This window comes from Amborella trichopoda, chromosome 7 (genome assembly GCF_054954075.1).
Source record: "Amborella trichopoda isolate Santa Cruz 75 chromosome 7, AtrichopodaSantaCruz75HAP2 v2.0, whole genome shotgun sequence".
Lineage (NCBI taxonomy): Eukaryota > Viridiplantae > Streptophyta > Magnoliopsida > Amborellales > Amborellaceae > Amborella > Amborella trichopoda.
Genome location: NC_142342.1, coordinates 36,589,046 through 36,661,134, shown reverse-complemented (window position 1 = coordinate 36,661,134; position 72,089 = coordinate 36,589,046). Strand labels below are relative to the sequence as shown.

General features: G+C 36.0%; 3 protein-coding genes across 6 annotated transcripts; all 3 read left to right on the top strand.

The window, feature by feature from the left end:
* Window positions 1-12,253: 12,253 nt before the first annotated feature.
* On the top strand, window positions 12,254-31,921 carry LOC18422781 (uncharacterized). 4 transcript variants are annotated; one of them, XR_016059939.1, is made up of 8 exons: window positions 12,254-14,662; window positions 14,833-14,911; window positions 15,132-15,199; window positions 16,334-16,484; window positions 19,936-20,468; window positions 23,126-23,943; window positions 27,334-27,906; window positions 28,925-31,921. XR_016059939.1 is itself a non-coding variant. In XM_020669468.2 (8 exons), the coding sequence occupies exons 1-8, from the start codon at window positions 13,321-13,323 to the stop codon at window positions 31,438-31,440; spliced, it is 5,190 nt and encodes a 1,729-aa protein (XP_020525127.2). In that variant the 5' UTR covers window positions 12,383-13,320; the 3' UTR covers window positions 31,441-31,921. The 4 variants fall into 4 exon arrangements, 3 of the variants coding, with proteins under 3 accessions (XP_020525113.2, XP_020525127.2, XP_088728946.1); XM_020669468.2 differs by lacking the exon at window positions 23,126-23,943 and having other exon boundaries at window positions 12,383-14,491; window positions 14,564-14,662; XM_020669454.2 differs by lacking the exon at window positions 23,126-23,943.
* Window positions 31,922-34,428: 2,507 nt separating this feature from the next.
* Window positions 34,429-35,900, top strand: LOC18422779 (GCN5-related N-acetyltransferase 8). Its single transcript, XM_006827389.4, has one exon. The coding sequence runs from the start codon at window positions 35,050-35,052 to the stop codon at window positions 35,752-35,754; it is 705 nt and encodes a 234-aa protein (XP_006827452.1). The 5' UTR covers window positions 34,429-35,049; the 3' UTR covers window positions 35,755-35,900.
* Window positions 35,901-57,047: 21,147 nt separating this feature from the next.
* On the top strand, window positions 57,048-60,138 carry LOC148781387 (Protein kinase superfamily protein). The gene has a single exon (XM_088872818.1). It carries the CDS (start codon window positions 58,632-58,634, stop codon window positions 59,889-59,891), a length of 1,260 nt encoding a protein of 419 aa, XP_088728944.1. The 5' UTR covers window positions 57,048-58,631; the 3' UTR covers window positions 59,892-60,138.
* Window positions 60,139-72,089: the final 11,951 nt, after the last annotated feature.

The window sequence follows — 72,089 nt, the reverse complement described above, 5'->3', positions numbered from 1 at the left end:
AGAAAAAAGAGATAATCAGTCCTGCCATAACCCGCTTTGCGACCGATTACTTAGCTATGGACTCCATTCGTGAATCTAAAAAGTGGTTAAATGACCGCCTCTCGAAGTCCAGTACCGGTATAAAAATACACGGCATAGTCTCAAATAGGAGGTTCTGGTCTCGATGTTCCCATGTCATAGAGGTCACTGCCCCTTTGGTCACGGTGTTAAGAATAGTGGATGCTGACAAGAAAGCTACCATGGGCGTCCTTTATGAAGGTATCGAAAGAGCGAAATCAGCTATTGGGGAGAAGTGTAGTTTTGCTAGCAAAGTGATCGAGAATATAGACCGGAGGTGGAACACCAAATTTGGACGTCCAATTCATTATACTGGTAAATTTATATTTATATCATTATAATGTTTCATTTTAAATCATTTTTTTATGAAATTGTAAATGACATTTTTCTATCTATATATTTTATAGGTTACTACTTTAACCCAAAATTTTTCTATTTGACACCTGAACATCCCTACAAGATTATGGAAGGGGTCAGATACATTATTGCAAAGTTGGAGATAAGCCAGCCAAACCAAGTAGCAGCAATACAAGAGGTATTATTTAATGTTTGGGTAAGAACTTTATTGAGTTGTTATATTTGTGAGGAGTAATGCACTAAAACGAAATATATTTGTTTTAACTTGCTATGTATAGAGATATTATAGGATCATTCGGAACTAAACTTGTCAGGAATTCTCTAACTAAGATGGATCCAGGTTATCCCCTAGCTAATATTTTGTTCATTCATATATTTAATCTTATGAATTGTTTTTTTCCCTTACAATGCTTTTGCATTTTAATACAGCTGAATGGTGGGAGATATATGGTATTGATGCACCTCACCTAAAGAGGAGAGCAATCAAAGTGTTGTCCCAGACATGTTCTGCTACTGGCTGTGAGCGCAACTGGAGTACGTTCCAATGGTTGCACACTACTAGGAGAAATTGACTCGTTTCGGAGAAGCTTCATAAACTAGTCTACGTTCATTACAATTTAAACCTCCGAGAGCGACAAATAAGAAGGAAGCTTGAAGACTATGGGCCGATAGACTTAGACACAATATTTGTCATAGACACAACATACCAATGGGTAGTAGAAGAGGAGGAGCCAGTGTTACATAAGAGAGCGTTCCTTGAGGCTATCGGTGAGGAAGATCTTGAAGAAGGCGATGAGCAGCATGAAAGAGGAAGCAGTCAGCCAACGTATCCACAATTCGTCGGAGATGTCGGTGATATTACACCTAATGAGGGAGAGTGGGAAGGGGGTCTAAGGGAAAATGAGAGAGATAATGATTCCGAGGCCACCCTATCCCAGCCATATTATTCACATATCGAGTCCCAACAGCAACAGGGTAGGGATGAGCACGACAGTGTAGGTGAGCATGAAGGATAGACAAGCTTCAAGGATTTTGGATTGGGAACACAACATAACACTAACACTCAGGGATTTGGATATAGTCAGACGCCTGCTAATAACGATGATTCGTTTTTAGATCGAATCAATGAATTGTCAAACGAATTCAATCAATGGCACCAGCGTGACCAAGAAGAAGAACGACGTCATATGTCATTTTATTTTTACATCATATGTTACTAATTTTATGCTTTATTATAGTCTATGTATGTTGATATACTTATTCTATGATAATTCTATGTTTATCCTTTTGTGTGACGTAAATTAAATGGTAAATAGTAGTTCATGCAGGGAAAGAACATATCAATATTCGTATATTCATGCAAAGAAATGAAAATTCTTAATGGAGTACCCTCATTTTTTATTAAATTCCTAAAAAACAATATTTATAATGAATTTTAATAATTTTTTCGGATTTTTTTGAAGCTTATATCTGACCGATTCACCTGATTCCCGATCCAGAACGCCGATTCACCGATCTAGATCGGTTTTTGAGGTGCCCGATCCGGGTCACCGATCTGCTTTTTAAACCATTGATACAATCAAAATGATAAAAAATAAAAAAAAATAAAAAAATTTAAAAAATAAAAAAAAAACAGTGGAAAAGGGATGAAATAAGTGGTAGAAGTGATGAAGATATGGAAACCTAATCTTTCCAATGGCTGGCCTTTTGCGAAAATTTTGGGGCAAATTTTACCCACCAATTCTAGTATGAGAAACAAATTCTAATACCCAAACTACCCTCAAACTAAACGCCAAATTCCAAATTTACCATTAAAAAATAAAAACGTTCTAAAAGGGAATTTCTAAATTACCCAAAACAAATCCTCAAAAAGAAAAACGCTCCAAGGGGGGAATTTAGAGCAAAAAGCAACTAGTAATTATTCTAAAGAAACCAAGTCCAGAGCAAATCAATCCTTGTCCATAAAAGTTCACCAACGGCTTATATGGGCCCTAGTGGGCCCCACGGCCCCACATAACGGGCTCTTTGTGGTGAGTCTACAACTCCAATGGCCCCCACAACCTCCAAATAATTTTAGATTGTTTACGCGTGAATTTGGATTGATCTTTGATCAAGATCAATTAAAATTCTCACAAGATGAGTGGATTTTTGTAGATCAATAGAGAAGTAGGGGTCACTCAAATTATAGACCTGGAACTTGTCACATATCTTGCATATGTTGTCCTTTTTCAAATCTACTTGCAGTGCCAGCTATAGTTTCCTCCTTCTAGACCTTAAAATGCTTAAAATTCTAACTTAAACTAAATAAAATAAATAAAACAAAGGAGAAAGGAAGATCACGTCTAAAAAAACCAAGAGTTAGGGCCCGTATCAGGAATGTGGGTTGATATATACTTTTGATGTCTTCTCTTTACTTTCTCGAAGCATGGCTGTAAGGTTTTGGGGTCTAGGACAATTTGCTCTTAGGTTTCTTATTTGGGATCTTTAGCTTAAGGTTTTCTAAGTTTTTTTTCTAATTTTTTAAAGGTTTTCCCTTATTTTTTAGGGGTTTTAGGATTTTTCCTATTTTCTAGTAATTTTGGATGATTTTATAATTTTTTTTAATTTTCTAGAGATTTTTTAGGCTTTTTCCTAATTTTCTAGGTATTCTTCTAATAATCTAGGATTTTATAGACTCTAGGGGAATTTTGAGGATTTTTCAAATGATTTTTTAGAATTATAGAGGGGTTTATATAGACCTAGCCTAGGGGTATGGATGATATTTATGGTATTCGTGGCTTATCCCATCCAAATATCGTCTCAAGAAGTGTTTCTAGAAGGCATGGATCGACTCTGGGCCCATTGGGCGATCACTCGTGCGTGGGCTAGGAGAACCCTAAGAATGTGCGCGAACCACCGTACATCCCATTGCGCGAGAGGCCGAGACTCGCTCGGAGGGACCAATTTGTTATTTTCTTGAACAATTTTTTTCCGGCTATAACTTTCTAACCGTAAGTTGGATTTAGGCGATTCTTAGACTATTATCAAGCTTGTAACCTACTATATATTTTGGAACTTAATTTGGTCAAATTTGAGTTGCTTTTCAGGGATCTACAAGGTTAGGACTTAACTTCATTTGGTCAAATTTGAGTTGCTTTTCAAAGGTCGGATTGGTTTAGGTGATTTTGGACAATTATAAGGGTTCCTAGGAAAGGTTTAGGTGATTTAGGACAATTATAACGGTTCTAGGTTCATTGTAGTTCACTAGGTCTAGTGTGGTCCTTAAGACTCCGAATTTTGAGTTTTTTTTGGGAATCCCGTAGCGATAATTTTTGAAGGGTTGCCTCCTCTTTAGGTTGTTTATATAGATTTATAAAAATAATTTTTATAAATAAATAATTAATTTTGTTTTCTATCTAAAATAATTATATCTAAAAAATTCATTTTCGGCTATTTAAAAACCCTTTAACCAAAACAAAATATCCAGAGAGCTTTAAAAATTCACTTTAATATTCTAAACTATAATTAAACATAATAAAATAAATTTTATAGGAATTGGATGTAAAGAAGTTAGGAATAACTAAGGGCTCCATCTATTTGAAAAGATCGTATCCTACTATTAACTTCTCAAAAAGACCCAATAAATTCCATAATTTCTCAAACTGACCCATCAAATTCCATTACCCATAGCCCATCATAGGGGTTTATGCTTGGTCTATCCATGCCAACCAATAAATGAAGGAAAAACAAAACTAGTATTAAGTTATAGATCCCTCCATGAGGACAAGTCTAGGTCTCATTCTAGCACAATGCCTTATGGGTCTTTCCAACATAGTCTAGTATTGTAGGGAAACATCTCTTCCTTACATATACACGACACACCACAAAGGGTTACTTTTCGGATAGCTATCTAGTATTACATGTCACATGATGGTAATGATGAGGATTTTAGCTTTTATTCTCTCTTGCTAACCACTGCACACAAGTCTCCTGACAAACCACCCGGGGCATATCTCCAACCTCATCAAGGGATAATACCATTATGAAACCCATATCGGTTTTGCATAATGCCTAGGGCTACGACTTTTAAATATCAACCCAAGTCTGGCCCGTCAAAACTCAAGTAAGTCACAAAATCAATGACACCTCAGAGTCAATCGGGACCACACTCCCGCTGGAGTCATTATATCGCTATATGAAGATTTTCAATACATTGATGCAAAAGTAATCCAAAAAATTAAATCCCTTGATTTTGAAGGAAGAAATTTAAGCAACCATAAAGAATATATTGTGACAGTAAATTCAGCCCAAAGGGAAAGTTCGACCTTAAATATAAGTCAGATGAAAAAAATAATAAAAAAAATCCAAAAATAGACTCTCTCTCTCCCCCAAATCAATCTCTCTCCCCTACGCTAATCTCTTTCTCTCGCTCTCCCACGATTTTCTCTCTCTGGCCCATATTCTCACGTGAATCGCCCCTCATAAAATCTTTCTTTAAAATCTACCATAAAATTTTCATGAAAATCTGTTTTTTAAATTATTAACTCCCCATCCTTATCTACCCATTCATACCTATACGTTCTTATCCCATAAAAAAAAGTAACTAACCCAATTACCCTTTTTACCTCTCATGCTTTAGTTTTAAATATTAACCAACAAAATAAAGAAATTACATCCATACCCTTATGAAAATAAATTAAAATAAAATTTTCATATGCGATTTGCATCATACATGCTATTATCAGACATTTAAATGGCTACATAACTCCAACATAAGTGAAAGTTTGTTTGACATCCTTAGTGTTTCACTTAAGTGTGGGAAGGCCTCAAACGAGGCCTAGGAGGTGCAGAGCATAGTGAGATCTATGGAGTTATTATGGATAGCTAATAAAAAAAATTATAATTTACTAGCTAATATGGAATATTATGAAGCCGTAGCACCGACAACTCTATGGTTCATATGCATAGGAGCGCGTGGATATGATGATGAGTAAAATTGTGGTGGTCATTTATTGATGATCCCACTTTATATGAGAGGGTGCATGAGTTGGTTGTTGATCACTGGGGCAAGAAATACCTTCTATTTCATTTGTTCCACGTCTATTTTTCATAAAGGTCAGCGACAACTACTCCTCAAAGGGAGAAGAAGTTAAAGCCCTACCATGATAAAGAAATATTTACTTGTTACCTTACTATGCTTGACATGCTATATCTAGATGAGAGTGAAAAGGAAATAATATGACAAGATATCAAATGGGTGAGTGAAGTGGAGATATGCAACTGGAATTTTAGAATTTTATTTAGTTTATTTCACTAAAACATGATGTAGTTTTTCTCTCTCAAACTTTAAGGTACTTTCTCTATCTAAAACTTAAAATTTGAGATAGTTTCTTTTTAAAATTTTGAGATAGTATCTTTCTCTAAGAAATTTTAGGTACTTTCTTGTTACGCCCCAAGAATTTACAATACTGATATTTCTGAGATGTGACGGTCAAAACATATATACATCTCTTGATAAGACAAATTTACAGTAGCGAATTCTTACAAAGTAACAAAATAAAGTTTAAGCACAACTACAGTATCTTCTAAAGTTGATCTTGACGAGAACTCCAAATGAAACCGCAGTTATCCTGAAAAAAATATTTACCATAATTTGATGAGTTTGGCTACTCAATAAGTGATCATCATAATCCTAAAAATAATCATGATTGAAAGATATCAATATTTTCAAAAAGAGATCTATTAACATAAATACATTAACACTTTCAAAAATGCATAACTAACTATAATCCGAATAATTGAAACGCATATAACATTTTAACGGCAGTGCATAATTCAAAAAATTTCACAAATTACCTTACTGACGTCCCAAGTAGGTCACATATATACCCCATCAGCGCCCTGATGGTCCACTTAATCCCTATCGACGTCCTATATAGGTCCACTTAATCTTTGCAGGTCCACTTATACCTCACCGGCGTACCGAATGAGTCCACTTAATCCCTACCGGCCTCCCAGATAGGTCCACTTATACCTCACCGGCGAACCGGATGAGTCTACTTGCATACTTAAAGTATTTCTAAATCTCTTTAAATATTCGAAAGCAGCAATATCATGTACTCAACGTATCACTGAAATTATTAATATGAATTTCATTGACACCATTAATAACAGTTACTTTCAATAACATTTCAAAAATAATCAGTCAAATATTTTGGGCTCAAATTTAGAAAGGTAGTTCGTAAAGACATTCTAGCATAATTACCAATCTAATATGTATAGAAAAACTCCTTTAGAAATTCAAGAATACAGAATTATCACAATTTATGGGATGTCAATTCGCAAATAAACATTTCACAGACAATTGTATAATCAATTGCAAAAATATCAGTTTTCAAATAATAAGACAGTCATTTGCACATGAATTTTACAATGTCTAAATATTCAAAAACAGTTGAAAGAAATCTCACAATTTTACCAAAAGCAGAAATATCACATTTATTTCTAATAATTTTACAGTATCTAAAATTTTCTAATGATAGACAAGAAAAATAAATAAATTTATTTCTAAGAATTTACAGCATTTAAAATTTCTAACATAGATAAAATATCACAATTTTATTAAAAAGATTATTTTTCAAAATAATAAGGTCGCTTGCACATAAAATTTATCGCGCCTAAAATTCATGATAATAAGTAAAAATAATTATTTCATTTCATTTTTAAAAGAACGGATTATTTTTCAAGATAATGAAATCACCTAAAATATTTGAGAGGGAGCTTCTGATAAAAATTCAGCTAGAGGGAGGAGCTCACTGTGTTTGTAAGAGAGAGAGCGAGAAAGGAGTTGTTAGGCGACATCTTACCTTTCGTCCTATATAATTTCTTTTAAAACGCCTCCACCTCATGTATGAGGTATCGCATAAAAGTCCGCTTTTGATACATGATAACCACGTCCACTAAAGGACATGGCAAGACAGCAAAAGTTTAAAACAGGTAAAGGCTTTTAAAAATAGTGATGGTCCCTAAAGACCATCGTGCTCATATGAACCATCACTTATTTAAAAGTTCTTTTTTTTTTTTTTTTTTTGAAATTTTAGGATTATTACATTTCTCAGTCTAAAATTTGATATACTTACTCTCTTTAAAATTTTAAAAACCTTTCTCTCTCTAAAACTTAAATTTTGAGTTAGTTTTTCTCTCTAAAACTTTCAGGTAGTTTCTTTCTCTAAAATTTTAATATACTTTCTCTCTCTAAAACTTAAAATTTGAGATAGTTTTACTTTTAAAAATTTTTGAAATTATTTCTCTAAAAAAATTTCAGGTATTTTCTCTATCTAAAATTTGATATAGTTTTTCTTCCTAAAGTTTTAAGATCTTTTCTCTCTTTAAAACTTAAAATTTGAGATATTTCTCTCTTTAAAAAATTTCAGATAGTTTCTCTATCTAAAATTTGACATAGTTTTTAATATTTAAAATTTTAATGAACTCTCTCTAAAAGTTTTAAGGTATTTCTCTTTAGAAATTTTTAAGTAGTTCTTCGATCTAAAATTTAATTTGGTTTCTCTCTCTAAAAGTTTAATATACTTTATCTCTCTAAAACTTAAGATTTGAGATAGTTTATCTCTAGAAAATTTTAAGATACTCTCTCTAAAACTTAAATTTGAGATAGTTTCTCTCTCTAAAAAACTGAGATAGTTACTCTCTGTCTAAAAAATTCATGTGTTTTCTCTCTCTGAAAAAATTCATATACTTTCTCTATCTAAAATTTGATATAGTTTTCCTATTTAAAATTTCAATATGTTGTCTCTCTCTAAAATTTGATATAGTTTCCCTCTCTAAAATTTTAATATGATTTCATTCTTCAGCAACAAAATAGGTCCTTTTCATGAAATGTCAATTCCAACTACTTTGGTGAAATTGATATTTTCAAATTTTAGGTTTAAAATGAGCATGTAGAAATCTTAATTCCAATAGAAATGTCAATTCTAAACAACAAAACACAATTGCCGGCCTTTTCTATAAAAAGTAACTTCTAGAAATATGATTCCAAAGAACCAAACGGGCCCTAAGATAACATGGAGGAGCTGGTTCCCAAACACTATTGTGAGTAAGATGAACAAATAATTATCTTTATTTTGAAGGGACTTACTATATTTATTCGACGAATAACTAATTCTATTTATGGAAAATGGCCTTTATGGAAAAGTTATATAAGTTTTCAAACTAATACTAAAGTAAGCTACACTAAAAAATCCTGTAAAAGAGAGTGCTCCAGCATTGAAGAACCATCAAATTGATAATCGCGAACCTCAAGATGTATAGACACAAAGAAAAAAAAAAAAAATCCAAATCTAGAAAATATTGCATCTTGTACTAAATCATCTAGACCCATCTACTTTCAAGATTTTCAAGTGTTGATATTCTCAATCTGTACTATTTTTGAAATTTTAAATTTTATAACTATGCATAAGAATAGATTTTCAAGTATCATAAAGTTTACAACGCCGGACGAATCTCTAAGCAAATTCTAGAGGTATGCCTTACTTCTATAGTATAAAGAGACAACCTTATACAAACCTCACCTTTTATTTATTGCAAATCTAAAAGGTAGTTTTTAATGTTTTTGTTGGCATCCGAGGCTATCTCAGTTACCCCTTGTTGGCAAATCGAGATTACCCAAATCTCTAGTTGATGTGGTGGGCACCCCACAATAATGAACCCAACACCCAAATAAATGCCCAATAATGTGTGTGCAATATATTTGGAAAAAATATGAAAATAAGGAAATAAATAATATGGGAAGAAAATATTTGGAAAAACTATGAAAACAAATAAATAAGTAATATGGGAAGAGAAGAAAGAATACACATTTATTTACATGATTCACCCAAGATGAGATAAGTCTACGGGCATGATTCATCCAAGATGGGCTACGTCCACAGGTAAGAGAGCAAAAAAGAAATTTATAAGTTTAGGATTTTGTAGAGATTACTTTATATAATAGCAAGGAAAGCTCAAATAAAAATTTCTAACCCTAACACCGCTATCAATCGGATCCGGCCTGCATCTCCGTCAACCAAATCGGTCGTCGTGAAAAAATCCTAATCACATTCAGCCCAATACAAAGCTCACAATGATGCTAGGGTTTGTACAAGAAACCCCTAATCTCTACTTCCCAAAACTTCTCTGCACTTTTTTTCTTTTTTTTTTCTTATATTTTCTCTCTCCAAAATTTTTTCTTATTGTTATATTTTCTCTCTTCAAAAATGCTTTTTATGAGTCTCCATAAAAACTTATTTTTTATGATAAAAATAACCTTTAACAAAAAAACAAAAAATTACAAAATGGAGGAAATTTACATCACGGTACCAATATGGTCACAACTCTTCTTAGAATTGGGGCTGCCAAAGCGCCCATTGTTTTAGAAACAAAATAAAGAAGGGAGAAAAGAGAGCAACATCAATTCCCATTTAAAATGGCTCTAAAATTTGCATGCCACTTTATTTCTCCGATGGTCGCGCTGCAAGTGTAAAAGAAAAAAGCAAAAATCCAATCGTCCAATGAATTATACCACCACTCCTCAAAAATGCCTATAGATATCAAACCCTACACCCATTTACCTCCAAAGGGTGCATCCCAATTAGATGCTGACTTAATAAAATCTTATTTAGGAGTATTTAAAGGATCCTAAATTTCAAAAAATCAGCTAAATCTTGGGTAGAATAATAAACATTATAAATGCACTTAAAAATTTTCAAAAACATAGCTAGCCGACACTAGTCCTAGCCTGGCCCTTGGCCCTTGGCCCCAGTTCGTGGTCCAAGCCCTACTGTTTTTAGGGCCGGGCCGACCGAGCCCCTGGCCTATTGCCAAGCCTAGACAGAGTAAAGTCCAAATACACACGCTCTCTCTCTCTCTCAGCCCCTTTCCCTTATCTCCCTTATTGGAGGAGAGTGGGTCACCACTCATGGGCATCAACGGCTAGGATGGGTAGCAGCCTCAACCAAAATCTTGGTAGGATGCCTAGTGGGCACGGAAGGGAATGTTAGCAATAAGGGATTTTGGTCGTTTGAGAGAGAGAGAGAGAGAGAATTGGGTCCATAATAGTATAATCTAGGGATGGCAACAGGTGGGGGAGGGTCGGGTCTTGGTTTGGATGGATCCAAAGTCATGGGATTCAGACCTGGACCATAAAATATAGGGAAAATATTTTTGTATCCCATATTTTTTGTTTTCATGTCACAATAGATCAAAATATTCAAAATATATCTCCTGATCTCGTGATTAACTTTACTTACTTTTAACTATTCTTTTAGTCTTAACAAATATAAAAAAAAACAGGATCATTCTAAACCCTTATTCACGATACATGATATATTCCCCCCAAATTTTTCTCTCTAACAATTATCCTCTTTTTCTCTAATAGGGGAGAGAGAGTGAGAGACACGGGGAGAGAGTGGAAAAATAGGTAGAGAGAGATTTAGAGAAAAATCACGTGAAGAGATAATGGTGTTTAGAAAGAATATATCTTTTTATATTTGTTTGGAGTAAAAAATAAATTTAAAAGTGATAAAGTTAGCTTAGGAAGTTAAAAGATATAAAATTTAGAATTTTTATGACTCAAGATATGTTTTGAAACCCTTGGTCTATTTAGATATGAAACTTAAAAAGAAGGAGGTATGGTGATATTTTCCCTAAAATATAATATGGGACTCGAACTCAGCCGAACCCAACCCAATTAAAATATTTATATATTTGAAATATATTTAAATATATTTTATAAATTAGGACACGAAAAAATAATGGGAGACCTAGACCTAGACACGAACCTAGACCCTGACCCAAATAGTGTTTGAGTCCAAAATTTGAGCCTGGACTCGATCTACCAGTTCCAATTTTTAAACCCATACCAAGACCTAGATAGAGTCTACTCCCGATCCATTGCGACTCCTACAGATAGAAGACTATTACAAAATTAGAGAGAGCATTGAATCACCTAGAAGAGAAATGGATAAGGCAAACTTAAATGACCCAGCAAAGAGAAGCCGCGAAGGCGTGCCGTTACCTTCAAATTCGATTTTTCCCTGAAAATCAATTGACAGTAGGACAGCATTATGCCTGTATTTAAATTTAAAAACGTGTCATTGGAAATGGACATATGGGTATAGTTGATAATATATCTTTTTACAATTTAATCCATAAAAAGAGAGACTGCCATGTGACCTTACTGCAAAGCGTGAAGAAATTCCCTGGACTAAGTATGACCCAACTTATCCTAGATAGATAATTATTTGATATATTTCTCCTTTTACAACATGCTGCAAAGTGATACCAGTGGTCCATTGGGGACAAAGGACGGCTGATGTGAACTATAATGTATCAAGTGTATATGTTTTCATGAATTGGTCCCCAAAGGACGGCTGATGTGAACTATCATGTATCAAGTGTCTATGTTTTCATGAATTGGTCGTTCTCTTGGGTGGTCAGGGTGGTAATCCCATAACATGACATCAAAAAGTTCTATTTTTGTTCATTAACTCTATATTTTCATGAATTGGTCGTTCTCATGGGTGGTCAGGGTGGTAGGCCCACAACATGATGTCAAAAATTTTATTTCTGTTCATTAACGTGGCAAAAAAGAATGTCAGAATATTTTTATATGAAGATAATTTCCGTTACATTATGGGATATTCCGCTTACATTTAATAAACGGAAAATATTTTGGAGCAAATAACGATAAAGCCCACAATCAAAGCCTACCAAAAAAATGCAGTTCTAGAATCGAAAAAACTCACAAGTCGATCATTGGTTCTCAACAGTCACAAATTTGAATATATATTTATGAATGTAGATGTTATGGGCAGGACGGCTAGTACAAAAAACAGATTTATACGATATTTTTTCTATTTTTTTGGACACACACATGTACACACACATAGACTGCAAGCTTTTTATCTCTGCACATACACAAATGGATTTCAAGCTTTTGAATATGGTTGAAGCTCACACAATCATTTGTTTTTAAACTTTCTTCAAGAGATTAAAAATTCCAACCCAATAAACCAAAAAGAAGGCAACTCTTGAAAAACATGAGAAATTTTATAATTCACTCCAAAAATTGATGCCTAAATTCGTTCAAATAAAATAAATGAAAAAGGGCTTGAGATGGTCCCAAAGCATGAGCAGCCATTTTTGGTATTTTCGTAATTTCACTTAAAATCATGGGTACTTTTTTGGCCTGCCCTAACCGCGAGGTTAAACCATGTACGTGCAGTTATGCTCGTACTCAACTTCCCACTCTTCCAATTTCCCTTCTCTCTCTCTCTCTCTCTTACATCTAGTACGAAGGCGTGATTAAACCAGGTTCTTTCTCTGTTTTTCCCTTAATGTTTGCTTCTTTACATTTCTGCTGTGGATGTGTAATTTCGAGTACTAACCAACCGATTGACTGTATTCTCACTGTGTACATGATACTCATGTATTTCTTATCTGAATGGTTTCAGAAAAGCTCATTTTGGGTAACTTAGCATTTGAGTTTTTTGTTGGGTTTTCTAGAATTATTGGTGGTTCATTGCTCCTATTTGGTTTTTTCTGTTTTGGAATCAAAAACTGAGAATTGGGTCATTCTTTCTAATGGATGATTTGTTGGTACCAAGTTAGTTGAACAATGGAAATGTTGAACGGGGGCTTTTATAGATTCCAATTTGCTTGTTGAATTGGTTCTTTAATGGAGGATTGCGAATTGTAGATACCTAATTGCTTGTGTGAATGAGATTTCTTTAATGGATGACAGCGTGCTTCTTTAGGGGGGGGGTTTATAGATTCCAATTTGGTTGAGTAAGCTGGTTCTTTAATAGGATTTAGAACTTTAGATAACCTTGTATCAGTGAGATTTCTTCAATGGATGACTGAATACTATCTTTAATGGAGGATTTAGAAATACCAGAGTGGTTGAAAGGGTTGCCTTTGGCTCCCGAATATCGCCCAACTGAAACAGAATTTGCAGACCCAATTGCATACATTTCACAAATCGAAAAAGATGCGAGCCAATTTGGCATCTGCAAAATCATACCCCCTTTTCCTAGGCCTGCAAAGAAATATGTCTTTGCAAATTTGAACAAATCTTTAGCAAAATTGAAAGAACATGAAGTCATGGATCAAAGGGAGAATTCTTGTCCTGTTTCAAGGAGTATGGGCCCTTTGTCTAGCACTCGTCGTGGTTTATCGCTAATGGGTCATGTAATAGAAGAAAATGAGAATGATGGCCTTGCTGTTTTTACTACTAGGCATCAAGAATTGGGTTGGAACCCTAGAAAGATTCGTGGGGCTGGTCAGTCCGGTGTTCATATGCAAGTTTGGCAAAGTGGGGAGTCTTATTCACTGGAGCAGTTTGAGTCTAAATCTAGAGTTTTTGCACGTAATCAGTTTGGGTCTTACAAGGAGACTTCTCCCCTTTTGATTGAGACGTTGTTTTGGAAGGCAGCATCAGAGAAGCCGATATACGTTGAGTATGCGAATGATATTCCAGGTTCTGGATTTGGGGAACCTGAGGGACTTTTCAAGTTTTCATACAGACGGCATAGGAGGAAGAAAATCAACCCAAAAGGCAATTATAGTGCTAATCCTAACAAACTGGGAAGAGAGAGAAACATGGGTTTGAGCACAAAGGATGGTAATTCTGGTAAGCAGCCTAACAAGGATGGAGCAGAGAGAAACTTTGGTTTGGGCACAAAAGGTGACACTTGTGTAGAGGAGCTTAACAAAAGAGGAGATGAGACAAACATAGTCCCTGATACAAAAGATGGTTACCATGTGAAGGAGGCTTCCCACGACGATATTAAAAATGGGTGTGACTTGATGCGAACTTTAGGAGACTCTGAGCTATCTTTTGATTCATCTACTGTGCCTTTACCTAGAGAGGGGCAAAGATCTAGAGAGAAGACTTCAAATTATGGGGGCGATATGGAAGGAACGGCTGGTTGGAGGCTTGCTAATAGTCCTTGGAACTTACAGATTATTGCACGATCTCCTGGCTCCCTGACCCGTTACATGGCTGATGACATACCTGGTGTTACATCTCCAATGATTTATATTGGTATGTTATTCAGCTGGTTTGCTTGGCATGTGGAGGATCATGAATTGCATAGTTTGAACTTCCTTCATACAGGCTCCCCAAAGACTTGGTATGCAGTCCCTGGAGATGCAGCGTCCTCTTTTGAGGAAGTCGTAAGGTTGAAAGGTTATGGTGGGCATCTTGATTCATTAGGTAGAGAACTTTTCTCTCATAACATTTGATCTGTTGTATATTTTGGTTTTAGTTTTCTTACAATAGCAAGTTGTGTGTCTGTAGGTGTCCGTGTGCGCAAGCATGTGGTATTTTATCTATCTTTTGTTCCTTTCTTTGTTGGTTTTCAATGTAGTGCTTTTGTTTCTCAGGATCATTCTCCGCTTTAGGTGAAAAGACAACGCTATTATCTCCTGAAATAATTGTTGCATCGGGAATCCGCTGTTGTAGGTGATGTCTATCTACTTTATTTCTCTTTTATGACATGCTATTAGCCTATGTGTAGTTACAAAGCATATAACAATATAATTTCAGCTTGATATGCAAGAAGGTTTCAATTATCTTACTTTGATGATTATGTAGATATCAGCTGCTGATCTATTGAATATTTTATCTGCAAACATTGTTATGTTCCTTTCATGCTACATCTGAGTCATGTCTCTTTGTACAGGTTAGTGCAACATCCTGGTGAATTTGTTGTCACTTTTCCAAGAGCTTACCACGTAGGGTTCAGCCATGGTACTCACTTGATGATATTCCTTCCTTTTCAGCTCAACAATCATTAGCATATAATGTCTTTGATAATAGTTGGAAGTTGTTTAATTCATAATTGAGTGCTTTGATTTGATTAAAGAAGGAATTTTTTTTATTGGTTCATTATCTGTCTAACTATGCAGCTGCAAAGACTCAAAAAGGTTATGCTGGTGCCATTGTGGGTAAACGGGTGCTATTGTGGGCATATTGTTTACCTTAGTTGGTGGCAAAATATTATTCCTTGCATGCAGTAGATAGAACCAATAGCAAGCTAAAATTAATTGAGACCTTAAATGCTTTCATTTATCAAAAAATAAAATATCTTAACTGCCGGAGGCCAACATGTTGTTCTATATCTGGCATTTATAATTTTATTAATTAGTTTATACAATATATGTAACATATGTAAACATTTATTTATTGCTACAACATACACAAAATTTAAGCTATATTTATTCGTATGCATTTATATGTCAACTCTTTTTGGATCGATCATTGCCCTAAGAACATAGGATATGTATATGAGGCGACAGCCATCATGTGTCTGAGCTTTCTTGCATGAGATGGCTCTCATAACTTGGTTGAAGGGTTTGTGCAACCATCCAAGGCATCTAATTGGCAATTTTTAGAAGAGTAGATATCGTCTTTGTTCCTTTTTTTTTTGTTTTCTTTTTCTTTTTCTTTTTCCAGCAGTGGCATTCGAACCAGGGATCTTTTGTTGCAGTACTCAACACCCTAACCATCAAGCAAGGTGCCCAAATCGCTAAAAGATTAGATATATTTTGGTTATCTGTTGTGTTCATGGGGTGGCTGACATTATAGTGGATAATATGGAATGGAGGCTACTTTGGTTTCACTAAGATTGTGTTACATACATGGAGCATTCTCTCCATTATGCTTGTGCCCGGTGTTGGCAAATCGATATATTGTCTTTTGTTATTTCTTCCTATATCATTTTGAGCATGAATGCAATTTGAAATTATCATACTGTTTCAAAATAGTAGTGATCTTTTGCTTTTTTATGATACTGTGAGTTCGTTGGGCACTTTTTTATTTATATGTGGACTTTACTTCTGGATTTGATATTAATTTTGTGGTTCATTTGGCTTGTGCAAACAGGCTTTAATTGTGGTGAAGCTGCTAACTTTGCAACTCCTCAGTGGCTTAAGGTAGCAAAAGAAGCAGCAGTGCGCCGGGCTGCATTGAGTTATCTCCCCATGCTCTCCCATCAACAACTATTATATATGTTGACGCTGTCTTTTGATTCAAGGTCAGCAAACCGTCTCATGGCTGTGAATAGTGCAATTAATAGCTTTATGTTAATTGCACAAAATATGTCGTGTTAAGGACATAATGGAAGATTTGGTTTCAATACGTACTATGGCTGATTGACTACAATCATCTGCAACTATCACAATGCCATAAACATTTCCACGTTATATAGAGCATTACCAATAGGTACCAAAAATTTTGAATTGAAATTTCTGGATTGATATTTACTACTGAGTTTTTTTTCTTGCTTATCGGCATCTCTATCCACACCTTCACCTTGCCACATGCTATACAATCATATTTCCTTCCCGCTCCATATCGGTTTTTTGCTGGTAAACTCTTCCCCATGCAGATCTTCCCCCCTCAAGGACCCCTGTGAGCCTCTTTAATCACCTTTTGAATGATAGCACTGCCTTCTGAGTTAATGGGGTGCCTGTGCCATTGTTCTGAACTTCTTATACATAACACCTTTTTTTTTAATTTTAGATACAAGTTTACGACTAACACATAAACTGTTAAGCAAGAAATATACAAGACATACTCATATTTACAGGTCTTCTAGATGTTTGCAAACGTTTTGTGGTCACACTGGGCAAATGTGTGCAGTCAGTAATTCCATGTCTTTCCCTGTCAAACCCGTCTTAAGGCGAACCTGGAAACCTAGACCTTTTAAGTGTGGGAAGTTAGTTGAGACAACAATGTTTCTTGAGCTATCTATTGCCCTCACCTAGTTTCAAGGATCAACTTATATTTGACTTTTGTCATTTTGTTTGTAATTATTTTAGAAACATTTACTGGGAATTATTATTGAGGGAGATCTTTCAAAGTGTGCTGGTTAAGCTTCCTTCTCGTGTAGGTTGTGATTTATCAGCAGGATCTCTTGCTGCATGACACTTTCCCGTCAATTCCTTTTGCAGAAGTGCTTGTTGGGGCATTTGTAAAGTCATATCCCATGCCTTTCCAGTATCAACGCATGAAATTCATTGTTGACTAGTGGATTTAGGTGTGTTGCTTGTAAAAATGTAAGAAGAGATTTAAGAACAAAGAAATGTTCAAGGAGAAATAAAAAAGAAATCAATCATATAATTTGAGTATGCTTATATTATTTTACGTTTTCCTAAAATTGGAAAAGAGGGAATATAATAAATGTAGATTTTAATTTTTTTTTTTCATCCGAGCTCCAAATTTCACTTCCTATCTTAAATAAATAAATATAGATTTTTAAAGTATTACAAATTTTATAATCGAAAATAGAAAATTTGTAATAAATTAATAAATAAATATATATTTTTAAAGTATTACAAATTTTATAATCGAAAATAGAAAATTTGTAATAAATTATGTTTAAGAATAAAATTTAATTTTTAGGCATTTAATACTCTTTTATAAAAAATTTATGCATGGCTTGATTATTTTTTTTTATGTCAAAGAGTATCTAAGAATTGTTACTTTTCTTTGAATTTTTTGAAGAAATGTTATACTTTTGGAATAGCAAAAAACTTAATAATAGACTTATTCACACCTGATATCTCATATCTCCTGTTTCCAATTATCGATTTATATTTTATAATCATTTATGACTAATTTCATCTTTAGCATTATCTTTTTGATGATTCATACAGACTACAAAACCTATAAATGGATTATTTTTAAATAGTTTTTGAGTTTTTTTGAATTTTTTTTAGATTTTTTTTAGCCCTTTCTAACTAGTCGAGACCTGCCCGATTACGGCTAGTTACTTGGAGTAGCTCTGGGTCACTCGGATTCGGCCCATGGCCAGGTCAGAGGGAAATCAATCACAACCTCACATATTGGTGGGATCTCATCATCGTCAAAGCTTTTTCCCAACTAATTGGGGTTGGCTGCCACTCCCACTTGAGTGATGTATGCGACCTCTGTGATCGTGATCCCGCGCTCTGTCGCCCTTCGGTATGGGACGGTAGGGGTCATGGGGCAGGGTCGTGACAGTTAACACGAATCTTGGTTTGTCATTCTGCTCTATTAAGGGTCATACCCTCAGTGAGGCTATAAGTCCCTATATCTTTTCTCACTACTTCCAACCATTTCCTTTTGGGCCTACCCTTTCCCTTTTTCTAACCTTCCACTTGAACCAACTCACACCTCCAAATAGGTGTTGTACTGAGTCTACGCTGTACATGGCTGACCACCTAAGTCTACTCTTTCTTCTTATCGCCTATTGGAGCTATACCTAAGTTCTCCTGAGTGTATTCATTTCGTATTCTATCGATTCTTGTCTTGCCACTCATCCATCTCAACATCCTTATCTCAATGCACTAATCTTATGGGTATGTTGTTTCTTGACCACCCAATACTTCGCCCCATAAAGCAAAGCTGGTCTCACAACTATCTTATAGAACTTTCCTTTCAGCTTCATTGGTATGTGGTGATCACTAAAATTTTTGTTGCACATCTCCACTTCGTACACCCAGCTCTAATTCTATGTGCGACATCTTTCTCAATCTTTCATTTTCCCTTGATTATCGACCCAAGATATCAACAATGCACCCCTTTTTGGTATTGATCTAGCTCTAATTCTATTTGCGACATATATAGGTGTCCAGGACCCTTCTCCCATTTTCTTGCAAGAGATGTACATGTTTTAGGCAAATCACAAAACGTCCAGCTTGACTATGACGAAACCCAAGATTCTGTGAGCAATATGCTTATGCTATAGTATGAGCCCAATGGCTAAAACACCTAGATATAGGGATTTTCTTGAGCTGAAGATTTTCTCATCTTTCTGAAAATAAATAATTTAAAACTTTGATCTTTCAGTTCCTGGAGGCCTAGATGCCATGTCCATATAATGGATGGCCTACATGCACCAAATATGGCATACTTATTTTCCCCCATTTTTATTGTGCAATTTCATTTTTGTTTTTGATTGCCTACATTTGACAATCATGTGTGCAAAAATTGGGGTCGAACAAACCCCTCAGCTCCAAGTGGCTTATGTTATAGTACAAGGCATTCTGACATAGAATTATTTTGATACATACACGTAACATAGAGATTCTATAAGCTGAAGCTCATACTAAGCACAAGCCCAATGGCCAGATTGAAGGAGAGGGGCATCTGGACAGCTGAGAGTGGCAGGCACATTTTGCCCAACATTTCTTGAGTTTATCCTTTTTCTTTCTTGATTTGGAATGCCTAGATGAGGCGTATGTATTGGGTTCCATCAGACTACTCCTTTTTTTCAAAAGGGCAAAAGAACAAAAAAAACATTTCTAACATGCAACGCTGACCATTCTTTTTTGGATCCTTTAATCTAGGCTGCTGGGCTTATACTTTTCCATAGGGTGGTGGGCTTCATATGTGATAGTCTTTTCTTATGATCAGATTCAGCAGTTTGAACATTTTGGTTTATCAAAATTTTCTCTATATATTCCATCTAATTTGATGAGTTGGGGTTCTTTAATTGCCAGGATACCTGCTGCCTTTCCCGCGGTACCTAGACGTTCTCGATTGAGAGATAAGAAAAAAGAAGATAGAGAAATGATACTCAAAGAAGCATTTATAGGTGATATGAAAGAAGAAATGGAGATACTGAATATTTTGATTGGCAAGAAATCTGCACAGTATTTGGTGTCTTGGGATCCTGAGTTATTGCCTGCACCCTGTGACCCTTCACTACGCTCCTCTCCTGCAACAGGCAAAATGCATTTGAATCCCGACGAGAAATCTTTGAATTTCTGCAACAAAGATGCCCATAATTTATTGCATGATGGGCCAGATGAGCTCTCTTTAGCTGGTTTCCATGTTGATTCGGGGACATTGACATGTGTGGCCTGTGGGGTTCTAGGTTTTCCTTGTATGGCAGTTATACAACCCTCTGAACAAGCTAGGAAGAACCTTTATTCAGAATTTGATGAAGTTGATCATGAAGAATGTGGAATTTCTATATCATTGAAGTCACAGTGTCCAACACTGGTAGCTGATGATGCGAATCCAAATTCAGGTCTTGTTACTGCAAAATTATGTTGTCCTTTCCTATTGCTCTACTAAATGAAAGCTGAGTGAAGAAAATGACTCCTTCAGTAATTTATGGATGGTTAATGTGAAAGCCTCTTAATCTTCTATTAATATGTGAATTTGAAACTTAATTCAGATAGGTATTTCTGCTTGTAAAAGAAATTTTTTTATGGGTATATGTTTGCCTGTAAGACATTTTGTACTAAAATTAGGCTCTCCATCAATATGTTCATGATATTTAATTGTATTTGAAGTTGATAATTGTTGTTCTTCTACTGTCTTCAGCATTTGAGGGACTCCATATAATGATTTAAGGAATTTGCATGCTATTAATTCCTAAGAGAACATCAGAAATTTTGGTAAGCATGTAAGCCAATGTTCAGGGAATTTTGATTATTCTTTCCTTTTCTTTATTATAGTTCCTGTCTTTATAGAAAGTTGATTGGTATACCAGCCACTCTTTGGATGATTTTGTTTTCTCTTCTTTTACCTAACAACCTAGATGCCTAGATCAAGGTCAGTATATTGCATAAGTGAGTATCATACAGGACATAACGTCAGTATATTGCATAAGTGAGTATCTTAGGCCTTCTCATGAATCTTGATGAAATCAATTCACTGATTTTAGTTGCCCTTTGCAGGAGTCCTCCAAAAGCGTTCAATATGCACATAGAGGGAGGGTATAGGGGTGTCTGATACCACAAGAAATTCTTACTTTACATTGGCTCAAATCATCATTTAAAAATTGAGAAACAGATTATGGACATTATTCTAGTTCCAAAAATTTAACTCCCCTTAAAACCTATTTAGATCATTATATCAAGAAAATGAAACCTCTTTTTCTCATTATGAGCAGCCCCACCACTGCATACTTCTTCCAGATCTGAAAGGGTGATCAACATATCCTTTCTTCAGCTTAGAGCCAAAGGCTTCTAGGACAACAACCATTCCAACCATTTCTTTGGAGGGAGGTGATAAGGCGAAAATATTGCCGTGAAGATCACGCTTGGCTTTCCTCATGAGGATGGGGGGCAGCGTCTCTGGTTTCTGGAGGTCCCTCCTCCACTGCGGCCAGCTCTTCCTCAGCCAGGTGTGCTTTACTCCCAGAATTGATAACAGAGTTAGATTCTGGTGTGATACCTGGGTCGGCTCCACCCCACTTAAGGATCAGTTCCCGTCCCTCTTCCTCCTTGCCCGCTATCCCTTACCGGGTGTATCCAACAGCTTTGTTAGTCCACGAACCACCAGATCTTGGAACCCAAATTTCAGGAGACCTCTCGCAGATCATGAGCTCATAGAATTTTTAGCACTCTCGGCCCTGCTTCACAAAGTGTTCCTTTCTCTTCTGGGTACGACAAGATCATTTGGTCCCCCACTACTTCTGGAGATTTCTCAGTGGCCTCTTTCTACCATATCATTTCCTCACAACCCATCCACGCATTGGTACCACCTTCCATTGCTACCAAGGCCTGGTGCTCCTTCATCCCCCCTCAAGATTCAATTCTTTAGTTGGATTGCTCTTCACAAAAGGGCTCTTACCCTTGACTATTTACAGTGTAGAGGTATATCTCGGCCCAATTGATGTGTTATGTGTTTGAGGGCTGAAGAGACGAACCAACATCTCTTTCTTCATTGTGAAGTTGCAATGGCCTGTTGTCTGACTTTCTTCTCCTCTTTAACTGGTTGTGGGTTATCCCTCAGTCAGTCCCTCATCTTTTCTCTACATGCCTTCACACCCCTTGGAGAAAATCTTGGAAGCTCCTTTCGAGGGCCTCCATTGCCGCCACTCTGTGGACCATTTGGCCTGAGAGGAACAGTAGGATTTTCAGAGGAAAGAAAGCTCCCATCCCTGTCCTCATAAAAAAGAGACGGTCTCTCATAACTTTCTGAGCCTTCAACCACAAACTCTTGACTAATTACTCTTTTTTCGACCTCCACCATCACTGGGAGGCTTTGTTGAACCTCAGGGCCTAAAGCATTCCACAGGCTTCTCTTTAGAGGCTGCCTGACATTGGGGTCACTAAATTGAACTTTGATGGTTGCTCTCTTGGCAACCCGGAACCCTCTGGCATTGGAGGAATTTTTAGAAATTCTGAAGGCCTTACCATTCTCTCCTTCTCCTTGCTCATTCGTATTACAGACTCCACTACTACTGAGGCCATTGCCTTAGTTGAGCGGCTACAAAGATTTGATCATAACTGGAATACTGATTTGATAGTCGAGGGTGACTCTAGAAACACCATCACTTGGGCCTTTGGAACTGCATCATGCCCTTAGAGACTAGACCACATTGTTGCAGAGAAGACATATTTACTACAACACTCTGTCCTCTTGGAGCCACATTCATAGCGAAGCCAATGACGCTGCCGGTGCTTTAGCTAGGGCTGGAGCTAGTCTCAACACCTCCCTGGGTACTGCAGGGGTTTTTTAAGCCTGCATCCCATCTTTGTTCTTGGTTTTTGGTGTAGAGCATTTTTTGGGCCCCTAGGGGTTTTTGTACTGGGCACCCATTCACTCGGTTTTCTTATTAAATGTATCAACTCCTTTTTGTATCTCTTTATATTTATTAATGCAATTGTCAACTTCTTAAAAAAAAAAGGGAAAATTTCATTCGCAACCCTAATTTCCCATCTCATTTCACAGGAGACCCTCTGGCCTTTTTACTTTCAAGCAGCATAAGAAGACCCCTAAGGATTTCAACGTGCCCCCCATCTCTGATCTCCTTGTTTTATTCACTTTTGAATATATACGTTAGCCTCAACAAATTTATACCACTTTAATCGAAAAACCTTTTTTACCATGTTTTTGCCCTTTTCAACCGATCACATCTTCTACTATCTCAGTTTCAGATCTCCTACTCTCTCATTTCACCACGGTGAGGTCTCTCTCTCCACTATGGAAAGGGCTCTCTCTCAATTCACCACTATGCTAACCCTAATGACCTCTCACACTAAATCTCTCTCTCCCTAAATTTTACAGCAGGTTCATCTCTCTGAATCTCTTTCTCTCTCTAATGGCCAACCCCCCAACTCTTAAATCTTTCTTCGTCTAACACACTATGACCTATATTTCTCTCTCTAACCTTGTGTTTAAAGAGATAAAGGAACCGGCTGCAAAATTTAGATAGAGACTTACATGTAAGAGGGGGTGCGAAAGAGACTAATATGAGAGAGAAAGAGTCGTCAACTTGGTGAATTGAGAAAGTGGGAGATATAATGAATTGAGGGGGTGAAAAGGGAAAAAACATAATAAAAACTCATTGCTGATTTCGGAGATTTGAAATACAGATTTACTATTCATCCAAATTTTCTAGAGCTCAGATCTCCCAGACCCAATCTCAAAACTCATAACTGATTTGGGAGTTTTGATTGGGTTTGGTTGAGTAAGCTTTGACAAGGAAGGATTTGAGGCATCGATTCATATTGAGAGCGGAGATCAAAGGATCGGCCTCGTAATTTTGGGTATGTTTTCTTTCAATTTAAATTCATAAATTTCATTTATTTTTACGAAATCAACTATAAATGATTTATATTTCATGTTGTATTTAACTTTGTATTTTTGATGAGTTCTCTTTTTTCTATGTTTCTGAGATCCCCCCTTTTTTCCTTTTTTTTTTTCAAAATTATGTATTTCTTCAAGGCATAACATCAATTTTATTCCAATTCCATGTTCTATATAGCATCTTATATTGATTTGTTTTTCGGATTTTTTATATTTTTCTAAATTCTTCAATTTTTTTTACAATACAGACTTTTTTCATGTTTTTGGCCCCTTTTGTGGCTCAGACATGACTCGGGTGTGTCCGAGTTGACTCACCCAAGTGCCGCGGCTTGGGCAGGTGCCACCTTGCTGGAGCCATGGTTTAGAACACTGTTGTAGCATGTATTAATACCTTTGTTCTTGCAAGCCTATGGAAAATATGGCTTAAGTATACTATTGCTGATGTGATACCACATTTCGTGTCTCGTCTTTTATATGAATTTAATCCAAAGTTTGGACTTATTTACTTTAGAAGATACCTCTTGCATATGTTTCTTTGATCAATGCTTCTTCTGGGTATTTTAAGATGTCTGCATTTCTATTGGTTGTAATCTAGGTCTTACATTTCTGTTATCTTCTGGGCCCCAAGATTCTGTTGTCCATCTTTTCAAGGTTGGTGGACAAATCTTTTAGGGTATGTTTGACTGCACGTAAATATTCGAATATATCAAAATTTTGGGCAATTAAAAAAAGTTATAATACTAAAACAAGAAAAGCGCATTTGATAATGCAGACTTGTGTCCCACAATATCTTAATATGGCCCAAAATTAGGATCACGGAGAATTCAAATAAGACTTGAATTTTGGTGATCTTGCAAATCCTATTACGCTCCATCAAATGAAATTTTATGGGCCTTAGTTTCATCCTCGCACTATTTTTTAGAAGTGGTGAATAATGAGGGCATAGCAGTTCAGCCATGCTATGGTTCCATGTCTTCACTACCATGGTAACCCTGGAGTCTTGGACTCAGTGGCGTCTGTAAATGGAGACTGAATGATCCTCTCTGCCGATCATCTATCATCGCAAGCACTTCCGATGAATTAGCTTCAATGGTTCAAAAGGGGGCAAATTAAAGCTGACTGACTTTCTCTCTATAAAAACAGCGGCTGAAGCTCTCCCCTCAAAAGATGACCAACTCTTTGCTTTCTCTCTATGAAAACAGCGGCTGAAGCTCTCCCCTCGAAATATGATCAACTCTTTGTTTTTCTCTCTCTTTAATAAGGGGCCAGGTTATGCTCTACACCTTTCTCTCACCAGCCATAGTAGCTGTTGCTTTGAGCCTTTCTCTCTCTAGAATGAGAGTGGTTGAGGTTCTCAATCATCTCTCTTTGAAACATAGCGGATTTGGGGCTTCCCCCTCTTTAAAACTAGTCAGAACCTTCTCTCTCTACCTGTCTTTCCCTCTCTAACCAGCAACATTGCATGAGATTTCACACAATCAAGGAGGCCGATTCTGTAGAGCACAACATGGCGGTGAAGCTGGACGTGCTTGATTTCAAGATTCGTTTGCATGAATCTTGTGCTATCCACCGTGGATAGATGAGAGCAGGGCTATAAACAAAATAACTTTCTTTCAGAGGAAGGAATGGGGATTGGTTTTCAAATGGAGGATGTTTTAGTATGGATCCATATTGGAACATAAGATGCAGTCAAGTCCGTTGAGAGAAGGTGGAGATGCAGCACAAGAACATCAGTCTCCATGAGGGAGAAGAAAATACAACTGATGCAAGAGCTCCAACTTTCCCCATCAATGGTGGAAATGCAGGGGAAATGAATTAGAGCAGAGATGAAAGAAATCATAGACGACATTTCTATGGTACACACGCATAGAAGAGGGAGCTTGGGGTACGTTAAAGAGAAGAGAATATACACCTTCTAAGGATATAATTAATGGGTTTTATAAAAAATTCAGAGTTAACAAGAGACAGTCAAACGCTCACAAAAAAACACATCATGACAAGATATAATCTTGATATATGGAAAGCTACCATTGGCTAATTACAAATTTCTCAAACTTTGAATATTTAAATTCTGTTTTGTCAAGCATGCCTTAGATGCTGACACATTGTACAATTTTTTAAATACTTATGTTTCCGCAGCAAATTTGTATTAATATATGGACACGATGTCCTTGTACCAGTCTTGCACAAGTTTACTTTTGTTTGAATTTTGTACCTTCCTTGACAAGATATGTTTGTGAGGTACAGAGCATATCTGGTTATCTCATTTGCCAGGTCTACGAGCAAAAGACCTTGCATTCTGACCTGATTCTTTTTGGCTCATATTGTTTTCTTTCTCTTTGTTTATTCATTTTTTTCTTTTTTTATTGAATTGATTCATTATATGTACAACCAATAGTCTTCTATCATATTTGTAAATCTCTAATACTTCAATTTTGTGGTTGTTTTTTACTGTTTATGTTCTTATCTTCGAATCTGTGGGTGGGATATTTTGCAAGCTGGCTATCAAAGCAGATTTGAGTACTTTGATAGATATTAGATGTCTCCTCCTAATCTCAACGAGAAGATGTTTATTGCAAACCACAGATTTTAATTTTACCATTAGTATTGTTGTTGAAAGGTATACAGTATAATATTAGTGATAACAGTACACTATGATCCAATGTTCAAGAAGGCGGATGCGGCCGTTGAGGCGCCTGGATACAAAAAGGCAGCCTGCATTGGGTGGAGGGGCAGATCCGTGCAGATTGTTGTACCCTGCACACATCCCCCCCCCCACCCCCTCCCCCTCTTCCCCCCTTTGTTTTTGTATATAGAATTGGCATTTTTTTTAAAATTAGTCATCCAAAAAATACTAAAAAATAGTCATGTAAAACATTACAAAATAGAAAAAAATTCTACAAACTAAAAAAAAACATTACAAATAGGAAATGAAGTAGAAATAAGGGGGGAAAATGACCAAATTACCCAATGGATGAGAGGCATTTTCCACCCTTGGTTTCGATTGTTTGAGGCGGCACCTAGCCGCCCGCCTTTTATGCAGCCTAGGCGGGCGCCTAGGGCGCTTGGAGCATACCGCCTAGTCCATGCCTTGGCGGTTTGAGAAAATGGCCGCCTAGGCGGCAAGGCAGCTGAATTTTCTTTCATTGCTATGATCCTATGGACTGTGGAAAAGCATTACTCAATTGGCCTACAGAAAATGATTGTGCATCAGGGTCAATAACGAATGGACAGTGGTTTACTAATGTCAATTGGATGATGGATATCTCTCATGATTTAAAGTTCATATGCATAAATTTGATTTTCTTTGATGAAAACCTGATCATCTTCTGTTTTTCATTCCTTATCAGACGTTTTGGAAGCACCTGTTATTGGTCCTGAAGTACAAAAGGATCTCTCAGAGGAAGAGAAACAGATGTTTTATGAAAATTCACTTAATCCGACGGATGTCTCCATTTCATACTTGGATCTCGGAAGAGATTCATCTCCCAAATGTGAGGACCATGTTTCTGAGTCACAACCAGCTTATGTATTAGATAATATCGATTTATTGAGTGATGGCCCTAAAGAAGCTTGTTTCACATCATCCATTGTGGAGGCAGATACTAATTGCCACTCCTTAAAAGCAGCTCCTCCTTTGAAAGAGCCTGCGGAAATGGAAGAGAAAGGGATATTGGTGACTGAAAATTTTGAGGAAATGGATTCCAAAACCATGTCAGGTTCTGGTTTGGAGAAGTCTTGCAATAATGCAGAGGGACTGATGAGTGGGCCTCCAGGAAATGGAAGTAGTCAACTAACCAATCACTGGAACCTATCAGAAGACAATTTTAGGCCTAGAATCTTTTGCCTGGAGCATGCCTTTGAAGTTGACAAGATGTTGCAGCGCAAGGGAGGTGTAAACATGCTTCTCCTTTGTCACTCAGGTAAAAGTTTTCCTCCATCCTTGGCTTTTTCTGTTTGCATTTTTGGATATTTTGGCCGACTTAAGCAAAGTGTAGAAGATGCTTCCAAATTGATGATTATAAGAAAATTGCTTTGTTACTCTCTAATTAGAATGCTATGAGTATTTTCAGTGAATGAGTGGGTAGTTGTAGTTGAAAGATTACCAACTTAAAATGCACATGATTGCATATTTGTGATGAGATTACTGCACTCCAACAAAAGATAAGCAAATAATTCCAACATTTTCCCCCAGTATTTTGGTCTATCCTCTCTTAAACCTTATCCAAGTGAGAAAAGCGTTACCCTGTAAAGGTTTTTTTGTTACACATAAATTTGGTGTACGTACCCAACCAACATACACGCAGAGGTTGGGCTAGGAGAGAGTCTTTGCATTTTTAATCCAACACAACTAAATCATACAGTGTCCTTGTACCAATATACCCTCATACTAGAGGAGTGTTGTCTACCTTTCATAAAGAATTAAAATATTTCAGTAAGTGCTAATGACTATAGCTGCAAAATGGCATGAGCCAGTAATTCAATGTCAATGTTGCAATTTAATGGCATATAGTTTAGTTGATGAGCAATTTTATTTATAATAATGTGTCTTGCAAGTTAATGCTCAGGTATGTCATATGCAGCAGGCAGCCATTGTATTTGCTTTTGGATTGCTCTTACGTATGCTTCAATATAAATACTGCATGGTGTCTGGTGCCCAAAACTGGGTAGAAGAAAGCAAGTTCTACTTCTTGTGTACACACTCACATGTGTATTATAGATAATGCTCTTAAATATTTTTGCAAAATTTAGACTTTTCAAATAAATGAGTTACTGAATGATTCCTGAAACAGAGGTGGTTTAGGAATATTATTTAATTTAGTTCGAATATTATCTAATTTAGTTAACAGCTTTCAGAAAACAACTTATCAAAACAATTGTGACTGGGCCATGTAAAACTGTTTCATTAGTGACTCCATGTCTTTCAACTTCTGGTTGTAGATTATCCGAAAATACAAGAAAGAGCTGTTTCTGTTGCTGAAGAAATTGGGGCCAATTTCAATTGCAAAGGCATCCCCTTGGTGGCCGCCACTCCCTCAGAGCTCGAACTGATTTACATATCGATCGATGACGAAGAACATGAGGAAAGCGGCAAAGATTGGACCTCAAAATTGGGGGTGAATTTGCAGCATTCTATCAACCTCTGCAAGTCGTCTTCAGCAAAAGAGGGACATCATGGGTTGGGCTTGAGTGTCTTGTTTCCTGAAAATATTTGGGGGAGAGGCTTTTATGCGTCGGGCCTCAAGTGGAAGTTTCAAAAATCTCGATCCCATAATAAGGCAAAGACTTATCAGAAAAGACCCTCTATTGCTGGACAATGGTCACAGCATAATTTAGAAGGAAATCTGGTACAAGGTGATTTAGCAGGACAGCAAGAGGAAAATTCTTCATTAAAAAAATGCAGGCGACCTCGGGGCCGACCTAGAAAGCATGCTGTGGATAAGCATCATGATGGTGGTAAAATTACATCACCAGCAGGAGAGCGTTTAGTTAACAAAAACACTGACATTCTACAAAGTTCCATGATTTCAGAACAACCCCGTTTTCAAAAAATAAATGCAGAACAAACAAATAAGGAATCTGAAGTTTCTGCCAACTGCATGGATGGGGAAAACCCAGAAAAGGCTGATTCTGCTCGTTCAGGGGGAAAACCAATTATAAAGAAAGGAAGCAAGAGGAGTCTGCTGATCGAGAAAAGAAAACCTGATTCATGTATAATGACTTCAGAAGAAGCCAACATGTTGACTGAGGTTCCGGCTTTGAACTTTTGTTTGGATAGAGATGACCCAGATAATATAAACTCTGCCCCTTTCGAAACAAAGCCGGTATCAAAGACGGGTAGGAAGAGGAGAAACAGAACTCAGGAAGGTGAAGTTGATTCATGTATCATGAGCTCTGAGGAAACCAACATAGTGGATGAGGCCTTTATGCCAAAACATGGCTTGGATAGAGAAAACTCAGAAAACGTCGTATTCACCCCGTCAGAGACAAAACCATTTGTTAAGAGGAGGAAAGAGGTGGCAAATGAAGTGAATGCTAATTCATGCATCATCAGTTCTAAAGAAACTAACATGGTGGCTGAGATTCCGGCCTCAAAACATCTATCAGAGAGAGAAAATCCAAGAAATGTCAACCCTATCCCTTCTGAGACGAAACCAGTTGCAAAGACGGGGAGGAAAAGGAAAGAGGTGACCAATGAAGGGAATACTGATTCATGTATCATGATTTCTGAGGAAACCAACATGGTGCCTAAGATGCCTACTTCAATACATTGCTCAGATAAAGGAAATCCAGAAAATATTGATTCTGTCCCTTCGGAGACAAAACCACATGCTGAGGGGAGCAAGAAGAGATTGATAACTCAGGAAGGAAATGCTGATTCATGTACGAATGGTTCGGAAGAAACTCACATGTCAGATGAGATTCTCACTTTAAAACGTAGCTCTGATAGAGAAAACCCAGAGAACATTGACCCTGCCCCTATTGAGGCAAAACCAATTGCATATAATAGGAGGAAGAGGAGAAAGACAGCTCCAGAAGGGAATGATGATTTGTGTAATAAGAAGCCAGAAGAAACCAACATGGAAACCGAGGTCTCCACTTCAAAACATGACCTAGATAAAGAAGCCCCAGAACATAGTGATTCTGCCTCTTTGGATACAAAACCTGTTGTAAAGAAGGGGACCAAGGGAAAGAGAGAGGTCTTTCAGAAAGGAACTCATAGTTCATACTCCCGCAGTGGGTTTTGTTTAAGCCCGTGTGAGAACTTGAGGCCAAGGTCTAACACGTTCTGTTTAAGCCCATGCGAGAACTTGAGGCCGAGGTCTAATGACTCTGTATCTCAATCCAAAGAAGAAATTAGTGGGGTGAGAAGAAAGTCCTCGAGAGAGAAGAAATGGGTGGGAATGGAGAGAGCTGGGAATAGAGAGGTTGAGGGGGTGAAACTAAAGGGAAATGGTTCTTATAAAGAGGTTGAGGGGGTGAAACTAAAGGGAAATGGTTCTTATAAAGAGGTTGAGGGGGTGAAACTAAAGGGAAATGGTTCTTATACAGAGGTTGAGGGGGTGAAACTAAAGGGAAATGGTTCTTATAAAGAGGTTGAGGAGGAGGGATCATACCGCTGTGACATCGAAAGATGTACAATGTGCTTTGTAACCAAGGGTGAGCTTCTTATACACAAGAAGAATGGATGTACCATTAAAGGTTGTAGAAAGAGGTTCAATTCTCACAAATATTTGGTTCTTCATCAGAGAGTTCACATGGAAGAGAGGCCATTAAAGTGTACCTGGACGGGTTGCAAGATGACCTTCAAGTGGGCTTGGGCTCGGACTGAGCACCTCAGGGTTCACACAAGAGAGAGGCCTTACAAGTGTGGAGCCCCAGGTTGTGATAGAACTTTTAGATTTGTGTCAGATATCAGTAGACACAAGCGCAAAACTGGCCATTGTGTGAACTGATGTTGATGGAAATCTTCTTGTTGAAAGTTGGGATTCATGCAGTTGGGTTTTTCTATGGGAATTGGATGAGAGAGAGTTTTGCTTAGGGTGTGTTGCAGGAGAGAAGCAAGGTTCTATCTGCAATTTGGGTTGGGTAGAAAGGAGGTTAGGTTTTTTTATTTTTATTTTTATTTTATTTTTATGTAACAGTAGAACTTCGATTAATGCGGGAATCTGTGACTATTTTAGATGAGTTTTGTACCCCATGAAGGTATCCCATGAATTCTTGCATTGGTCTTGCTTGCTCCGTGAGTTTAGAGGTGCTTTGTAGTTTGATGTTGAGCTGGGTGTGTGTGTGTGTGTGTGTGTGTGTGGTGAATAACTAATATGATTTGCACTGTGAATCAGTTGTGCTCTTAACTGAATTCTTTGAATGATACGAACACTGTTAAAAACTCTGTTTTGCTCGTACATAATTTTGGAAGAGTTTTGCAATGTCAAATTCATCTATCGGTAATTGTAATCACAGTTATGTGTGTTGTATATGAATTGCTCAGAGCTGATGAGCAACTTATCTCAATTGAATGACTACAAGCAGTCAGTGCTACTCAATTAATTTGAATTAATTGTTTGGCTGAAATATAAAGTTTGTTCGTATTCATTTGCTTATTTGCTACTTGTATTTTGCTGAAAATGCTTCTGCTTCACATCTTGCGGAAAATGCTTGTGCTCCCACACTAAAACTATTTCCTAGTGATACCTAAGGAGCATAGTCGTAAGCAGTGTTTTAAAAAACGCCGAGTCGAACCGGACTTGCCCGGTTCGACTCGGAAATCGTGAAAAGGGGATCGGATCGCCTAAAAAATCGGAAATCGTCCGGTTCTAGAGAGAACCGGACGATTCTGTACAGTGAATCGCCTATTCACTGTACGGAATCGGCGAGTCCGAACAGTGAATCGGCGAGTCCCGTACGGAATTTTTTTTTTTTTGTAATCCATGATAGATTTTTTTGTAATACTTGATCGATTTTTTTGTAATCCATGATCGAATTGTTTTTGTTTTTTTGTAATCCATGATCGAATTTTTTGGTTTTTTGTAACCCATAATAGAATTTTTGTAATCCATGATCGAAATGTTTGTTTTCTTTTATTGTAATCCATGATCGATTTTTTTGTTTTTTTTTTTTTTTTTGTAACCCATGATAGAATTTTTTGTAATCCATGATCGAATGTTTTGTAATACATGATCGAAATGTTTGTTTTTTTTTTGTAATCCATGATCGAAATGTTTGTTTTTTTTTTTGTAATCCATGATTGAATTTTTTGTTTTTTGCTTTTTTGGTAACCCATGATAGAGTTTTTTGTAATCCATGATTGAATTTTTTGTAATCCATGATCGAACTGTTTTTTTCTTTTTTTGTAATCCACGATTGAATTTTTTGTTTTTTTTTGTTTGTTTTTTTTTGTAATCCATGATCGAATTTTATGTATTCCATGATCGAATTTTATGTAATCCATGATCGAATTTTATGTAATCCATGATTGAATTTTTTGAAAATTTGTGATTTTTTTTTTTTAATCCATGATCGAATTTTTTTTTGTAATCCATGATAGAATTTTTTGAAAATTTGTGATTTTTTTTTTAATCCATGATCGATTTTTTTGAAAATTTGTTATTTTTTTTTTTTAATCCATATTATTCAAAGAGAAAATAAGAGAGATGATGATTATGAGGCCACCCTATCCCAGCCATATTATTCACATATCGAGTCCCTACAGCAATAATGTAGGGATGAGCACGAAATACTGTAAATTAAATGCTGAATGGCGGTTCATGCAGGGAAAGAACATATCAATATTCGCATATTCATTCAAAAACATGAAAATTCTTAATAGAGTACCCTCATTTTTTATTGAATTCCTAAAAAACAATATTTATAATGAATTTTAATAATTTTTTCGAATTTTTTTTAAGCTTTATTCTGACCGATTCACCCGATTCCTTATCCGGATCGTCGATTCGCAGATCCGGATCTGTTTTTTGGAAGCCCGATCCGGGTCACCGATCCGTTTTTTAAACCATTGGTCGTAAGTAAATCTTGTTTCTCCGGTTGTTGAAATCCACCGGCCCAACGACACGCTGGGGACATGTGAATTACCAAATGATGGCCTTTTTATTTATTTTTTTGTTGTTCAGTGGTAGGAATTGAAGTTGAGATATAGCACTACCAAACATCCACTGCTAACAAGCCCAAGCCCGATCCCGAAATGATGGCCTATTAGATGACTTTGCTAACAAGCCCAAACCCAAGCCCGATTCCTGAATGATAGCCTTTTAAATGAGTTTCTACCTGGAGTAATAAATTGTGGTGAACATTCCCTTTTTATATGTTGGTTTTGTCCAATTCCTTATTGAAAGATTACAATTACTGGGAGCGAACTCAACCTCTACTAATAAGGAGGACAATTAAGTTTTGCAGCACAACCTAGCCCACCTGAAATCGTTTTCTAGTGAATCATGGTAGATTTGCAAGCATTCACGCATAGTTCCAGGCTGGTGCTGTCAAAACCTGATAGCATCGTCAGGTCCAACCGGTTGGTCATTTGATTGGTCCCTTGGCTAGAAAAGAGCAAGAATCAAGTTGTCTTGAAAACTAGTTAAAACTTACGTTTGACTAGTCTTGGCTATACCATTTTTGTCTTGAAAACTAGTTAAAACTTAGGTTTGACTAGTCTTGGCTATACCATTTTTGACATGTTAGTCCAGTTAAATGATGTGAGGCAAATTGGTTTGTAATCATTGTCATCGTTAGAACTTTTTTTAAAATTATTTGTGATTGGCTTCAAGAATTTTGATCTATCATTTTGTTTTATCAATGGTTATATATTCAATAAGACTATAAACCCTCAATATTCTTTCACTACTTCCAACTATGTCTTTTTTTAACATATTTTTATTTTTTTTGGAGTTGCCATTGCTGAAAGTAGCACTTCCAAGTATGTCTTTTTTTAGCGTACTTGTATCTTTTTTGGAGTTGCCATTGCTGAAAGTAGCACATGAATGTTTATTACTCTTTCTCAATTAACCATTAAGAACAATTTAGTAAGGACATGGTCTTTGGGTGAGTCAACCGACTAACCAAAACAGATGTCTCCTCATAAACCAGTGTTAGAGATGGACACCAATAAAATGGTACTTCCACTATACTTCAAAAAAATAGATGTGAAAAAACATATCAAAAAAGTGGTTTTTATTTGAGAGAGAGATGGAAGTTGGATGGCCTGTGACCCATACACCACCATGACAGACAGTATGTTAAGCTGTAATAAAAAAGTGAATTTTTATTTTCAAAAATTAAAAATTTTAAATTCATAATCACCATAATACTTGAGATTAACAAATCCAGTTTTGGATCCAAGGTCCATTAATGAATTTTTCAGGCTGGTTTTTATATATTTGCTATCCTCACCCAAAAACAAGGGTGGCAGTGCCACAAATACATACTGCCACCCATATGGTTGGGATGGGAGGTCATAAGCGTAATTTAGAGAAATGATCGGGTCCTTTCTGGTGTTTAACCCTACTCTATAAAATACCTCTGGAATAGAGAGGAAGAACTCCAACTCATCCATGGCCTCCACGTCTTCGCCGGAAAACCTCATCCAATCGGCCGGAGAACCCACTGGGAAAAGCAGCGTCGCCGGGATCCGCCTTGGCGTCCCAGAGGATGTGCCCCACCTCCTGAAACTTATCCACCAAATGGCTGTCTTTGAGCGCCTAACCCACCTGTTCCAAGCAACAGAGCACTCTCTCTCGTCAACTCTCTTCTCCTCTCCTCCATTTCAGGGCACCACAGTATTCATTCTTGAGATTTTGACTGATTTTCCACGAAACCCATGTGACGACAAGCAGTCTTTCAAGCCAATTTTCAAGCAGCTGATTTTCGATCCACCTGTGGAAGATACAGAGGCCAAAACCTTTGCTTCCTCACGAAATGGAGATGGAGTGGTAGCCGGTTTCGTGCTGTTTTTTCAGAACTATTCGACTTTTATGGCGAAATCCGGGTTCTATATCGAGGATTTGTTTGTGAGAGAGTGTTACAGGAGGAGAGGGCTTGGAAGAATGTTAATGGAGAGTGTTGCTGGGCAAGCTGTTAAGATGGGGCTTGGAAGAGTGGAGTGGTGTGTTTTGGATTGGAATGTGAATGCAATCAAGTTTTATGAGGAGATGGGGGCTGAAGTTATGCAGCAATGGAGGATTTGCAGGTTGAGTGGAGAGTCCTTGGAGGCTTACAAGGAGAAGGGTAATGGTAAGGGAGATGATCAGGCTGTTTAGAGGGTCTCTCTCTACAGTTTGGTCAGGTTTTTCTCTCCCCAAGTTTTTGTGCTCTCTCTCTCTACGTTTTGTGGTGGTCTCATTCTCCTTTTTTGTAGTCTCTCTATCTAGAACTCTTTTCTTTTGAATAAAATCACCATACTGCATGCCTCTTTCTTCTTGCTTTTTCCCTTTCTATTGATTTTCTTAAGCTCTTGTAAAGTAGTAGGCAATGTTTGTAAAATCGAACGGGCCAACTGGCCAAGGGATTGATCGGATCTCAGTAACCGGCCAAAGAATAGATCGGATCTCAATAACAAGTAAACTGGTCGGTTCGACCGACCGAACCACATGTGTAAAATAGTGTTGATTGAAAATACTGGAAAAGTGAATAAAAAACCATTCAAAAATACATTATAAACAAATTCTTTATTTTTTGGGGCTTTTATATATTTTTTGAATTTTTGTTACGCCTAGTTTGTGGACCTGTTGGGCGGGGGGGGGGGGGGGGGGGGGGGGGGGGGGGGGGGGGGGGGGGGGGGGGGGTTTAAACTAAAATGCAATAGTACAGATTGATGTGAAAGACCTCCCATAGGGGGGCTTAAAATGCAGTAGTACAGATTGATGTGAAATATCTCTCACGGGGGGGGGGGTTAAAAATAAAATGCTGTAGTACATATTGATGTGAAAGATCTTCCATACCTTGATCATTTTTATCCACGTTTTACCAGTAGATTGGACGGTGATGAAGATGAATGGGTTCTACCAATCATGTCATCCACTCCCTATATCACCGTTCAACCGAATTTCATAACATACTCAGCAATTAATGTCCCAACGTGAATTTGATTTTGGACTGAAAATAATGGGGTAATAAGGACATTAGTTTTTGTAGGGGATGTATACGTTTATAACTTCAAAAAAGCAAATAAATATTAGTGCTTTTTGCTCAAAAGTTGTATTTTAATTGTTTTCGGCCAAGCCTATTCAAAAGGCGTTATGTATCTCAGTGAGCCATGATTTTTTAGAGGAAATAACACAATATATAAACGGGAGGTAACTTTTGATAGGATTTCTTGGAATACGATAAAATAGAATCACTAATAGTAATATACACAGAATCATTGTTCTCATGGCCAATGGATCATATAATAATAATTATTGTTCTCATGGCCGATGGATCATATGATAAAATAGAATTGCCAATTATAATTCATAAACCTTGATAGTCCAGGGTGTAGTGGTTGAAAGAGGGGAACAACAATACTATATAATTTAATGTTACAATTCTAGGAGGTCCGACAATTCCTATGGTCTTAAATTTTGATAACATATCAAAGAGGTTATAATCAAGTGTTAGCCTTTCAGATGAAACTAGCTTGAAAGTAAGTACAGAGGTGGTCCCTTTTACCAAAGTGAAAGTGAGTTCGCTTGAAGGGCATTCCAGCAAGAGGAGATTAAGGTTGGTTTTCAGCTTTGGTCCTAGGCCTAACAGCTTCCCTATCACCTTCTATAAACAGTTTTAGGAGGCAATTGGATTAATTTCATGATCGAAGAGTTCCACTGGTGCAGAAGGTCAATGCAATCACGAATGTGCTATGTTCATTACTTGGTGCCTAAGAAGGGAGGTGTTGACTCAATAGATGACATTTGGTGGCTGATTAATTTGTTGGTTATCTATTTAAGATCTTTAGAAGTATATCTGCCTTGAACCATGGGCAGCACTAAGTAGAGTTTTATCCCCCCCCCCCCCCCCGCAAAAAAAAAGCTTCATTCGTGAAGGGAAAAAAAAGATAAATATTCAATGGTAAACTGGTATGTCCTGATCCTCTAACCACATCCCAAGTATTACATGTAGTAAACTGGTATGTCCTGATCCTCTAACCACATCCCAAGTATTACATGTAAGATCAAACTCAATAGGTCAGAATGTAAGATCAAACTCAATAGGTCAGAATGGGATCTATAGAAAGCTTCAACAGGTCAAAATGGGATTACCTATTTGCGATCAAATAGTTTATGATCTTCTTTTGACAAGGGTGCAAATGTAGATCAATGTTGCCTCCAAACAACCCACTTCTTTGTTCTTATAAAGAGGCATGTAGCAAGCAGAATGGCTCCGTGTGTACAAGGTTGTGGTTTGCCAAAAGGGTTTCTAGATGCCATAAAGTGGGCTGTTGAACTCCCACCTGCAATAATAAAGGCTCAAATGAGGAATCTCATGCTCTTTCTATGGTGCTTTGAAAGTGGTGTGAGGCCTTCAGTCAATATGGATAAAGCAAAACTAATTGGTGTCATGTTTATAGAAAGATGGACAAAGAGTTAGTTAAAGTGATCAGATTTGAAGTGGAAACTGTTGCTCCGGTTCTACATTGGGTTGAGAGCTTTTAGGATCCCTTTTATAAGAACAAAGAAGTGGGTTGTTTAGAGGCAACATTGATCTACTTACACCACTTGTCAAAAGAAGATCATAAACTATTTGATCGCAAATAGGTAATCTCATTCTGACCTGTTGAGGCTTTTTATGGATCCCATTCTGATCTGTTGAGTTTGATCTTACATGTAATACTTGGGATGTGGTTGGAGGATCAAGATATACCAGTTCACTATTGAATATTTATTTTTTCTTTTCCTTCACGGATGAAGCTTCGAGCGGGAGTGGGTGGGGCAGGGATAAAACTCTGTTGAGTGCTGCCGATGGTTCAAGGCTGATATACTTCTAAGGATCTTATATAGATCTTCAACAAATTAATCGGCCACCAAATGTCATCTATTTTCAACATGGTGTAGTCATTGATTGAATCCAAAGGAAGCTGGACAACTCGAAGGCCAAATGCCTCTCATTTGAGGAGAGGATTACCTTCATCAAATCTACCCTTGCTAACCTCCATGGTTGATTTATCCCTTACCTCCCATTCCAATGTCACTGAGAACGTCTATTAAAGGCCTCACGAAAATTATTTGTGGCAAGGGTCGAGTGATTTAAGAAAATACCATCTGTTCACATGGGAGGAGGTATGCAAGTCCAATATATTACGGTGTTTGGATTTAAAAAGTGAAAAAAATGAATGAGGTACTCCTTAGGAAATGATGATCGAAATGCTTTGTGGAGCTTGTGCCTGTGAATTAGTGTTCAAAAAATCGAATCGGCCTCAGAAGCTGGCTAAGGACTGGGTCCAAGTGACTAGTAAACCGGCCGGCTCAACTGGCCTAACCGGGCATGTTCCGACTGGTCCAAAAAGTGTAAAAAGAACAAAACAAAGATAAAAAAAATTCAAAAATAAAAAATATTTCTAAAGTATGATTAAATAAAGCACATCCAAATGAAGTTGAAAAGTAGTGAAAAAATAAGTATTCATGGCCAAAACACTTTCTAAATTTTGCCAAAATGATAAAAAAATATATATTAAAAAATACATTACAAACAAACTCCTTATTTTTTTAGATTTTATATCATTTTTTTTAATATTTTTAAAAATATCCGATCGAACCACGAAAACTGGCTAAAACCAAAACGGCTAGTGCTCGGTTCCAATTTGATCAGATGGTTCCGAATTAGACGAGCGGAGCTAATTCTAAGTTGCACTGGCCGAGTTTGTGAACACTGCTGTGAATAGAGGTGGTTTTTGGAGTTCACTGTAGGAGTTGGTTTGTAAGGGGCCTAGATAGTGAGGCAAAATGTTAATGGGTGTGGCGAACAATTAAAACTTGTCGATGCTGCACCATCTTGAACTTTCATATGAGGGAAGTGGGTAATGTTGAGCCTTCACCTGGGCCTTAGTTCTTGGTGTATCCCTCAAAAAAGTCTTACATGGAAGGATGATATCAAAAAACATTTTGCACTTTTATGTAAGCAAAACAAGGAGTCAATGACGACATTTTTCTTATGGTTTCTTTTTACTAGTCGTATTTGGTCCTTTGAACTAGGGTTGTTTTGATATGCAACAAGGAAACGTCTAATAGATGTGCTTCCACCACTGCCCGACATGCGTTTGATGGTAGTTCAAGTACAAATGCTAGTCAAATAGGGGTAGGAGAACTCTTATAAGACCAAATTGGTCCAACCAAGGTTTAAAAACACAATTTGTGGAGCTGGATCGCGCTCAAATTTCCAATTTGGTTTGGTAGATCGGTGATTTAGATCCCTGAACATATCATTAAAATATTAATGATATGAAAAAAGAAAAAGTGGGCTAAGTTTTTGGCCAATTCTCTAACAAAATCCGTCGATTTGTGTGGTGAATCGGCCAGTTCCGAATTTTAACGATCTTTTTGAAACCCATAGTTAACTTGCGAGTTGAATATTTTAATCAACTGTGACTCTAGTGCTGAATGTCTTTTCAACTCCCCAACAAAGGTCTGTTATTAAGAGATTATAATGATTTTCTATATAGGTTTTGCAAATGAAACACCTATTGCACTAAAAAAAACTCCATTTTCGCACTCTATCAATGCTTGGAAGCTGCCGAACCAAATAGTAGAGATAAGGCTCGGATGATAATAATAAGTGGTTGAAAGATATTTTGATAAGCTATCTATGTAAACTATGAAACTCTCAGCTAAATAGCCTCGTCTTATATGGCCTTTGAGGGTTTAGTTTTGTGCCTCCATGCTACTAGACCACTAGCACCTTGTGGTGTAATTTATCAATACCCATCAAACACCAATTACATTGTGATTTTATATTTTCCTTTTTTTTCTTTTTTTGGGATCCTTTCATGTCAATCTTATATGCGACTGAAACTTGGTACTTTTGTTAAGGAAAGATATACAATGAGACCATTTACCTTTAGTACAATGTGGTCACATTTAATATTGACCATTTGATGTAATTGAGTGGTTACATTTATTCCATTGACTAGGCTCAGAGTTCAAAATGAATTTTTTCGATCTTTGTAACACACTCAAGCTATAGAATTTCACACCAAATAATTTTAAGTAATTGTGATTTCCTTGTACCAAATATAAATGGTCTCATTATATATAATCACGTTTGTTAAACAACTACATTGATCCTTATTTCCTCAAGTTCCGACCAAAGAAAAAGTAGTTTGAGACTATATAGAAAGGGAGAGAATCAAGATCCTGAACCAAACAAAGAGAATAAAGATGTGTGAGCAGATAGACTGTTCTTCTATACATATGTAGATTAGAACCTTAAGCTTCAGTAAAATTAAATACAAGGGTGCAATAATTTAAGGGAACCAAACCAAGAAAATCCTCCCAAGTGGAATAATATCTAGGTGTAGTGAATCAGGTGAATCTGAGAAGGATTTTAAAGAATGAGCACGTATCCTATGCTCCTTTACTTTTACTCCCTTGATCGGATGACCTACTTGGGATGATTTTTTTCAATATGAACTTTTGTTAACCACTTTAGAATCATTAGATGATTATTATTAATATTATTTTTATTTTTTTTGAAATTTGAGATTTCTAACACTAAGATCTCCCTCACTAAAAATTGGACGGTTTCTATTCAATCTCGAAATATTAATTTTTCCAAGTGCTTCGAAGGTGCAATTAGGAAATTCTTTTATTGAGGTTAATCTATGGGTTAAAGAGGTAATATACCTAAAATTTGGGTCTTAAAACTAATTGTATATGTGGTTTTACCCAAGGGAGTAAATGCACATTATACTTGTGAGGAAGTAGAATATCTTTTAAGCTTGAAGATTTTTCGAAGGAAAAAGTTTATATAAGGTATCAACCATATATTGTACGGGTGAGGTTCACCTAAAAAATCCAATAGAGAAGATTGGTCTTATACTTGAAAGCCCTCAAAACGATCATCTCGACCTCAAGGTTCATGGACATGAAAAAAAATGATTTTTAGTCATAGAAATAGTTCATCTTCTAACACATTATCTGGACATGAAAAAAAATGATTTTTAGTCATAGAAATAGTTCATCTTCTAACACATTATCTTGACCGTCCATTTTCAAGATTTTTAAGTGTTTATGATATGCTTAATCATCACCTTTTCTAGAATTTCAAATTTCATAAGTAGAGGCAACAATAGATTTTCAATAGTATAAGGTTGAAATAAGGTGCCCCTCAAAATCTATTGAAGCGGACCAATTGAGGCGCACCTTATTTCAATGTCGAAAATTTGAAATTTGAAATAGTTATGAGGCCCACCTTATTTCAATAGTATAAGGTTGACACCTTATGCAAGGCTTACCTTTTTTCTAGGGTGTGAAATGAAAACGACTGTGATGACTTATTGTGACGAGAGAGAGAGAATGTGTGTTAAGGATGAAAAGGCTAGAGAGAGAAGGTTGAAAAAGCCAAAAAGTTAGGCAGCCCACTAGCCCATCCCAAACAAGAACGCTTTAATATGGCTTCTTTTATTTGTTCCCCACCCAACTCCTGCCCCACCTTTCTTTCTCCTCTTATCTTAGTTCCTTAGTACTTCTAGTCAATGGCCACCACGTTGCTGTCAATGCCAAAATTGGTGCTCTGCCAAAACAAATGAAAAAATTGAGCTTTTGGCAGCTTTATTTAACACCCTTTCCTTAAAGGATGAAGTTTCTATCAAGCCTAGGTTTTATTAAAGGAAAAAGTTTATATAAGGTTGCAACATTAAAATGTAGAATTAAAGATGCATATCAAAAATCCATTCGAAAAGGTTGTTTTAATTTTGAAAAGCATCTCGACATTGAGATGTATAAATATATAAAAAAAAAAGGAAGGATTTTGAGCCTAAGAAATAGTACGTCTTGCGACATAGTACATAGGATTTTTGAGCTTAAGAAATAGTATGTCTTGCGACACATTATCTCGATCGTCAATTTTCAAGATTTTTATATATTTATAGATCTACTTGATTTTAACCATTTTTTTAGTTTAAAATTTTATAATTAGGAAAATAGATTTTAAGATAATCTTAAGAATTTTTTACACCAAAATTATATGTTATAATAAAATTTGGCGGTGTGCCTTAATTGGATTGTTTAGGGTTGCAACCTTATAGAAACCACACCCTTTATTTAAACAAAATAAAGCTTCATCCCAAATCCTCGTCTAGAAAGCACTTTTAACAACAAAAATCTCCACGATGACTCTAAATTCAATTTCTAACACTGGCAATAAATTTTGAAACTAAAAAAATGTAAAGATCTTGAGGATCGAACACTTTTTTTTAGGGCACAATAGATGGTCTGGATAATTGGTAACAGTGTACACTACTTTTAGAGCTCGAAATCGTATTTTTCTTCAGGACCATAACGTTCAAGCTGAGATGATTGATGTAAGGTTTTTCAATACTTGAATTACAATTTTCGATGAGTTATGAGGTGAAGCTTTACTTATTTTGATAGGGTTGCAACCTAATCAAACCACTTTCCTTCCTTAGATATGGAAAAATAATAATAATACCTTCATTTAAATTTGGGAAAAGTTTATATAGAGCCTAGGCTCTAAACAACCAACTTAGAGCCTACCTCAAAAATTTCATTAGAAGAGGTTGTTTTGGTGCCCAAATATCTTCAAATTGATCATACCGACATCAAGATACACGGGTTTGAGAAAAAAATGAATTTCAAGTTTTGAAAATAGTGCATCTTGTAACGTGGTTTTGGACTGTTAATTATTAAGTTATTCAAGTTTTCATATATCTTGTCAATCTACACTATTTTTGAAGCTTTAAATTTTATTTTAATTAAAATATATTTTAAAGCTAGTCGAAGATTTCTAGTATTGAAACTACATTTCTCGACACTATTTGAAGGTGGGCTCTAATTTGATTGTTTAGAGCCTCGGCTCAATACAAACCTCACCCTTTAAATTTTAAAGGGGGGAATTTGATGTGGGGCAGCAGATCCTGCCTTTCAAGATCTATCTACAGGTAGAATTTACTTTGTGAAACCGCCTCTGCATATTGAGATTTCACTTAGGAACTAAGATTTCACAGGTCCATGATAATACATTTGAAAGATTGAAGTTTAGAAATAGTCTATTTGCAAGTTTTAGTATTGTTTATTTTAATCCTTCATTAAATTGTAAAGTTTGTGTTATTTTTAGAACTACAAAATCATGGATTGAGGATGAAAAATATATTTCATGTATTATTAAGGGAAAATATCATCTTGCAAAATTATTAAAGGGCTTAAATGCTCTTAATTAACATTTGATTGATTGCTTTTATAATTTTATTTCGCTTAGGCAGCTTCTCAAAAAATTATAAATTTCTCTTGTTTAAATTAGGACCCTTGAACAACTAAGGTTATTTTAATAAATTTGACCTTCAAGAGGCCCGTCCGAATAAAAAAAAAAAAAAAAAACCCATAGGGTTGCAAATAAGGAATACATTATTTAGGTTTAGCAATGATGAACAACTATGGGTATTTTAATCATGGGGCACCCAAATGCCTTACATGCATGACACAAATGCCCCTAATTGCTCCTCATTAAGAACCTTGAATAATATGCTCCTTATTTATATTTCTAGATGATCAAGAGTATTATTGTGAAACTGCCTGCATATTGAGATTATTTAGTTAGGGCTTCTTAGATCCAATTATTGAAATGCTCATAATTGTTCAGTCTTCCCAACTCTGAACAATGACAATTTGCAAATTTATTAAGTTTTTTAAGAAATTTATCAAAATACTCCTCGCCTTTCAATGATTTAATAATTAACCCTTTTTCTACTATTCCAACTGAAAACCCTGTAGAATTTCATGTGTATTTTGAAATTTAATCAAAACATATGCTAAAATATTAAAGAAAATTGTTTCAAGCGGGCTGGACCACATTTCTATATATGCAGTCCAGAGGTGTTCCATCTAAAAATAATGGAAACTAACGATTCAAATGTTTTCTTACTAAAATTATTATTTATGTCATTTAAAATTTTATTTATTTTTTCATATTCATGATTTCCATGTTAGAGATTATATGTCCTTAAAAATTAAATCTTAAAATCCATCTCAAAAATAGATTTATTAAGGGGCCTGCATTTCTACATATGCAGGCTTAGCCACATAAAAACTGGGTTCCAAATATTAAATAGTTAATGTCTTAGATGATTTTGACAAATATTACAGAATTTTTTGAGAAGGTAACCATGAAATAAAAATGGAAAAACACCGCTCGAATTTTTAGGTTTAGACATCAGTCTTTTACGTATATCCATTTTAAAATTTCATAAAGACACAAGTTATAGGAAGCCAAAACTCATGATCTTTGTCCAGAATGTGAATAAAAATGGAAAAACAACAGATATCGTCTGCAATTGTAGAATGTGAATTCCGTTATGGGGTCGAAGCATATGGGGTCGAAGTGGGTTTGACTCTCTCTCTGTAACTTTCTGTGTTGTTATATTTTTGTTGTTACTTTGGCTCCGAATAAGGAATTGGGGCAACAAAGCAGAGGAATTGACTTCTCTAGTTCTATATGTATCTCAATTAAGAGGAATTGAATTGACTCATTCTCTTGAACAAGAATGCAAAGTGCAGATACAAGCAACCGTGATCCACTTATCCTCAATAGAATTTATTGAGGAGAGGACAGTTTTGTGTGGAGGTTCCAGTGATGGAGATTGTGAGGAGGATGGTTTTATGGCACCCGTGGTATCAGTTCGGTTCGATCTGTCATGAGGATTGCTTTCGGATGCTCATTTTCCTATTGTGTGATCCTTCTCCCCACCCTCGAATGACATCTTTGGTCTGAGTGATTGTGCCAAAAGGGGTTGGAGTTTAACTTATGCTCCGAAGGTAAAGTAATGGGGGGATAATAAGTTTGTCTTCCTTCTGCGTGCTAAAGGGGATGCTAGTAGGGCTTTAGAAAATTTGTTTGTCAGAAATTGGAGCAAGCTTTTATCTCTAGATCTCTGGAAACCTTCTTCCCATCTTTCTTACATTCCAAAGGAGAGCTTGTGAATCAGATTGTCAGGTATTCCACTCTATGATTGGTCGATGGATACCTGTCGAATGGTGGCTAATTGTTGTGGTGAGTTTGTGACATTGATAAGGCTTCTCTTCAAGGAGTTGACTTGAGTTTTGTGAGGGTCCGTATTTGGGAAAGGAAGGGAGCCTTTATTCTCAATAGAGTTAGACTTTTAGTTGGCCAAGAATCTTTTTCTATAAAGATCTCGTTAGATGAGAAGAAGGTTTGCCCTCAACCACCGGTGATTAAGATTGGTGATGATCATCTCAGGGACTTAGGAGGGTGGGAAGAGGTTCCTCGCCGTTTTAAAAATGAAGATGATCCAGGATCAAAATTTTTCGTCGAATCATTCTAGGAATTTTTCGAGGAGGAGTAAGCGTCGTAATTTTAAAAAAATGATAAAAGGATTTCGAAATTTAAGAACTTCGAAACAATGGATCCTGGTGGGCCGTTTCATGGAATGCTTGTCGTCTGTGGTACCAACGGTTATTGATAAGCTTGAGAGTGCATGCGATAATGTAGTCGGGGTGGTCTCACCACTTAACTTTTCGAAGGGAAATATGCATGGCGACATATCTCGACTGCATATTGAGGCACCAACCTCGGGGAAGGCAGTGGTTGACGTGGAGATTTTCCCGCCTTTATCATCGGCGGCCTCAATTTGTGGTATAGCCTTCCTTTCTTCCCCTTATCTCTTCCTGGTTAAAGAGGTAAAGCCCACTGCTGCTGAGAGAAAGACCAAAAATTTTTATAGATTTCTATGGTTTGATGCTGCTCTTATTGTGAAAGACTATAAACATTGTTCTGCATTAGCTCTGAACCTGGTGTTGCTTTCGGTGGCTAATATGTATCCCCTGTCTCATCGTCGTGCTACTAGGAAGCTTCGTTCTTCACCCAAGCCTGGTTTTGATCCTCTTATGGTTGATCCCTTGGCTCTGGTGGTGCTTGATGAAAGGAATGTACATGTGGACTTAGAGGAGGGGGAGTTTTTTCCTAAGGTGTTGGAAAAACAGGTTGAAGCTACTAATACTGATGGGCCCGTTGAGCCTGAGGTCCAATTTCCTAAGCTTGCTTTGGTGGAAATGGATGCTTACAGCCCCCTCAATGTCGTTTGGCATGAGGATAGGCCATTGCTGCTAAACTTTTCTGTTACATATCCTGTTGTTAAAACCCTTTCGTCTAAGGCTTCAGTGGCAATGGCTAACTCTGTGTTGAAATCACAGAGTTCTTCTGAGGAGAAGGTGATTTCTTTCATCGTCTCTAACTGTGGAATGGATTTTAATATTCCCATTGGAAAGGTCTTGAAGGAGATTCTTACGAAGAAGAAGGCGGTAAACTTGATGTTGGGGACAAGAAGGACGTGGTTATGGGTGTGGTAAATCGAAAGCCAAATGAAAATCTCTAGCGAAGGGTACGAGGTCATCGGTGAGGCTGCAAGCTTGGGGAATTTTGTGTGTAAACCAAGGTGCGAGAGGCATTATCATCGCTGATGAACAGATGATTGAGGTCAGTTCAGGACTATCTTCGGATGAAGATGAGGATTTGGACGATGTTATGAAGGATGCTATGGACCCTGAGGAGGTTTTCTTTAGCTCGAGCTGGGATGGCCTAGGTTTTTCCTCTATTAACCATTTCCCATGAATATTCTTTCTTAGAATGTTAGAGGTTTGGGAGACTTCATTCGCAAGAAAGACATTTTATTTTTTGTTTCTCATTTTAAGCCTGTTGTACTCATCCTATAGAAAATTAAACTTCCTAGCCCCACTGTTGTGAGTGCCAGGGAAGCTTGGGGTCATGGGTCTGTGGATTTTTCGGGTATTGACTCTATAGGGGCTTTTGAGAGCTTGTGGATTGTCTAGGATCGTACTATTCTGAAGTCTTTTTGTCCTCTTAAAAAAGATAATTTTCTAATGGTTGATTTTGCTCAGCCTGACGCCGATTTTCGTTGGGGGATGTTGAATGCTTATGGTCCTCAAGTTTTGGCTTAAAAGTAAATTTTAATAAATGAGATGTCTGATTTTATTAATAGTTTCAACATCCGATATGTTTGAGAGGGGGGGGGGGGGGGAGGGGGACTTTAATTTTATCAAGTGGCCTGATGAAAGTAATTATGGTGGATCGATTACGACAATAATGCGTCTATTTAATAGATTGATCGAGACCCCATGCTTTGATAGACTTGCTAATTTCTGGCTCAATTTTTACCAGGTCAAATGGTAGCTCCTTAAATTTATCGATGTCTAAGCAAGATAGATTTCTGGTGTCTGGGGAGTGGTCTGATTTCTTCCCCCATGTCTTGGTCAAGGCTTTAACAGAGGTGGACTCTAGGGTTCAAAATTCTGGAGTTCTATCTGAGGAGTTGGTTTTAGTAAGAAACTCTAAAATTAATGAGCTTCTTGAACTCCGCATGGTGGAAAAGGTGTATTGGAAGCAGAGATCTTGGGTCAAATGGCTAAAAGAAAGGGATTTAAATATTAAATTCTTTCATGCCATTGCTAATGCTCAGAGATGTCAGAATAATGTTTCTGGGCTTTTTGATTCATGGTATTAATCCTGATGATGTGGATGGAATGTCTAATGTGGTTATCAGTCATTTCAAAAAAGCTTTCACCACTGAGGTAAAGATCACACCTCGGTTATTTAGAGTGGGCTATAGATGTATTTCGGCTGATTCGCTATTATTGCTTGAGATGGATGTTTCTTGAAGGAATTGAAAAAATCAGTTTTTGGGCTTCTCGAGGATGAGGCACCTGGACCTAATGATTTTTCACCATTATTTTTCCACAAATTCTGGAGTTTGGTCTCTTTGGAGTTGCTGGAAATGGTGCGTAGTTTTTCACGTAGTGGTAAATTCTTTAAAGGTGTTAACTCTACTTTTATCGTCATTATTCCCCAAAAGTCAGTTATTGGGAGCCTTAGTAATATGAGTGCCATTAGCTTTCTCTCGAGCATTTATAAAATTATTGCTAACGTTCTGGCTGAAAGACTTAAAATGGTATTACTGGGGGTTATCACTAGGTCCCAGTCTGCTTTCATCATGGATAAGATGATTACCGACAGTGTTTTGGTTGAACATGAGTGCATTCATTCAAGAGCTCTAAGTGATTGTGTAGGGATCGTAATCAAATTGGCTATGGAAAAAACTTATGATAGGGTTGAATGAAATATTCTTCTAAAAATTATGAAGGATATGGGCTTTTGGGAAAAAATGGAGAAGTTGGATGTATGGGTGTTTATCCTCTGCACATTTTTCTATTCTTTTCAAATGTTGCCCTACCGGTTTCTTTGGAGCCTCGCATGGGCTTCGTCAAGGTGATCCTTTGTCCCCTTTCCTGTACATCATTTATGATTAATGCTTTAATCATTTTGTTAGAACTGTTGAAGTAAAATGGTATTTTAGAGGATTTCATATGCCTAATAATGGTCTGTGTATATCGCACTTACGATACACTGATGATACACTCCTTTTTTGTGAAGCTAATTGTGACCAAATCAAAAATATTAGTACATTCTTGCAATGCTGTGAAGTAGCTTTGCAGGTTAAGGTTAATTTTAAAAAATCTATAGTAATTGGTATTAAGTGTGATGACTCTATGGTCTGTGACATTGCAGGGGTGCTGAGATGTAAGGTGGAAGTTTTCCCTATTTTGTATTTGGGGATGTCAATTTTATATGGTCGCCTACCTATAGCCGTTTGGGACAAAGTGATTCAGAGGATACAAGTTAAGCTTGATTTATAAAAGTATAAATATATCACTTTTGGTGGTAGGATTACCTTGGTTAAAGCTTGCATGTCAAACTTGCCAATCTATCAGATGTCAAACTTGGTTAATTTTAAAAAGTCTATAGTAATTGGTATTAATTGTGATGACTCTATGGTCTATGACATTGCAGGGATACTGGGACGTAGTTTGGAAGTTTTCCCTATTTTGTATTTGGGGATGCCAATTTTAGATGGTAGCCTACCTATGGTCGTTTGGGACAAAGTGATTCAGAGGATACAAGTTAAGCTTGATTTATACAAGCATAAATATCTCTCTTTTGGTGGTAGGATTACCTTGGTTAAAGCTTGCATGTCAAACTTGTCAATCTATCAGATGTCTTTATTGCATATTCCTCCTCGGGTTGCTAAGAAAATTGAATCCTTAATGCGAAATTTCCTTTGGGGGTGTTTTGATAAGTCCAAAAAATACATCTTTTAAGATAGGACAGAGTGTGTACTCTGAGAAAAGAAGGTGGTTTGGGTATTAGGAAAATTAGATTGGTTAATCAAGCATTGCTGTGTAAATGGTGGTGGATAAGCTTAAACTTCATAGACCAGTTGTGATATTAAGTTATTTCTGCTAAATATGGAGAAGATAGATTTAGAATGTGGGTTAGGCTGAGAAATAATACAAGAGGGATGTCTCACTGCTGGAGATCCATTAACTCGTTTAACCATTGATCCATAGGGATATTAGGTTGAATCTTGGGGATGGCTGTAATATCTCCTTTTGGCACAATAAATGGTTAGGTGATTCCCTTTTGAAATATGTCTTCCATTTGATTTTTCAACGCCAGGATAATCCCAATGCCGTTATCTCTGATATTTTTGAAATCAGAGGCAATCAGGTTGTTTGGAATTTAGTCCTCCCCAATAATAGAATTTCGGACCAGATTTTTTAGGAACATGTAAAATCTGTTTTGCCATTATCGCTGGAGGTGGTCTATGCCAGAAATTGCAACTGAATGGAAATGGCCCTTGCTGCTTAAGATTCAAGCTTTCTTGCTGCTGGCAGTGCAAGATAAGGTTTTCACTGTTGATAACATTATTAAAAGAGGGAAGATCTTGCCAAATGTTAGCTTATTATGCAAAAATGATGTTGAATCAAGTGCTCATTTATTTTTACATTGTTCTTTTACGCTTAAAATTTGGCATTGGTTCTTTGACCAGCTTGGGTGTGTTATGGTTATACATGCGGCAGTTAAAGGGATTATTTCGAATTTAGGAGTTTCTTGGCTTCCACAAATTAGCGTGATAATGTGATAGTTCTTTGGGAAGTTTGGAAGGAGATAAATAGAAGAGTGTTTGAAGGGATTTGTTTGCCTATGGAAAGTATTTTGGAGAAAATTTTATATTTTATTTGGCTTTCATGTTCAATCACAAAAGAGAGGAAAGATATTCTTGAAGTGGATGTTAGGAGAAATTTAACAAATCTTTTTCCATTTAAGATATTTAAGTGTAGGCTTCAGGGGAGATGGATACCCCCTACAGTTGGGGTTTTTAAACTTAATTTAGATGGGAGCTCTTTAGAAAATCCGGGTCCTGCTGGATTTGGAGGAGTGGCGAGGGATTGGAATGGATGCCCACTAGGAGACAAAACTGCAAATGATGCAGAATTATTGGCTCTCTTCTATGGTTTAAAATTATTTGTGGCAAGGAATTTAAGGTCTTATTGTGTGAATGTCATAAAATGGTGTCATAACGAGCAAAAACCACATTGGGAACTTCGGTCCAGCTTGTTACAAATTTGGGATATGTCTAGAACTTTCATTTTCTCTTTCGTGCATGTCTTCCGTGAGGCCAATGTTTTAGAAGACTTCCTTGCCAAAAGATGAACTTCTTTAATTGAGATTGTCATCTCAGATTCTGTAATTTCTTTTAATCATTGATTAATAAAGTTTTGAATTTTTATAAAAAAAAAAAGATCTTTGTCCAGGATTACCTCTCTAGACTTATTATACGCCACACTGGAATCCCAAATTGATAGCACAATAATCCATGCTCAAGTGTGGGTTTCTTTCGACAGTTTTTTTCTGTACGAGAAGCATAAATGTAACCTCAAAACACATTCCATGATCACATTACAGTGTGTGGTTCCAAAACAAGGTCAATTTTTGTGTTAAACTAAAGAGCATGGTATGTGATCATGGAAGCATAGTAAAGGCTCGAAAATATGATGAAATGAGCATCAATAGAGTGGAAGTCCCTTGTTGTAAATGCATGTTATAGCCAATATTTGAAAGCTTTCATGAAGCTTTAGATGTTAAAGATAAAGGTGTTGGTGAATCGGGATAACCCAAATTCCTACTTGATGTGGTGAGCACCCACAACAATAATTTCAACACCTAAACAAAATATCTAAGAAGAATAATATGCGCAATATATTTGAGAAAAGTTTTATAAACAAGAAAAGCAAATAAAATGGGAAATCACCAAATCATAACACAAGTAAAAGTAGAAGGCACGTAACATAGATCACCCAAAATGAGCTACATCAATGGATAAGAGGCAATGATATATTCATTATGAATGGAAGAAATTTACAAGTTTAGGGTTTTATAGAGATTACCTTATATAATGAAAAATAAAACTCAATAGAAATTTCATATCACCATTAATCGGCTCATTTCTTTATCACCGTTGACTAGTGGTTTAAAAAACGGATCGGTGAACAGAGTCAAACATCCCAAAAATCGATCCGGATCAACGAATCTGCGATTCGGATTGAGAATCGGGCCGAATCACTTGGATTAAGCCTTAAAAAAATTCAAAAAATTCATTAAAATTCATTATAAATATTGTTTTTTAGGAATCCAATGAAAATGGGGGTACTACATTATTAACTTTCATTGTTTTCATCAATTTATGAATAAATTTATGAATATTGAGATGTTCTTTCCCTGTATGAACTTATGTTGACTATTAAATTTACGTCACACAAAAGAAATCATAAAATTATCATGGATTAAGTATATAATCATATATGAACTACAATAAAGAGTTGACTAAATCGATAAAAACTTGGCCACTAAAATCTCGAATTGGCGGAAAACCCTAATCTGTTAAAAAAACCTAAATTATTACAACCTAACTAACTATAATATTATATACCAATAATATTTTATAATTATTTTATTCTATAAATAATAACAAATCTAAAATATTTTATAATATCATCTAATTTAAAATGTATTAGTGACAACTATAATAAAAATAGTACACTACATGATTTATAATACAAAAATTAATAAATAAAGTAAAAGATTTGGTTATCAATGTAGAAATTATTAGAATTCGTACCAATTGTCTTTAATTTTTTAGGTTTCTAGAATAAATTAGTGGAAGAGATTGTTAGTACTACTTAGTAGAAAGAGAGAGATTTCAAATGGCCTCATTGTATGAATCCTACCTTTAAATTAATATTACTAAATTTATGTTAAAGATCATCATGTTATAAAATAAAAAAATATAATCAGACCATTTATTCCTAGGTTGTATTAAGAAATACTTTTTATTGTTTTGACAAGAATACTTATTGTGTTATCTTTTTTTTTTTTACAAGAAAAATATGAAACTTGTTGATTATCTTTTTTTTTTTTTTTTGACCAAAGAAGAAGATGTTGTACTACATTTTTTTTTTTTTTATCTTTATCTTGAAAAGCCTTTTATTTTTTATTTTTTCTATTTTTTATAACAAAACTTTTTTGACAACAAAAAACGAGGACTCGCGCGTTAAGGGGTTCAAACTCTAGACCTCCCCCTTAAAATCGGAGATATCAACCAACACCGTCACATTGCCTAATGTGAATATATTAGCTTCTATAATAATATATATTCAATCATCTTGCTTTAATGATTTTTTGTAGGAATTATCTCACATCGAAGTATGAGCGTTGCTTTATTCTTTATATATTAATGTGTAATAGATATTACATTACGCGTGTAGAAAGCGATGAGGCCGACATGTGAGGTGAGTTATGCGTGTAAGACTCGCGATTTCAATAGTGAATCGCCTGCGGCCACGTGTAAGACTCGCGATTCACTATTGGAAATCGCCCGACTCTCTCTGGACACCGGCGATTCCCAGTTTTTTTGTGGAACCGGATCTATTGTAGATGATTTTCGAGTAGAACTGGACGAACCAGCCCAATACGAGGCCATAATAGTGCTAAAGTTTGTGCAGATACCCCAATTTTAACTCTCTAAATTTTTTTTTCTTCTTTTTTTTATGTTTTCTCTCTCTAAAAATACTTTTTATAAGCCTTCATAAAATGTGTATTTTAGATAACGAAAATACCATAATGAAAGAGAGAATGACACGTAGGAGTGGCTTTAGCATAGCATGCTAACAGAAAGCCATAAAGGTTGGGGCATGCATTCACTTTTCTCTCCGTATTGGCATAATGTGGCTAAGGGTAAATGGGATGGTTAGAGTGAAAGGAGGACTTCCTATTTATATGCTTAAGTGAGTGTCAAATTTTAAGAGAATCGTTTGGAGTCATCGATCTAATAATCCTATATTGTGAGAGAGTTTGATCCTAACCGTCCAAACCCAAATTGGCTATCACAAATAATGTTTTAGATTTAACGCCATTATCCTTTGGTTAAATTCAAATTCAATTTTCTCAACTTTGTTAATTCAAAAAAGTAAACCCAATTAATCAAATTCAAATTACATATCAATATCCCATCATTAAAACCTAGTTATGTGTGAGAAAATGTGTAGAGAGGGGCATGTCCTTTAGGCTAGATCGATTATTTATCTCTAGGTCTCAAATTCAAAATGCAGACATTTCTTTCAATATTACATAGGGTGATCATGAAAGTCAGATGAACATGCCAAATGTATTTTGCAAATACCAAAAGTCACAAGGTTTAGATCCAAATTTCAAACCTTAAGCATGCCCCATATGCATCTCTCAGGTACAAAACTCGTAAATTGCAAATATTATCGTGGGAAAATTATAAAAAAAAGAACCAAGACCACACTTTTTATGTAGCTTTTCTCAAGCTAATTTTTTCTCTTATTTTTTTCCCAAAACAAATTTTTTATGTAAATACATACCGTCAAGGGAAAAAGTTTATTTTTGAGATGGAAATGCTTTTTCCGTACAAAAAAATCAGTTTGGCCAAATTTGAGGCTGACTTTTGGACCATTAGCATATAATCGGAGCACAACATCATATACAGTGTCGGAGCCCTATTTTGGTGGAACTTATGCAATGCCGGAGCCCTATTTTGGTGGAATAGAGGAGAGAGATGGGTAAGATAAAATAGATTAGTTTTTATTTATTTATTTGGTTAGAGATATTTGCATAGATACATATTTTGAGAAAGAAAGTGAGAATAAGAGTAAGTTGGGGGCAAGTTATATAGAAAATATATGGTCGAGGTTTTTTTTTAATTCTCCGTAATACTATTATAGTCGAGTCCAAAATGTACCATCAACAAAAGATGAGTGAAAGGCTCCTCCGTATGTGTGATGTCAGATGATGACATCATGGAGATTATGTCACCCATCGGGGAGAGCTTCCCTCTGTGTAGGGTGAGGATGTGTGGACGCGCACATGCGAGTATTATGTACATGTATGGGCCGATTGGTCCCTTGAGCTCCACTTTGTGTGCATGACTTATCTATGTTTTTTTTTAATTGAAATTTTGAAGAATAATTTTATTTTTTATTAAAACACCATAAATAAAATTATTAAAATCATAAAAATACTAAAAATCGTTTTTAACATTCTCTATTAAAATAAATTAATTTTGGTAGTTAATAAAATTTATTGAGGAAAACTAAGTATTCTAAAATTTGATTGTATAACACCAATTTTGACTCCTTTTGAAGTTAACATTTTCGCAAACTAATCCAACGGATCCATTACCTACTATCTCAAGTAAGAGTTCATAATTGGCTTATCAAAATCTATTGATAAAAATAAAATTTCAAAACAAGTGATATTGGAATTTCTCTGTCGAGGACATGACCATGCTTCATGTCCAATGGATCAAACGCATGGTCGAACTTCAAAAATTGTTTATCATATGCAAATGGTATGGGTTGGCTAGTGTCGAGAATTAGGCCCTTGTTCTAGCCATGCATGCGCCACACTGGAAAACACACATACCATAGTCCAAAATCATATTATAATATAAAACATCAAATGCCCTATCTTAAACACATCCACTGGATCACTACCGACGTTAACCAAGGAATAAAATCTAACCCTCATGGCTAAAACATGGTTATATTGCCATCCATTAGAACCAAGATTTTTATGTGACACTAAACTTCGTGTCACATTATGTAAAGGATGAGGTTTCTAAAAGACTCAGGCTTTTTGAAAACAACATATAGCCTCATCTCAAATCCTCGACTAAAAAAACACTTTCAACAACATAAATCTCTATAATGGCTCTCTACTCAATTTCCAACACTGACAATAAAATTCGAGACTCAAAAAATGGTACAGAGCTTGCAGATGGATGGTCTAGATAATTTGTTACAATAACCATATTTTTAAAGCTTGAAATCTTTATTCTTTTTTTTTTTCCACAACCATAATGTTCAAGCCAAGATGATCGATGTAAAGATTTTCTAATGCTTGACTTATAATTTTCGATGAGTTATAAAGTGAGACTTTACTTATTTTGATAGGGTTGGAACCTTATCAAACCATTTTCCTTATATAAAACCCGCTAAGTCATTTGAATCCCTTTCGGCTCATAAACTCCCGTAAGAGTCGAGAAGTATAAAATCAATCGCACCAATAACTTCAAAGGCCACACAATTCCAATATTCGCAAGGGGTTCAATGATATCGATTGTATATTACGAGAGCATTGATTTTTGGTACAAAGATATCACAATTACTTTTAACCACCGGATGTAAAATCCAATCGATGAAAGTGCGCCACAACATTTAGATTTTTTTATTTGAGACTTGATTTCTAAACAATAACACATCTTCAACCACCTGATTTCAAATCTGATGGTCAATAATGATTGTGACCTCCGCTCATCAAAAATAAATAGTTTCATTTTATATATTTCATAAACGATATTATCTCTCTCATTAATAACATGGGCGAACCACACAACAAATTTTTCCTTATTTAAAAGTAGATAAGAATAAATGGTTTAAACTTTATTAAACACGTGGTAAGGAATGAAGGATGTGCCGAGGCTTGTGCGATTGGAAAACGCTACTTAAGTCATATTCAAGGATGATGCTGCCTCCTTCCAATGTATCTGTGACAAAGACAACTCCTTTTTTTTTTTCTCAAAACGTTTTTGACTTGTAAATCCTATGCCAAATGCCACATTTCTTTATTGCCCTGCGTCTAAATATCTGCCTATCTAATGCAATGAAGTCAATAATAATATTTATGGATAAAAATAAACAGTATTTTTGCTTATAGGCTCCCCACCATTTTTTATTTCAGGCGGTCGAGGATTTGGCACTACCACAAACCTATCATTTTTATTGTGGTACTGTTACAGACCTATTCAAATTTTCATGTTAAATCGCAACAAATATAGAAAAGATATGCAATAAGAGTCGGCCCATATTTGCTTTCAAAACACAACTTGCAAATATTAAAAATTTTCTTTATTTCTGAAATTTTGGCAAGCATATTTTAAGATCGTGAGATATGATACTTTTTTTTGTAACCATTTCGGATATTTTCTTCGTACTTTGTGCAGTTGCTTGAAGAATAAAAGTGCATCGCAACTTACAAGAAAAGCACATGCTATAAATCGAGTGAAAATGATTGCTTCCATAAAGAAAAAGGAAAAATTATTACAAATTTAAGGAAAATTGGAATCTTGTATTAAAACAACAATATAAGTTTATATAACAAATTAGCAAAAAGAGTAGCTAGAAATACAATTGTTTTAACCTAATTATGTTTGAAAAGTCTTCTCTAAGATTCGCAAAATCGAGACAAAAGGTTTAGCTCACAAAGACCTTATGGTGCTTGACATCCAATGTGAATCTTGTAACAAGTTATTAAGATTGTCTATTTTTAAAATTTATAGGTATTTTTAGATCGACTAAATTTGCACTGTTTTTTGAAATTTTAAATTTCATAATTAGGTTGAATATAAATTATCCGGACATTGTAAGTTGACCAATAGAACTACATCTTCACAACAAAATTTAAAGTGCACCTCAAAAATCCAATAGAAAATAGTGATTAAAATTCGTAAGCCTTTGAATTAATCATCTCTGAATTTAAAAACCTTCTAATTGATCGTCTAGACTTCAAGATGTATAAATATGAAGAAAAAAAATCTCAAGTCCAAAAAATAATGCGCCGTGTAAAAATTTATCTAGACAGTCTATTTTCACAATTTTCAAGTATTAATAGATTTGTTAGATCTACAATGTTTTTTAAATTTTAAATGTCATAATTAGACTTAAAAAAAATATTTAAATTTCATTAGAGTTAAACATGATTTTCAAGCGATCATGGGCCTATACCCTTTCCTAACACGCAATAAACTTTTTGAGTTCAGGCCCCAACAAAATTTCTCATGAAGGGCGAACTCGATATTAGGAAAGTAATCAAGGGTTTTAAAACCAGGAAATGGCCAACACTTTTCTGTGACCGTCTCGCTAGTAATTTTTTACGAGGCGGTGGTCCTGTAAAGCCCCTATCCATAATCACCGCATTGCCCCGGCGAAATATTCCGGCGCGAGTGACGTCCTTAGCTAATCACCGGCACGTTTTCCGGCGAGACAGCTGATATTCCCTGCTAATTCGCCGCAAAATTGTGGAATTTTTCTGCGTTATTCAGGCCAAACCAGATGATAGCTATGGCCTTTTGTTATACTGTTAGCAACGGTGCGCTGCTGAGTTTCAGTTAGCCTTTCTCCATTTCCAGTGTAAGAGACGAGGATTTCCTGCAAAATTGAGGAGAATCAGAAGGTTTCCCGGTGAAATTTTGTGGCGAAATTGTCGAGAACCACTTTCTCAGGGTGTATTACGGAAAAACCAGACGATTTGTTCAGGGTACTCGTAAACGTCAAGGGCTTAGTGTTTCTCGGTTCCAGTTTTGGAGCGAAGAAGCAAAAGGAGAATTCGTACAGCTGAAATTTCCGGCGAATTAATCTGAGAAGCGTGGATTTTCCGGCGGCATATTTGAGAACCTATAGATTTTCCAGTTCTGGGAAACCAGAGGATGCCGTCAATATGCTCCGAGCCCCCTAGATCTTAGGGTCAAGGGTTCTCCATTTCCATGTGTGGAACGAAAAAAGAGGACGTTCTAACGCCGAGATCACGGCCGAAATCTCGAACCACTCGATTCTCTGGTAGAACTTCAAACCCTAGCCAAAGCACTGATTTCACCACCAACACCACCACAACAAGCTCGAGTTACAGAGACTCGAAAACTTCGACCTCGAGCAACACTTCCTTAGCCAGTCTTCGCGATTCACTCCCTGAAAACCCTAATATTTACTCTTTCACAGAGATTTGCAGAGCCACAAACAATTTCTTGGCCAAAAGGTTGGGGCACTCGACCGCATGGAGATGTTCTCTAAGAAACAGAGACACGGTGGTAATACAAAGGAAATGCAAGATCTCACGCGAAGAATTCAGGGAAAAACTCAAATCAATATGCAGCACTCACCATGGGAGCTTGATCAAGCTTTTAGGCGCTTCATTTTCAGGCGAACACATATACCTGGTATACGAATACATCCATGGCGCTAACCTAGCAGATTGTCTCAGAAACCCTAAAAACCCTAACTTCTCTCCCCTCTCAACATGGATGTCTAGAATGCAGGTCGCCATAGATGTAGCTCAAGGTCTCGAGTACATTCACCATGACACAGGCTTCCATCATGTCCATAACCACATCAAAAGCACAAGCATTTTGGTAACAGAGCCCTCATTCAAGGCAAAGATCGCCCACTTCGGAACCACTGAAATCACCGGGGAACTTATCCGGCACAAAATTCCGGCCAAATCGTCAGATTCTGGCGAAATCACAGAGGAAGAAACCGAACAAACCCTAACCCTAAGTCGATCGAAGAGCGTGAGGATCAATGGAACAAAGGGCTACATGGCGCCAGAATCTTTATCAGGAGGAAACATAGGTCAAAAAGCCGACGTCTTTGCTTTTGGCGTGATTTTGCTCGAGATTTTTTCCGGCGAAGAACCAGTCAAATACGTGTACGGAAAGACCGAAAAAGTCGCCTCAAACGAAATTTTCCGGCGAGTTTCGCTTCTTGATACCGCGAGAGAGGCAGTGGCGTCACCGGAAGATGGAAAAATCCGGCGATGGATCGACCGGAGATTGAGGGACTCTTTTCCCGTTCAAATCGCCGAGAAAGTGACGAGGTTGGCGCTGGCTTGCGTCGATGATGAGGCCGACCGACGGCCGGATATGCGCCACGTGGCGGGTAAGCTCTCTGAGTATTATCTGCGGTCGAAGAAATGGACGGACAAGATGAAGGCGCCGCCGGGGTTTACGTCGAGTTTCGCACCGCGTTAGCGGGTAGGGCTCTCGGGAATTCGCCGCGTGGATATGAGAGAGATCGCGACCGTTAATGGTACCAAAGTAACCCCATTTTTTTATTTTTTCTACCCCACCCATTATTTTATTTTATTCGACCTTTCCTTTTTTTTTTTTTGGGTATTTTTTTTCCTTTTTTATTTTGACACATTGATTTGGAACTTTCCTATTGGTCCTGGGGGGTGCGTTAGAAACAATAATTAATGGAAATATTGGTTGGCTTGCATTTTGATTTGTTTGAGGAATCTTATGGTGCGAATCGCTGGGGAGCATATTGTAGCGTCCCTCGGGTCAATTTTGAACGGTAGAGATTGCACTGTGGTGGGAGTTCGGTGATAGGATCCAATCTCCACCGTCCAATAGGTTTCCTTTTGAGCATGGTATATTTATATTTTTTTTAGTTGCTGATTCTTGTATAGATAGAAAAGGAAAAAAAATGGAAAAAGAATTTGAGAATATGAGGGCGATTTGTTTCTTACATGAGAGCTTCTTTCCCTATTTTTTATTTTATTTTATGTTTTAAGGCAATTATCAAAGGGTGCGTTCGGTGTAGAGAATAGGCTCAAAACAGTCAAAGTAAAGCCAACCTTCAATTAGTATCGAGAAATGCGGTTTCAATACTGGAAATTTATGTGATAGCCTTAAAATATAGTTTTATATTTAATTATAAAATTTAACACTTCAAAAATAGTGTAGATTGAACAGATCTATGAAAACTTGAAAATCTTGAAAATTGATAGTCTAAAAATGCGTTATAGGATGCTAAATTTCCAAAATTTGAAATTTATTTATTTATTCTCATGTCTGTGCCTCTTGATGTCGAGATGATCAATTTGAGGATATTTGAGTATGAAAGCAACTTTTTCTAGTGAAAATTTTGAGGTGGGCTCTAATTTGATAGTTTAGAGCTTCCGTTTTATTATAAACTTTTTCCATTCTCAAAAGGGCAAGTCTTGTGTAGAGCTTAAGCTCTAAACAATCAAATTAGAGCCTACCTTCAAATAGTGTCAAGAAATGTGGTTGCAACACTGGAAATCTTTGTGATAGCGTTAAAATATATTACTATATTTATTTATAAAGTTTAAAGCTTCAATAATAGTGTAGATCAACAGATGTATGAAAATTTGAAAATCAAATATTAAAATTTGACATTCCAAAAATGCATTACAAAATAAGCTATTTTCTCATGTCCATACATTTTGATGTCGAGATGATCAATTTGAGGATATTTGTGCATCAAAACAATCTCTTCTAGTGAAATTTTTGAGGTAGGTTCTACTTTGATTGTTTAGAGCCTCGGTTCTATATAAAATTTTCCCTTATCAAAATTCACATGATTTTTACAAATTATTTAATATTGTATTCTATCAAGGGAATGGTGCATAATAGAATATAATGGTAGGACATGATTCGACTCTAAATAGTTGTGATAAGAAAAGTCTTTTTACGGATTGAATCCAAATGGTTGTGATAAGAAAAGTCTTCCGGATTTGGTTATGGATTGATCATTTCCCGATTCCCACGCTTGTGGATGGGCATTATATGTGGCAGAGAATGTGAGAAAAAGAGTGGAAACCCTTTGAAAGAATGTGGTGCCAAAGTCAAATTATTTCCTCGAGTACGCCAGATATGTCCTTCTCGATGTTCTCCTTTTTCTTTCTTTTGGGTGGGAGTTGGTTTAATGGGCTGGGATGAGTGCTCAGTGGACCAAGCCACTCTTCACAGTTCATAGAAATTTCATTTGTTGAAAAATTGTGGGTGCCAAGGGGGCCGGTTGTGGACGCTTTAAAGAAATAAAAAGTTTATATAGGGATGCAAGATGCACCTCAAAAATCTATCGAAAAAAGTAGTTTTAATGTTGAAAAACCCTTTGATTGATCATCTCATACATCGACATGTATGATCATGAAAAATAAAAAGATTTTCAATCTAAAAAATAGTGCATTTTACAACATATTATCTATACTGTCTATTTTCAAGATTTTCATATGTTTACAGATCTCCTTGATTTTAACCATTTTTGAAATTTTAAATTTTATAATTAGATATAAAAATAGATTTTGAGATAATCCTAAGAACATTTTACATCAAAATTATATACCATGATAAAATTTGAAGGTGTACCTTACTTCTACAGCTACGGATGCATCCGTATGCCAACTGCATCCTTTAAAGAAAGAGAAGAACGGTGAGAAGACCTTCTTTTTTTTATTCACACAAGGTTTCAAGATTGTATTTGTACGCACCTCGATGTGCATAAGGGTGAACCTTGCAAATTAGGAATGGGCTCAATGCTAGGTGGCTAAGGTGACGATGTGTTACAACTGTAGAGATAGTTAAGGATAGTTTTTAAACTAATTTTAATTTATCTTGTATGTAATGTAGATGTCTCTCTTGATAAATACTAGATTAGTTAGTTTGATGTAGATATCTTTCTTGATAAAAACTAGATTAGTTAGTCATCAATAACTGATTAGCCATATATTTATACGGTACTTTGTATAATCTTTATGAAAAATCGATATACACAGATTTCTATGGAGGATTCATAATTTTAACAACAACATGATGTTTTGAGTTCTATTCTTACTACGGGTGAAGAATCCCTTCGTACTGAGTTGCTAAAATGAATAATAATAATAATAATAATAAAGTGGGTAAATTAGTTCTTAAATACCTTAAAACGAAATATCATAAAGAATCTCACCAATTTAATGCGCTAAAATGGCAAGCCTTCAAAGCAGTAGCATTGCTTTAATGGGGAGAGAGTTAAATTCATGGGAAAGTAAGTAGAAGAATTTAGAAAGTAACTAGGAGTGAGAAACTTGGGTACGAAATTTACGGGGTCTAATGGTAGCTCCTTAAACTTATCGATGCTTAAGCAAGACATATTTTTGGTATCTGGGGAATGGTCTGAATTGTTCCCCATGGCTTCAGTCAATGCTTTACTCAGGCTCTCCACTGATCACACTCCCATTCTTCTGTACACTAAAGTTCTTACTGCATGTCCTAAACCTTTTAGGTTTGAGGCCAGTTGGTTGGCAGAGAAGGAAGTGTCCGACCTTATCAAAAGTGTCTCAGAAAATTCAATTTCTATTGGTTCTATGGACTTTCAACTTCACAAAAAGCTCTAAAGTATGAAACATAAACTCATTGCTTGAAAGATCGATAGAGGAGTGAATGTGAAAAGAAAATTGAGGAGGTGCTCAATTATTTAACAGAGGTGGACTCTAGAGTCCAAAATTCTGGAGTTTTGTTTAAGGAACTGGTTTTAGTTAGGAGCTCCAAAATTAATGAGCTTCATGAACTCCGTAGGATAGAAGAGGTGTATTAGAAGCACATATCCAGGAAGGGGATTTAAATACTAAATCTTTCATGTCACTGTTAATGCTCGGAGATGTCAGAATGATGTTTCTGGGCTTATTATTAATAGAATTGACCTTGATGATGGGGATGGAATGTCTAATGCAGTCATTAGTCACTTCAAAAAAGCTTTCACCGCTGAGGTAATGGTCACACCCCGGTTATCTAGAGTGGGCATTAGATGTCTTTAAGTTGATTCATTAGTACTACTTGAGAGGGATGTCTCTTTGGAAGAATTAAAAAAAATAGTTTTTGGGCTTTTTTTGGATAAGGCACTTGGACCTAACAGTTTTCCACTTCTCTTTTTCCACAAATTCTGGAATTTGGTCTCATCGAAATTGCTGGAAATGGTGTGTGGTTTTTGCATAGTGGTGAACTCTTCAAAGGCGTTAACTCCATTTTTATCGCCCTTATCCTCAAAAAGTCCTTTATTGGGAGCCTTAGTGATATGAGACCCATTAGCCTTCTCTCGAGCCTTTACAAAATTATCTCTAAGGTCCTGGCTGAAAGACCTAAAATGCATTTACCGAGGTTATCACTGGGTCCCAGTCTGCTTTTATCAAGGATAGGATGATTATCGATAGTGTTTTTGTTGCACAAGAGTGCATTTATTCGAGATCTCTAGGTAGTATTGCCGAGGTCATAATCAAATTGAATATGGAAAAAGCTTATGATAGGGTTGAGTGGAATATCCTTCTTGAAATTATGAAGAATATGGGATTTGATGACAAATGGAGAAGTTGGATGTATGGGTGCTTATCCTCTGCACATTTTTCTATTCTTTTCAAATGATGCCTTTCTGGTTTCTTTCGAGTCTAAGGTGATCCATTGTCTCCTTTCTTGTACACCATTTATGCTGAGTGGTTTAGCCATTTTGTTCAAAACGTTGAAGCAAAAGGGCACTTTAGAGGATTTATTATGCCTAATAATGGTTCGTGTATATCGCACTTACAATACGCTGATGATACACTGTTTTTTTGTAAGGCTAATTGTGACCAAATTGAAAATACTGCTACTTTCTTGTAATGCAGTGAAGTGGCCTTGGGGTTTAAGGTTAACTTTGAAAAATCTGCAGCAATTGGTATTAATTGTTATGACTCTTTGATCCGTGCTATTGCAGGGGTACTGGAATGGAAGGTAGAAGTTTTCCCTATTTTGTACTTGAGGGTGCCAATTTCAGATGGATGCTTACCTATGGCTGTTTTGGATAAAGTGATTCAAAGAATGCAAGTTAAGCTTGATTTGTGGAAGTATAAATATCTCTTTTTGGGTGGGGGGTTTACCTTAGCTTGCTTATCAAATTTGCCAATTTATCAAATGTCTTTACTACATATTCTTCCTTGGGTTACCAAGAAAATTGAAGCCAACGTCCTTTGGGGGCCTTTTGATAATTCCAAAAAATATCACCTTCTCCGTTGGGACATGGTGTGTACTCTTAGAAAGGAAGGTAATTTGGGTATAAAGAAAATTGGATTGGTTAATCAGGCTTTGTTGTGTAAATGGTGGTGGAGAAGCTTAAACTTCAAAGACTAGTTGTGGTATCAAGTTATTTCTGCTAAATATGAAGAAGACGGATTTTATATGCGGGCTGGACTAAGAAATGGTACAAGGGGGATGTCTCATTGCTGGAGATCTATTAACTCATGTAAACCTTTGATCCATAAGGATATTAGGTGGAATATTGGGGATGGTTGTAATATTTCTTTTTGACAGCATTAATGGTTAGGTAATTCCCCTCTGAAATATGTTTTCCCTTTGGTTTTTCAGCGTATGGATAATCCTGATGTCGTTACTTCTAATATTTTTTAAATCAGAGGTAACCAGGTTATTTGGAATATTATCCTCCCCTATAATAGAATTTCCGACTAGGTTTTTTAGGAATTTGTTCGTTTGGTAGCTCTCATGCAAGAGGTGTATATTTCGCAGAACGCAGCTGATGATGTTGTCTGGGAGCTTGCTTCAGATGGACTGTTTTCGGTAAAGTCTATGTATAATTTGCTTTTCCATGATCACTGGAGGTGGTCTATGCTAGAAATTGCTATTGTTTGGAAATGACCCGTATCGATTAAGATTCAAGCCTTCTTGTGGTTGGCAGTGCAAGATAAGGTTCTTATTGTAACATTATCAAAAGAGGAAAGATCTTATTATGCAAAAATGATGCTGAAACAGGAGGTCATCTTTTCGTGCATTGCTCTTTTACGCTTAAAATTTGGCATTGGTTCTAGTTTGGAAGTGCCATGGTTATGCTTGTAGCAGTTAAAGGGATTATTTCAAATTTAGTAGTTTCTTGGCTGCCACAAATTGGTGTGGTTATTTGGCAAAAAGCGAGAAAGTTGATTCTTTGGGAAGTTTGGAAGGAGAGAAATGTAAGAGGGTTTGATAGCATTTGTTTGTTTATGGAAAGCATTATGGAGAAAATTTTGCATTCCACTGGGCTTTCATGTTCTATCACAAAAGAGGGGAAAGATATTCTTTAAGTGGATGTTAGCAGAAATTTAACAAATATTTTCCATATGAGGCCTTCTAAATGCAGGCCTCAAGAGAGATGGATAACTCGTTCGGTTGGGGTTTTTAAACTTAATTTTGATGAGAGCTTTTTAGGAAATACGGGTCCTGCTAGCTTTGGAGGAGTGGTGACGGATTGGAATGGAGCTGTTATCTTTTCCTATGCAGGCCCATTGGGAGACAAAATTGCAAATGGTGCAGAATTAATGGCTCTTTTCTATTGATTAAAACTTTTCATGGCAAGGAATTTAGGATCCTTTTGTGTGGCGGAAGGTGATTCTCTGAATGTCAATAAGTGGTGCAATATGGAGTAAAAACCACATTGGGAACTTCGGTCCAATTTGTTGTAAATTTGGGATATGTCTAGACCTTTCCTTTTCTCCTTCTGCGTGTCTTCCGTAAGGTCAATGGTTTAACAGACTTCCTTGACAAATGAGGTACTTCTTTAATTGAGACTATCGTCTCAGACTCTGTAATTTCTTTTGGTTCTTGATCAATAAAGCTCTGAATTTCTATTAAAAAAAATTGGGTACAAAATAACCTGCCATAACTGTTGGTCCAATAGTCCAAGCGCGATCCAATGGCTAAAAATATAGCCATTGTAGTGCATACTACTCACCCGATATACAACATAATGAGTCTGCATCACGATGCTAGCCAAGGGCGCCTTTGGAAGTGTGCAAAGTCCAAAGTCACCTCAAGCGTCCTCATGTCCCTACATGTGTACATGTGTGTCGTATGCTTCGTGTGCTCCTCGCATGAACTACATTTTCCCCTTGGTTCCACCAACTTAAGGGTAGAGAGATATTTTATATAGATGCTGCTCTGAGTTTATATAAATACATCTCTTTCCTAACTTTACTTTTCAAGGGACTAAAGTTACAACCTTTCTCTTTCTGTGTATAATAATTAAAAGCCTAAATTACTTATCATTTTTGGTAGTTCAATGAATTTGAGATATAACGCCACTGAATATCAGCGGGTCGCTGAAGCCCAAGCCCGATTGATACAAACTACTACTTTTCAAACAAAAAATATGAATATTTTCTCTAGTATTTCAAAATAATATAAAAAACACAGGAAACAATATATTATTTATATACCATAAAGATATCTTTCGATCTGAACCTTCACTTAGAGTATGCATTATGAAGTTTGTTGAGTTCTACAATAGCCTGGTACTTTGAACTATATTCCTTATCCATAGTACTACTCACAAACAATATATATCACTAGTGTCTTTTAGTTGTTATTATGTTTCGAATCTTGTACTTTTATCTTGATTTCATAAGTGTTCGAGAGACGAGTTTCATCTCATAAGAAGCCACCTCGCTTCCACATTTAGATAAATGTGTCTACCAAGAATGCCTCTATATTTAAGTTATTTTGACTTATAAACAATCTTGTAGACACCCCATTTTAAATTGGGCTAAAGCAAATCCCAAGAACTTGTAACCCTGAACCTTTGGGACCATAGTAGCACATTAAGCAGCCTAGTATACCAATACCATAGGCCACAATCCTTAGGAAATCGACCCGAATCTTGCCAAAATACCCAATCTAGTCAAGATATGTCCAAAACAACATATAAACCATAGAAAAACCTGGATCTAAACCCTACGAACACATCATAATTGAATCAAACTCCCACTTGAATTGATACGGAATAAGAAGCTATATAAACCTTGCCTCCAATTATTGACAACTTAAAATCCCTAGAAAAATATTGAGAAAATAACCAAAATTTCCTACAATTTGAAATTCTAGACTTACAACATTCTCTAATATCTTATTAATGTCATCCATTGTAAGGCTTTTTGTCAAAGGATTTGACGTTACATATTTTAGACTTATCACTCCATCTCCTATTAATAATTTTATGGAGTTATATCTACATGCAATATGTGTAGATTTACAATTATATGCATTAGTATATGCTCTTACAACAATGAACTGTGATCGTGGTTATTGGTTTTGGCTATATTGGTAGGACATATAATAATTTTTTTAACCATTCTACTTCTTGACAAGCAAAGTTTCGTATGTTTCACAACCCCGCAATATCATGATATTTTTGGATATTGGAGAAACTAAGGTAATCTTGATATTAAAATATAATAAAAGGGCTTATAACATGTTTGATTTAACAAAACAATACGCTTTAAAATCTAGATAATCATCAATTATTTGAGTCCCACAAAATTCAAGTGATAGTTGAATTTTGCGGGATTCAATTCTTCATTTATTTTTGTACTTTTGCTTCACCATCATTCATGCAAACTCACAAAACCCCCTCCTCCACCTCCCAATCTAGGAACCCACTCCTCTCTCACCCTTGCTCTCCCATCTCCCCACACCCTATCCCTAAAAGTCCTAAAACCACCTTGTCTCTCTCTCTCTCTTCAAAACTTGTAGAGATTTGTCCTTTTTTAAAAAACCAAAATGTTTTAGTTCATAAGCCACGTATTTCTCTCTCTAAAAATGGTGCAAATTTCTCCTCTTTGTAGTGCCCCAAAATTTTTCAATTTAGGAAACTATGACAAAGCCCCATTTGTGTGCTAAAACCAGGATTTCGAAGAGGAAGGCTAGAGAGACGAATATCTTGAGAGGAAAAACAAGAGAAAAGAAGAGTACAAGTGGTGCAATAGAGTTTTAATGGTAGGTGCTAAAAAACCGAGGTTGGGTCTTCCATGAGGAGAGAGAGAGGGAGAGAGATGAGTAGAAATAGACAAATCAGAGGAGAGAAGTTAGAGAGAGAAAGATTTCATGGTGGGTTATGGAAGAGAGAGATATGGGGATTGCATTAGAAAGAGAAAAAAAAAAAACCTAGTGCAAGAGTGAGAATGGTGGATATGAGAAACAGAGTTTCGAGAGAGAGTAGAAAGTGGAATAGATGTTAGAGAAAGAAAAAGAAGAGGTGCTACACTGTAGTAGAGAGCGCACAATGAAGAAGACCCTAGTAAATAAGGTGTTAAAAGAAGTTCAACCTCATCAAGGACGTCATCGTAAACATCATCATGTCACTTATCAAACCTCATTACAACTCTCTCTCTCCACATCACTCAACTACCTTCGCTCTCTTTTACCCACACGGTGTGTTTTTTAAAAGGTTGCAATCTTAAATAATCCCGTGCCTCCAAATTTTATTATGATACGATATTTTAGTATAAATTTTTTTTAAGATTATTTTAAAATGTATTTTTATTTTTAATTATAGAATTTTAAACTTTAAAAATAACTTAAATCAACTAAATCTATAAACATAACAAAATCTTGAAAATAGATGGTCTAGATAAGGTGTTGCAAAATGTACTTTTTTTGAAACTCAAGATTTTTTTTTCGTATTCATACATCTCGATATCGAGATGATCAATTAGAAAGTTTTTCAATATTTAAATAACTTTATGGGATGGATTTTTGAGATGCATCTATAAATCTACTTTTTAAGGTTGCAACCTTATATAAACTTTTTCCTTAACTAAACACGTTGAAGATGCAGGAAAAGTAAAAAATGACATGTATAGAACATTGTAAAAAGGGCGGTGATGAAGCAAAAAAGACCTTTCAAATAAATCTAAACCAATGTAAAATGGTGGTGAAAACAACTATCTAAGGAGGCTCTCTCGTGACCACAAAGCACATCAAAAAAAAGAAAAGAATCGAAGTCTACTATTGCAAAAATCTGCAAATGTAAGTGTGGTCCTTTCATCCACACTACTTATATGTTACTCCTGTTCTTTTACTATTCCAAATGCAATAATAGTAGATTTTTTTTTAGTAAATATTGCTTTTTCTGCATCCTTTCTACAATTCTTTACTATTTTCCCAACATATTATAGTAAAAACTTCTACAAATTTCAACATTTGGTATTAGAGCCTAGTTTGTGCTTTCTTAAAAGACCCCTTAATGAACTTTTCCTATAGCATCAACCTCAGTTATGAATTATACCTAAAAACCTAATTCCCATCTTAGATGGAGAAGATTAAGACTCATGGAGTCTCCAAATGAAGATTATCTTTATCTCACCAGATATGTTTGTTATTGTTGAAACGTGGTCGTAGGCAAAACAGAATGAATATAAAGAAAATAAAAAGAGAGATGCAATAGACCTTCTCTTTCATCTAGCAAGCTATAAGTAAATATATCTTTCCTCAAATAAAAATTGCTTCGAAATAAAAAAAATCATGGGATATTTTGAAAAATGATTTTCAAGGATAAAAAAAAGTAACATCTATCAAACTCCAAAATTTATGGACAGAATATGATAATTTGACAATGAAAGATAGTGAATCAGTTCAGGCCTTCTTTTCTAGAGTTGTTGGAATAATAAATTAGATTAGAAGTTATAGAGATGGTATTCCTGATAAAAAAATTGTTCAAAGGAATTTGAGAAGCATGCCTGTAAAGTTTTACTATGTTGTAGTTGACATAGAAGAATAAAAAAAATTAGATCTAAATTTTCATTACAAGAATTAAGTGGGTTTCTTGAAGTACACGAGCAAAGAATGAGTAGCAATATATAGAACAAGCTTTTGAGTCAAAAGGGAGTTTTTTAAAAGAAAAGTATTGAAGAAAATAAAGAAAGATGGACATTTCAAAATTATCAAGGAAGTCGTAGAAGATAAAAAAATTTTGGTGGCCAAGAAATTTTTATCTCTCAAGAAAAATATGTTGGCGATTTCTTGAAAAATTTCAGAATGTTAAATTGCAATCTAGTGTATAATCCAATAGCAATGAACGAAAAATTTTCAAAATACGATGGTGCAGAAAAAGTTGATGGATCGATTTATTGAAGCTTGGTTGGTTTCTTAATCTATTTGACTAACACAAGGCCAAACATTGTGTTTGCAGTCAATATATGTTCCAAGTTCATGAATGAACCAAGCAAACTGCATTTTGCAACAACAAAAAAGATTTTATGATATATCTAAGGAACAAAGAAACACAATATCAAATATACTTTTGAAAATAATACTAATTTTTTTAGATTTTTTTTATAGTAATTGAGCAGGTTCTACTGATGACTGGAAACCACTTCTGACCATATATTCTGCCTAGGTATAAAAGTGATATCGTATTCATCAAGGAAGCAAAATATTGTGGCTCTATCTTCAGTAAAAATCGAATATATTTCAGCAACAAATGCAAAATGTGAAGCCGTTTGGCTCAAAAGAATTTTATCAGATTTACAGCAAAAGTAAAATTTATCCACAATATATCATTAATTGCAATGACAAAAAATTCAGTATTTCACAGCCATCTGAAGCCCATAGGAATTCAACATTATTTCATCAAAGAACCGATAGGAAAAGGAAAAATAGAGTCGAAATTCACAACATAAATGACCAACTAACAAACATCTATATGAAGATAATTTATACAGAAAAATTCATCCAGTTCAAAAATATCACAAGAATGACAACTTAAGGGTATGTTAAAATAAAATCTTTCATTCATGATAAAACTTATTCCTCATCATAGAGGTCGTCATCAACATCGTCATGTCACTTATCGACTATCAGTGGAACTCTCTCTTTCCACATCATTCTACCTTCTCTCTCTTCTAACTAAACCCGTTGAACATATAAGAAAAGTAGGACAAAGGTATAAGTATAGAACATTAGAAAAATGGCAGTGATGAAGCAAAGAAGACCTCTAGGATAAATCGAAACCGGCAATAAATGGTGGTGAAAGCAACTATATAATGAGACTCTCGCATGACCATAAAGAACATCAAAAAAACGAGAGATGTCTACTATTGCAAAAAGCTACAAATGTAAGTGTGGTCCTTTGGTCCACACTACTTTTATGTAACTCATGTTTTTTTACTGTTCTAAATGCAATAGTGAAACCTTTTTGAGTAAATATTGCTTCTTCTTTATCATTTATACTATTATTTGCTATTTTTCCACAAATTCGAATCAAAACTTCCATAAATTCCAACATCAAGGAGGAAGTTGGGTGCGAGCAAAGGCTTTAATTGTGTTGAGCGAAAGAGCCATCAACGTGGCGCCTAATGCCCATGCTTGGATCATGTCTCTTCTTATCTCTCTCTCTCTTAACTCTAATATCTCTATGATATGTTCTTGGTGCTGACAATAATCTTTTCATATTTTCTCTCACTAGAACTACACGTGTATTGCTTTTCTTAACTTCTCTTGTAAAAATTATGAAATATTGGAAGGCACTTGTAAAAATTATGAAATATAGGAACGCAATCAAACAAATACCATAAAAATATATATTAGGGTAATGTGTAACACAAATATATGAAAAACTAGCATTACCTTTATTTAATCTTGAATATT

Bases quoted from the DNA above. Each gene is read 5' to 3' on its own strand.
- LOC148781387 (XM_088872818.1), top strand. From the start codon at position 58,632: ATGTGTGGAACGAAAAAAGAGGACGTTCTAACGCCGAGATCACGGCCG.
- LOC18422779 (XM_006827389.4), top strand. From the start codon at position 35,050: ATGGCCTCCACGTCTTCGCCGGAAAACCTCATCCAATCGGCCGGAGAA.
- LOC18422781 (XM_020669454.2), top strand. From the start codon at position 13,321: ATGGAGGATTTAGAAATACCAGAGTGGTTGAAAGGGTTGCCTTTGGCT. The intron at 14,663-14,832 runs GTAGAGAACTTT...TTTGTTTCTCAG, and splicing joins TGGGCATCTTGATTCATTAG to GATCATTCTCCGCTTTAGGT. The intron at 16,485-19,935 runs GTCAGCAAACCG...TTTAATTGCCAG, and splicing joins ACGCTGTCTTTTGATTCAAG to GATACCTGCTGCCTTTCCCG.